This window comes from Pelobates fuscus, chromosome 7 (genome assembly GCF_036172605.1).
Source record: "Pelobates fuscus isolate aPelFus1 chromosome 7, aPelFus1.pri, whole genome shotgun sequence".
NCBI classification, from domain to species: domain Eukaryota; kingdom Metazoa; phylum Chordata; class Amphibia; order Anura; family Pelobatidae; genus Pelobates; species Pelobates fuscus.
In genome coordinates this window covers 87,448,794-87,520,882 of record NC_086323.1, presented here as the reverse complement: position 1 = coordinate 87,520,882, position 72,089 = coordinate 87,448,794, and the positions used below count along the sequence as shown (strand labels likewise).

The following is a 72,089-nucleotide window of genomic DNA, read 5'->3' as shown; positions in this document are numbered from 1 at the left end:
TCAAAGCACAGCGGGAATCTAACAGGGGAAGAGGTGAAAGTAATCCTCCTCCTCCCACGACCACGCCGGCAAGGACAGGACGCTTTACAGACGTGTTGTTGATGGAGGACATGCAGAGCTTTTTAAGTCCTACGCATCGCCACAGCCCTTCGGGGTCCACCCTCAGAGAACGACTCGACCGACAGGTAGCAGACTACCTCGCCTTAACTGCAGATATCGACACTCTGAGGAGCGATGAACCCCTTCACTACTGGGTGTGCAGGCTTGACCTGTGGCCTGAGCTATCCCAATTTGCGATAGAACTTCTGGCCTTCCCCACTTCAAGTGTCCTGTCAGAAAGGACCTTCAGTGAAGCAGGAGGTATTGTCACTGAGAAGAGAAGTCGCCTAGGTCAAAAAAGTCTAGATTACCTCACCTTTATTAAGATGAATGAGGGATGGATCCCGAAGGGACTGACAGTGGGCGATACATTCGACTAAAAAAGGCCAGGTGAGGGGGACGTAACAGGGTGTCGCGGCTGCCGGCCCGCGTGATATCTAAATCCCTAGCTCACCCCAGTACCTTGCCCTGTCATGGTTTCCTGTTCCTGGTTTCCTGAGAGTGCTTTATCATTGTGAATCTGATTTCCTGGTATCCTGATCTTGGCTTTTCCCTGGTTATTCTGAATTCTGGTTTCCCTGACTTGGCTTGTGTAAACGGTATTGTGTATTTTCTGGCTTGCTTGACCTCAGTTTTCCCTTTGACCATTCTCTGTCTCTAGCGTATTAGTCCGGCCATTCTAAGGTCCGGTTTACGCTCTGTCCTTTTATTTTCCTTTTCTTGCCTATGTATATGTTTACATAGTTTCTGCGTGCTGGACCCCACTAGTAGTCGTAACATTGGGATTAAACTGATAAGAATAGTACTACTTAACACACCACTCCTATCTGGTGGCACATTAGATTGCACGCGCAGTGCCCCAAATTTGAAGTAGGAGGACCGACCAAGCATCTTTTTCCATCTCCCGGTTCCTAAAATCGATGCCTTATACACACGTCCACTGATTGGGGATCGTAACAGGGATTAAACTGATAAGAATAGTACTACTTAACACACCACTCCTATCTGGTGGCACATTAGATTGCACGCGCAGTGCCCCAAATTTGAAGTAGGAGGACCGACCAAACATCTTTTTCCATCTCCCAGTTCCTAAAATCGATGCCTTATATACACGTCCCCTGACAGGCGACGTAACAGGGATTCAACTGATAGGAATAGTACTACTTAACACACCTTATAATAATGCAGAGAGAGGCAACACAGAGAGAGGAGTCTGAAGAAGAGGAGTCAGAGGAGGAAAGTGGCTTTGAGGAGGTGGAAGACCAAACACAGCAGGCGTCCCAGGGGGCTTGTTGTCACCTTTCGGGGACCCTTGGTGTTGTGCGTGGCTGGGTGGAGGAAGAGACCTTCAATGACATCAGTGAGGACAAGGAACGGGACATGGCTAGCTTGGTATCCAACCTTGGGAAATGGGGAGTTTGCAGTTGTGCAAATGAACTGTTTGCGCTTGTTTGCGGTGCGTTAAACGGGGAGTTTGGTCTGTCACTGTGAAGCGGGCGTAACCCTTACACTACCTGATCGATACAACATCATACCTGATGTTTTAAAGCACGTTATTCCAAACAATTTAGGAATGTTAGGTGATTTATGCCCTTTATGGATTAAAACCAGACTCTGCATCAACAATGTAATTTTCCATGGGAGTTTTGCCATGGATCCCCCTCCGGCATGCCACAGTCCAGGTGTTAGTCCCCTTGAAACAATGTTTCCATCACTATTGTGGCCAGAAAGAGTCCCTGTGGGTTTTAAAATTCGCCTGCCTATTGAAGTCTATGGCGGTTCGCCCGTTCGCGAACATTTGCGGAAGTTCGCGTTTGCCATTTGCGAACCAAAAATGTTATGTTCGCGACATCACTAGTTATGTGATATTTAATAAGATCCATTTTTGGATTTTAGCCGATTATTTCTTGTGGTACAAATACTATGGCTAATGCCCTTGGCTATACCTGTGAACACTATTTTTAAATTTCTGACATATTGATATTGAAGTTTGGGCTGAAATTCTGTTGCAACTATGCAAGGGTTCCCCCTAGTGGCACACAGCAGATAATATTCGGACAGGCCAAGTGAAAGAAGCCAATTCAGTTGTGTTTCTTTATCCTTAGACAAAATGACGTGGTGACCCTATTAATTATTGATTTCAGGTGTTTCAGTCTCACCTAATGCTAACAGGTGCATTATGTCTATAGACAAACACTGGCAAAATAATTGGTTGTACTAAAGAGCTCAGTGAAGTTAAAGGGACACAATAGTCACCAGAGCAACTACAGCTCAATGTAGTTGTTCTGGTGTATATAGCATGTTGCTGCAGACTCTTTATTGTAAACAATGCCCTTTAAGGTAAAAGGCAGTGTTTACATTACAGCCTAGGAACACCTCCAGTGGCAGTCACTCAGACGGTCACTACAGGTGCTTCCTGGGTCAGTGCTGCGATGTTCAAGGTCTCCACGCTCTGTATGGAGATGCTGAACTTTCCCCATAGAGTTGCATTGATTCAATGCATCTCTATGAGGAGATGCTGATTGGTCAGCATGGTGTTTGGCTCCACCCCATGCTCCTTGGTTGAGATTATTGGATTGACTGAGATAATCAATTCTGATGATGTCAGCCAAGGAGGCGGATCAGTGATGTGCCAGCTTGAGCTGACCATACTCGGCCCTAGAATAAAGATAGGTTTATTACCTTTTTATGGGGGGCAAGGGGTGGCTGACCACCTAAATAGTGTTTTAAGACTATAGGGTCAGAAATACTCATTTGAATTCCTGAAGCTATAGAGTTCCTTTAAATGCAGTACTGATCTGGGGCTGGTTTCCAGTGAAAGGTATTGTTAATGCTACAGGATACAAACACATGTTTGACTATTGGATGACTTTGTGGCAAGGCCCGTTCTTCTTCAAGCATGACTTTGTCCCTGTGCATATAGCAAGGTCTATGAAAATATGGTTTCACAATCTTTTGTAAAGAAACTCCAGTTGCATGAACACCTTTGGGATGATTTAAAATGCCTTTGTCCAGCATCAGTGCCTGAACTCTCAAATGCTATTCTGACTGAATGAGTACAAATTCCCAAAGATACAATCCAAAATCTTGTACAAAGCATTTTCAGAAGCATGGAGGCTTTCATAACTGCAGGGGCGGGATCAGCGCTAGCCCTGGTCCAAGTTGAGCCATGGCTCCAGGAGGCACTTTGACAGGGGTGGCATTTTGCCACCGCTGTACTTTTAAGAAATCAGCTGTAAGGGACCCGGGCAGCCTATTTACACTTACACACGCACACACACATATCCAAAATTCTTGGCTGCACTAACAGTCTTGAAGGAAAAAAAACAAAACCCTTTATTAGGACAACACTATATCCATAAATAAGATTAACGTTTCAGTCCCCATCCGGGACTTTCTTCAGGATCAAGATTAAAAATAAACAAAAATACAGACACCCTTAAATAGGTTAAAAAAAAACGTGTAAATCGACTAACCCCAGGTAATGATAAAGTGTAAAATATGTGCTAAAGTCACAAAAAATATTAACCTCTGTTAAATTTACATTGTCCAAACATACTGGCAAATATTTTTAGCCACACTTGTACCAAAGGTTATTGAATAAAAATGGATAGTATATAGAAAAAGGAACAATATAGACCTACACAAATATACAATAGTGTGTAAGTCAAAATATTTACTTATCATAAATTAATATATATCAGCTTCCTCTCAGGATATTCCAGACTGTATTCCATACAGTAAATATCGCCAGATAGAAAATAGAGGGTATAGCTTACTATCTACATAAATAAAACAGAATAATACAATAGTGTTATACAGCAAAAATGTAGTGGTAATGAAACAGATTAAATTGCACTCACAAGATGGAGATATGTGAGATTGCCTTAAGGTGCCTGCCCTTAGGTGCCTGACCTTAGGTGTATCCAAGACTCCCTATCCACTTTTGATGTTGTCACCACAAGATGGAAGGTTGGAATCAGGAAATTGAAAGTATAATCTGCTTTATTAGCGTAGTCAGGGCCACCATCAGGGGGTGACAACCATGACGGTTGTCACGGGCCCGGCGGCCCTGGGGGGCCCGGACTGCTCTGGCAGTCCTGGGCCCTACTTTCCCTCTCTGCACACATAGATAGCGAATATCGCTATCTATGTGTCCAGCCGCGGGCCCCGGCTCCCTGTTACCGCAGAGGGGGCCCAGGCAGCACACTGCTTCTCCTCTTCTCCTCTCTGCTAATAACTCTCATGAGACCAGGTTGCCATGGCAACGCACCGCGAGAGTTATTGGAGGAGAGAAGAGAAGAAGCAGTGTGCTGCCTGGGCCCCCTCTGCGGTAACAGGGAGCCGGGGGGTCCCCCACCGGACCACCAGGGATGGAATCTCCCCCCTCCCTGGACAAAGGTAAGCAGGGAGGGGGGAGAAATTTATGTGAAAATGCTCCTTCCTTCCCCTCCCCCTCACCCTTAGATTGCACATTTACACACACGAGATGAATAAGGATACTACCATGGTGCCGGCCCTTAGTAGTCTTCTTAGGAGGTTGTTTTTCCCATGGCACCCTCACCTCACCTAGAGCTGAGCGAGGGAATTCACACTCATTTATACAAGCCCTCCATGCCTTTGTGCTCCTCATCTCCCACTGAATTGCCTGGTTACCTAAGGACTTTATCTGTATAATACCCCAAAGACTGTACCTTTATTCAAAAGACTGAACTTTTTCCTTGTCCCATGAAGCCTATTATGGCTTCTGTGCTTTGCAACTTGTTAACTCCTCAGCCCCTACTCTGGGCCTCCTCAATTACCAGACACATTTTAAACTGTTTGCCCCTGACAGACTGAATCATGTCTCTGGGGTACTCGCACTATCTCTTGGTTCCTTCCAGCGCCCTATTAACTCTACTCCTGTTAGCTGCAACCTGTGGCACAAGGAGGCCCCTGCTGCCTGTGGGCAATCTTTACAGCATGCACACTCCTGAATAATACAACTTTATTTTTGGACACAAGCTTATGATTCTTGCACCTCATGATATTAATTCTATTCTCTATTGTATCCAGCCAAAGCACCTTACCTCTCTAAGACATTTCCGCCCACAGACAACTCTGCCTCTACCTGGCAACGTCATATTGCGAAGAAATGTTACTCCGGCTACTCTTCTTCCACTTCCCAGGGGGGGAATACCACACTATTGGTACAGTCTTGACATAGACCCTGACGTCCAGGACCAGATCCACACTACGAAAAAGAACTATTCAGACTGGGGAATTTGGCTCATTAGAAAAAAAAAAAAAAAACATGGAACACTAAAAATCAATATCAGTTCTCTACAGAGGGGGGTCAGCAAGAGAACTGTGAATGGAAAGACATAACCTCAATATCACACAGAAATAGGTGATGATACCTCTCCTACTGCTCCTCATGGTTGCTTTGAACAGATGAAAGAGGAAACAAGACACCTCTCAACAGTGCATGCAGTAGCTTTGCCAGATCCTGACTCCACTCTGTTTGTGGATGGCTCTAGATTTGCGGATGAAAAGGGAAGGTACCATACTGGATTTGCTGTTGCTACAGAAGATCAGGTACGTCAAACATCTTCACTTTCCTCACCCACATCTGCTCAAGAAGCTGAATTGACAGCCTTCCCAGTGGCATGCAAAATGTCTGAAGGAAAATGTGCTAATATCTACACTGACTCAAGATATGCCCTGGGTGTGGCACATGATTATGCATCAATCTGGAAGACAAGAAGATTTCACACAGCGACTGGCACGCCAGTTAAGCATAGCACGGCTATTAAGAAGTTGGTGGATGCCCTACTCCTCCTGAAGAAGTGGCCATACTGAAGGTGAAGGCCCACGGAAAACTGAATTTAGAAGAAGCACTACCGACCAAGCTGCCAAACAAGCCGCAAGTGCACTGTAGAATATTGCATATTCTATGTTTCTATTAATTATATATATGGATGTGTGGATTGACATAAGTAACAGATGGTATCAATAAGTCACAAGGCTTTCTTTGTATGAGAACTCTGGAATGTGAATTTGGGGGTCTTGTCCTTATATGGCTAGAGTTATAGTCTGACATCAGTATGGGCACATATATAGTAACAGAGGGACACGAGCTCTCTTGGCTCTGGTCTCTCTCTTGGCTCTTGGCTCTCTCTGGCTCTCTCTCGATGTAAAGATGTAAGGATGTAAAGAAGTCCAGCAATTACCATCTGCTGTTGAATGTCCATTATCCTGTAACATCATTTGTTGTTTTATTATGTATCCGTAACTAAGAATAAACCTGAAGAAACCGTAAGTCAGATTGCGTAATAGTACTTTTATTAATATAGACATATATTAATATGGCGAGCATTTGGCCCAAGACTATATATATATCAATCAACTGAAGACAAGAAGAAATTAAGAAGATTTAACATTAACAGTGACGATTCCAACCAGTTTTTACATGCACCAAGGGAAGTGGACAGAAGAGTGTCCGCTGAAGAAACTTCTATATTCACCATGTAGATCCTATCCACAGATCTCAAGCTCCTGAAGGAATAACAAGCAGCTGCTGACCCTGAAGAAATACAAAGCTGGAAACAGAAAGGGGCAACCCTTAAAGACGGGCTGTACTCCAACACTCTCAAGTTCTGTTTACCCAAAAACATGTACTGGGCAGTGGTCCGGTGGGCCCATGGAGCTTTATACCTATCCAAGACCCTTATGAACTCTTTGATAAATAAATACTCTGAAGCACCTAGAATTACCCCTCTGATCAACAGTTACTGCCGATCCTGTGCCATTTGTGCCAAGGACAACTCAGGCAGAAAAGGAGGAAAGCCCTAAGCATCTAGCTAAACCTCACTATCCCTTTCAAGAATCCAAGTGACTATATCCAGGTGCCAAAGAGTTGCTGGTTCAAATATGCACTAGTTATAATAGACATTTTGTCAGGATGGCCAGAGGCCTAGCCGGTCATCAATGTGACAACCAAGACCATATACCCAGTAGTGCATCGTGAAAGTTGCAGAGATCACTCAGTGGATTCACCATTCCAGATTCAAGCCTATCTCTAATAATGTTTGTTGATCTTGACAAACCTTTGACTCTAAAGGAAAAGTTACTTGTTGGGAAAAAAATATCAACAAGTAGGTGTTTTGATGGCCATAATAATGCCTGACCACCTGCCATTGATGGAAAGCCGAGGACCCCAAAAGGAGACCTCGTGAAGCTAAAGAGATTCAGACATACTCCTTACCCTGCAGCCCTCACATCCGGAAGCTGAGGTGCCAAGCTTCTTCAGGATTATCTGCCCATCTTGAGTTTGTGGTGATATTAATATTGACTAAGTGATCTGAGCCCACCTACACTGACGTAGCATGGGACAGGCTTCATACTATGATGAATATGTGAACGTGTCCTAGCCAAGGTTATTATGTCCATACACATAATAAATGACAAGGTACTCTTGACACACCACATTCATGTTTCAGGACAAAAAAAAAAAAGGAGCACCTCTGTAAAGGGAAGTTTGACCCACACACACACACACACATATATATATATATATATATATATATATATATATATATATATATATATATATATATATATATATATATTGATGCCATATGTGTGCCAATGGGGGTACCAGATGATTTCACAGTAAAAGACGAAGTTTGAGTCCATTTCCCCAACCATCACTGCTAATGATATTTTGATTTGCATTCATTATATTTATAACATCCAACAGCGCTTTAATTATACTGGAGATGCCTTACAAGAGCTGGTTTAATTCTTACAAGACACATCCCAGGTGGCCCTAGATACGATTTTGGCGAATAAAGGAGGAGTATGTAACATACTCCCAGATACTATGACATGACATGTTGTACCTACATTCCAGATACCACAGGTTCATATGGTAACGTAACCTTGACAATAGAGAAGCTAGGGTGTCCCTCTGAAGAATTAAAAGAATTTCAGGAACCATTAATTCACGGGGTAGATGGTTTGGTGGATGAATGGCTAGCAAAAGGTTCTGACCCAGATAGGCGTAGCTGTCTTCTAATTGTTCATTTTCCTTGCTCTCCTTATCTGTTTTATGATTTGTTTTAGATTTGTGAATGCTTACTGTATGTCAGGATCGGGACAGGGATCCAACACGCAGAGTACAAACAGTAGCCAGATAGTATACCGGACCTTAGAATGGCCGGACTAACGTAAGTAGTACAGTATAGAATGGTCAAAGACAAGCCGAGGTCGAGGGTAACAGAAGACAGGTAAGCGAGAGACAAGCCGAATCAAGGGTAACAGAGATAAGCAGAGTAAGGTAAACAAGCCGGGTCAAAACCAAAAGGGATAATAGAATACACAAGCACTGAGTGACTAGAACAAGCTAGAACCACGACAGGGCAATGAGCTAATGAAAGAAGCTCTGTTAAATACCCTGTTCAGAGCAGTAACCACGCCTCCAAGGCGTCCTGATTGGTCCTGCAGCCATTGACTGACAGGTTGTTCCGGGGGAGTGTCCTGATGACTACTTCCTGCCTAGATGCTGTAAAAGGCAGTCACTCCCTCGCGGCCGGCCTAGCATGACCGGATAGACCGCGGGGAAGGGAGCCATCAGACCGTCTGGATGGAGGAACAGCTAAGTCTCTACCTCTTTCGGAGGTAGAGACCACAGGTACCCTGACACTGTAGTTGTTTTAATTCATAAATAGTAATTTTAAGTACCCCACCATTCGACTAAACACTCTCATTTTCAAGATGGCGCTGGAATCCGGGGGAGACCTTCATGACGACAGTAATGACATAAGATGGCACACCCAGTAGGACGTGCTTTGAATAAAACACTTAACACTTAACCAATTATTAATGTATTATTTCATGTTATCTCTGACAATGCTTATGATGTAATTTTGCTTTATAAGGGGCATGCCACCCTTCATTAACCTGAAACTTGTGTCTGGTGTGAATTACTTCAGGGAGCGTGCACGCACTGTTTCTTTAATTTGGCCAGGAGCAGATACACAAAATAATCAATTTATTGATTGATTTCCACTTCACACTACATACACTGACACAACACACACACACACTACATACACTTACACAACACACACACACTAACACAACACACACACACTACATACACTGACACAACACACACACACTACATACACTAACACAACACACACACACACTACATACACTAACACAACACACACATTACATACACTGACACAACACACACACACTGCATATACTGACACAACACACACACACTACATGCACTAACACAACACACACACTACATACACTGACACAACACACACACTGCATACACCAACACAACACACACTGCATACACTAACACAACACACACTGCATACACTAACACAACACACACTCTGCATACACTAACACAACACACTGCGAAGCATAAAAAGTGAAATAAAATACAAACAAGTTCCTACGCTTTTCGTCTTGCAAAAGACTTCCTCAAGGGCCCAATTATAAAACAAAATACAAATATAAAAGCAATCCTTCAATAAGGCCAAAAGCAGCATATAACCTTCCCCCCGAGTCCTTCTTTATATATGGACCCAATCAGACCCGGACTGGCCATTGGGCATACCGGGCAAATGCTCGGTGGGCCGCGATGGCCATGGACCGAGGCCGGCTGGGGAGATCACAGGATTTCCCCTGTCGGCCCATGCAGGGCCGGCACTAGCCGAGCGCCAGCCCTGCTATGTGCCTTCGTGGGCTGGTGGGGAGATCTCCCTCACCGGCCCACAGGCACAGACATGGGTGAGCATACACTATACACACCCACTCTGCATACACTATACACGCACACAATGCATCCACTTCACACACTGCATCCAATATACAAACACAGACACCGAATCAACTACACATAAACTACATCCACTGATACCGGAGAAACTGACGGAAGCCAAGCACAGAGAGATGGACACAGGTTTCTTCAGGAAGGAAGAGATTCTTTATTCGATTCACCGACCGGGACTCAGAGGGACTAATGTCACCAAAAAACAGCAAAGTCTGAGTCCTGATCATACAGTGTAGGTCCCTTATATAGGCATGTAGCTCCTACCATAATCAGTTCAACCTACACATACTCTTATCTAATCAACCAAATAGAGACTAAAATCCTGTTTGACCACATGGCTTGCCCAGCACAATGGAGAAGGGGAAATACTCGTATATCCTGTATTCCTACTTATGCTCCTTACACTACTGATTGTATCTTAGCTACATGTAACTGACTTAACTGGTACATCCACATATGCAAGTGCACATACCACGTGGCAATCTTGTCCTAGTAAATTTATTTATTTATTTTTTCAATCTTTCTTTTATTGAGGCAGGAGTTAAATGGGGTACAGAATAGATAAGAGGGGATGCACGGTATTTATACATAGTGGGATCAGTTTAACACAATAGTACATCTCCTACTAATGACAGCCTCATTTTATATTATATTAGACGAGCTTTCCAAATAGTTAGTAACACGTATAAAGTAGCATTTATGAAGGTAGCTTTGAACTATATGAAGGCTTCGACAGAGTTAGAGTAAAGGAGATAGATGGAAGACAGATGAAAAAACATATGATATACACAGCTTGATAGAGCAGACTCTGAGTAGCAACAATCTCATTTTTTACGAGGGTAAAACACGGGTATAAACATGCTGGGTATTTGTGCCAAGCTTAATGACAGGAATATAACTAGAAACATCTTAGGGAGAGCTGTCCAGGCCCAAATGTGTTATAAAACAAGAGATATCGGAATGGCATGCATACTGATAATATCGGTGGGAGTACGTTGCTCAGTTTTCTCTGAGTAATTAAATAATCAGGCTATGTGTATGGGCAGTCAATACGCTCGTATTGTGTAAGAGAAACAGGCTTAGTTATCCTAACGCGTAGGTTCAGTAGTCAAGCTAGGGTAAGGGGTGCGTAGACCCGAGTAATGATGGTGAAGACCACCGGATCGGCATGTATACTGCGTGGTGCCTGGTGGCTCACAGCTAAGGCTGCAAAACATACATCAACCCTGATAACACTGCGATTTGGAGTATGGCTCACGGTATTAGTAATTATGCCGTGACTTATCTTTAAATACTCTATACAATTAAAAATACAGTGTACGTTCAATGCTGCCTGGTTATTGTATAGTACATCCTACATATGTTGCCTTACATGTATGCATATAATTCTAAGGGCACAATTGTATGGCCTATAATGAGAATATTCAGTTTTCAGCATAGGTAACATCTCTATGGGTGGATTAATAGGCACAGTCCTCGTTATGAAGGTTGGTAGTGACGGTGAGTGGCAAGGGGCCTATCTCATGTCTCAGTCCTGGCGCCCAGGTTATCCTATGCCCGCTAAGGGTATCACACATTCCCACCTCGAGCAGTCACACTTAGGTTGCGGGAGAGAGTCCTCTGTAGCCCCAGGATGAACGGGAAGATTTCCTGATGCTCGTGCTGGGTGAGGCTAACGTCCTGCTGCTCCCGTTTGCCTGTTCAGGCCCCCCGGGCGCTTGGCTCGCTGTGCTGCGATTTCCTTCCTGGGTCTAGGTCTTATGAATGCCTTTTGTCTTCGGCCCGAGGCTATGGCGGGGGCCCGCACCACATGTCCATTGGCCCCATCAACAGTGCCGTGGGCCCAGGGTTCCACCGGGTCTCGGCTATCTTCCTGGGTATATGGGTGGTGGTGGAGAGCAACCTCCTGGTGAGCTCCCAGCTCAGAAGAAGAATGAGGCAGTTTACTATGTATGTGGAGGGTTCGCGGCGCCCTGCGGCTGCGCTCCGGCGGTCTTCTCTCCCCTGTGCATGTGCGTACAGGTCGAGGACATTTGCTGCTGCGGCGCCATCTTGGGGCGCTGTGTACTTGAGTGGCAATCCGCCTGCGGCTAGGTTGCTTGGGCTTCTCAGTACCCATGCGTGCGCTTGGGTTGGGCTGCCATGCCCGATGCTCCAGTTTTGCCCAGAAGGCTGCAAAGATTGCGTCGAGCCTGGCTGTGTAATCCAGCTCTGTCGTGTGGGATTCTGTTGTCTCCTCTGGTGCGTTTGCCGCCGCCATGTTAAGTAGGCCATGTGCTCGGCTGTCCCGGTGTTGCGGGTCGCCGGGCTGTGTGTACAGCCTGCGGTCGTCTCTTCTGTCGCTTGATGTGGACCGAGGTAACCCCCATCGGTCCATAGGGGGGGGGTTTGAGGTGAGGTCCGAGTCCAGGTCAGACAGCGTGGGGAGCGGCCGCCTCCCCACTGCTCGATCTCCGGTAGGCCTCATGTTGTTTTGTCGGGTCCCGGGGTAGTACAGGCTTGGTTCAGGGATCTGTCGGTTCCCCCGGGCGTCCCCGTCTCAATGGTTTATCTCCGGTGTGCGGTTGTGCCGTGTTTGTCGTGGGATTACCCCGATAATTGCCAGATTAAGCGGGAGCCGAGGCTCTGCACAACCGCTCAGCTCGGATGCTAGGCTCCGCCCTCTAGTAAATTTATTTTTACTGAGATTCCACCACATTCCCCCCTTTGATGCTTCTGATATTTCACAATTCCAGATGCATCACTTAACCATAGTTTGCTTACACCTCAGGTTGCTATGAACCAGACCAGACTTTGCGACTCCCTAACGATATGAATCCCTCAACATTCCTCTTCCTGTACTAGTTCTCCCTGATTTAGAGCCTCATACCTATATATAGCCATTATCTGTGCAGCAGCCTTTCTCTCTGCTATATTCTCTATAATGCTCTGCACAGACCTAACTACCAAAGGAATCAGACATGGTAGGAGAAGGCACAGCATCAAAATTAGCATGACTCCACCTACCAATGCCTTAAGTCCTCCAAACTGCTCATACCAATTACCAAACCAACTACTTGGATTATACCCTTTCCATACCTGGGTAGGCACATGCGCTAGTTTAACCATATGGCTAGTAAGCTCAGCTATTGCTTGCCCTTCATCATCTATTTGAAGACAACAATTGCTTAAGTTAAACTTCCCACATACACCTCCCTCTACTGCCAATAGGTAATCCAAGGCTTGTCACGGTAATATACCCCAACACGCAGGAATAGTCCAGATAGTCAAGAGACAAGAAACCAGGAGTCGTCTTACCGGACCTTAGAATGGCTGGACTAGACGAGTACAAGAAAAGACAGAGTCCAGAACAAGCCGAGGTCAAGGAAACGGAGAGACAGCGTAAAGTAGAACAAGCCGAGGACTGGTACACAGAAGACAAACCAGCGGATAAACAAGCAAGGATAAAGAGAGAGCGGAGTCAGGAACAAAGCCAAGGTCAAGCACCAAAAAACCAACTGAAGATACAAGCACTAAAGGGAACTGGACAGAAACCACGATAGGGCAAGGTGCAAAGGAAACAGGTGAGTAGAAATACCCAAATGTTCACTTTGATTGGCCCCTGTCATATCCACGCCCCCAAAACGTGAGTGTATGGGGAACGTGGCATGACAGGGGCCAATGGGAGACTGATTCTAATTTCAGTGATCCCACTGTCCCTTTAAGAGCGCGCCCGAGACGCGCGGCGTGCTCTTAGTGTCAGGCGGGACACGTGACCGCTTCTCACGGTCACTGCCCGCCTGACTGATCTCGTCGTTGGATGAGCCGCGCGCGGCTCGTGCAGGAGCAGGACCGCGCGCGGCGAGAAGAGAGGACCCGGGCCGGCCCCTGGAGAGGGTAAGTACTGCTACAGTACCCCCCCCCCTGAAGACACGCCCACCGGGCGGGGAGGAGCAGGCCTGGCAGGAAAGCGAGCGTGGAAAGAACGCACAAGGCGAGGAGCGTGAATAGCGCCAGCGGAAATCCAACTGCGTTCCTCAGGCCCATAGCCCTTCCAATGTACCAGATATTGGAGGCGACCCCGAAGAAAACGAGAGTCAAGTATAGCAGCCACTTCAAATTCCTCATGGCCCTCCACAGAAACCGGAGGGGTAGGAGGGACATGCCGAGTATAACGGTTGCACAGGAGGGGTTTTAACAAGGAGGTATGAAACACGTTAGGAATGCGTAGATTCCTAGGAAGATCCAAGGCATACGAGACAGGATTAACCACATGCAAGATACGAAAAGGACCAATAAAACGAGGAGCCAACTTCATAGAAGGCACACGAAGACGAATATTGCGAGTAGAAAGCCAAACCCGGTCCCCCACAGCATAAGATGGAGCCGCCCTGCGATGCTTGTCTGCCTGAACCTTCTGGCGAGCAGCGGAATCCACCAAAGAACACTGAACCTGCTCCCAAGTATTACGTAAACCAGCCAAATGTTCATCCAGAGCTGGCATGCCCTGTAAGGAGAATGCAGCTGGAAGAACCACGGGATGCCGGCCATAAACAACGTAAAAAGGGCTGTTACCGGAGGATTCATGAGCAGCATTATTACGAGCAAACTCAGCCCAAGGAAGAAGGTCAGCCCAATTGTTCTGATGGTGGGACACGAAACAACGAAGATACTGCTCTAGAGATTGGTTGGCACGTTCAGCAGCTCCCATACCCATCTCTGAACAAAATGTTTTCCAGAATCTGGAGATAAACTGGCTACCCCTATCGGACACGATCGAAGTGGGAATACCATGCAACCGAAACACCTCCCTGGCAAAGATAGAGGCAAGTTCCTTGGATGATGGCAATTTGACAAGAGACACAAAATGAGCCATCTTAGAAAAACAATCCACAATCATCAGGATGACAGTTTTACCATTCGAAGGAGGTAATTCAACAATAAAATCCATGGATAGATTGGACCACGGTCTCTCGGGTATGGGCAACGGATGCAACAACCCACAAGGAACTCTGTGGGAGGACTTCATACTGGCACAAGTAGTACAGGCATTAACGTAATCGGTGACGTCCTTGCGTAAGGAAGCCCACCAGAAATATCTAGAAACTGCTGAGAACGTTTTAGAAATACCAGGGTGTCCAGCAGTTCTAGTGTCATGATATAATGACATAATGTCTCGTCTCTCGGGTATATCAACGAACAGTTTATCAGCAGGCCTCTCCCCAGGAGCCATGTTTTGTTTAGCCTGTATAGCTTGTAAGAGGGAAGAAGAAATAGAAAGAACAGTAGTAGCTATTATTCTGTCGGGAGGAATGACAGGGGTAACATCAATTTCTAGTTTGTCAGTAGTCTCGAATTGTCTGGACAGAGCGTCAGCTTTAGTATTACGATCACCTGGTCTGTATGTGATTATGTAATTAAAACGAGACAAAAACAGAGACCACCTGGCCTGCCTAGAAGACAATCTTTTTGCTTCACTAAGGTAGGAGAGGTTCTTGTGATCCGTTAAAATGAGGATGGGATCCCTAGTACCTTCTAGTAGATGTCTCCATTCCTTGAGCGCCAAAATGATAGCAAGGAGTTCACGATTGCCTACATCATAATTTTTCTCTGCTTTGGACATCTGTCTGGAAAAGAAGCCACAAGGGTGTAACGGCTTTTCAGGTGAATCTCTTTGAGACAAGATAGCACCTACCCCAATCTCAGAAGCATCAACTTCAAGAATAAAGGGTAGTGAAGGGACAGGATGCTGTAAAATAGGGGCAGAGGCAAATGAAGCCTTCAGGAATTCAAAGGCCTCAAGTGCTTCTGGTTTCCAGACATGAGTATTACCATCCTTCTTGGTCATTCTGGTTATAGGTGCTACAATGGCAGAAAACCCTTTAATAAAACGCCTATAATAATTTGAGAACCCCAGAAAACGCTGAATGGCTTTCAAACCCTGAGGTAGAGGCCATTCCATAATGGCAGAAAGTTTCTTGGGATCCATACGAAAACCCTTGGCAGAGATTATATAACCCAAGAATTGGACTTCTGATTGATCAAATGAACATTTTTCGAGTTTGCAATAGAGACCGTTAACAAGAAGAGTTCTCAACACTAATTTAACATGCATGTGATGAGTCTGTAAATCAGTAGAATAAATTAATATGTCGTCCAAGTATACTATTACGAATGTATGTATATACTGACGTAGGACATCATTAATAAATTCTTGAAAAACTGCTGGGGCGTTACAAAGGCCAAAGGGCATCACAGTATATTCGTAGTGACCACTCCTGGTATTGAATGCGGTCTTCCATTCGTGATCCTTTTTGATACGTATGAGATTGTAAGCACCCCTAAGGTCCAATTTTTTAAAAAACGTGGCATGTTTAAGCCTATCAAATAGTTCCGTGATCAAAGGTATGGGGTACGCATTTTTGACGGTGATTTTATTTAGGCCCCTATAATCAATACAAGGCCTTAATTCGCCATCCTTCTTAGATACAAAGAAGAAACCAGCCCCTGCCGGGGAAGAGGATCTTCTTATAAATCCCTTTTCTAAAGATTCCTTAATATATTCCTCCATAACCAGATTCTCCTGAGGAGATAAAGGATATATTCTCCCTTTGGGAGGCATAGTACCAGGTAGTAAATTAATAGCACAGTCGTAAGGCCTGTGAGGTGGCAACTTTTCAGCCTCGCTTTTATCAAAAACAGATTTAAGAGACAAGTACTGAGGGGGTATGACCGTAGGCACGGGAGGAATATTAGTAGAATTAAAAGGGGTGATTTTAACAATACAAGACTCTTGGCAAGCATCACTCCAATAAACTATTTGTCCTGACTCCCAATCAATAGTGGGATTATGAGTACGCAACCAAGGATACCCTAACACGAGGTGAGAGGAAGGAGAAGTAATGATCTGAAACCAAATGGTTTCAGAGTGTAACACCCCTGTAGACATATGTAGTGGTACAGTTTCATGTGTGATAACTGGAGAGCATAATGGTCTACCATCTATGGCCTCAACGGCCAAGGGTGTCTTCTCTCTAGTGGGTATGTTATTCTCCTTGACAAAACTGGAATCTATAAAGTTTTCGGCCGCTCCGGAATCAACCAGGGCTAGTATATTCCCTGCTATGCAGTTACTACCAAGGTGCAGGGAAACAGGGAGAAGCAATTTATTAAGAGGCAAATGTGAGGACTCTGATGTCACACCCAAGGCCAGTCCTCTATACGGTCTTAGGTGCGATAGTTTCCCGGACGCACGGGACATTCTTGTCTCATATGGCCCCTCCTACCACAATAAAGACAAAGTCCCTCCTTTCTCCTATAAAGTTTTTCAGCGTCAGTAAGTTTGGCAACCCCTAACTGCATAGGTTCCTCCTCTGACCCTTTAGATCCCTCGGGAGTCTCAGCTCTAGGTGAGTTAACGGGGACAAAGCGTCTATTTCTGGACTTGGTATATAACCTGTCACGGATCCTGTTATCTATATCGATGAGATAGTCAATAAGGTCCTCTAGGGGTACAGGGAGGTCCTTAGCTGCTACCTCATCCAACATAGTTTCAGACAGACCTTCCATAAACGCAGTAGTAAGCCCATTGTTAGTCCAATCTACCTGTGAGGCAAGGGTACGGAACTGAATAGCATAATCGGCTACAGATTTAGATCCTTGCTTAATTCTCATTAACGCCCTAGCGGCATTTTTTTACCTTTTAGTCGTGTCAAATGTTCTACGAAACGCTGTGAGGAAACTATTGAAATCGTGTACCATAGGTCCATTAGCCTCCCAAATAGGATTTGCCCATTCAAGTGCCTTATCCGTAAGCTGGTGCATAAGAAAACCCACCTTAGATCTATCAGTGGGAAATGAACGTGGGTACATTTCAAAGTGGAATTCCACTTGATTAAGGAATCCCCTACATGTCTTAGCGTCCCCTCCATACCTAGGTGGCGGGGTTAGATGTGCTGAAGCATTAGGCATATTAGCTGTGTCTGGTACAGGGGTTACAGGAGGCGCAGGTACAGGTACCGGAGCTGATCTGGATAACAGTGTCTGGATGGCTTGAGCCATTTGATCCATACGGTGATCCTGTTCTGCGAATCTAGCCTCATGAGTGGCCATCTGTTGTCCTAAACCTGCGGGGTCCATGGCCCTATCGTAATGTCACGGTAATATACCCCAACACGCAGGAATAGTCCAGATAGTCAAGAGACAAGAAACCAGGAGTCGTCTTACCGGACCTTAGAATGGCCGGACTAGACGAGTACAAGAAAAGACAGAGTCCAGAACAAGCCGAGGTCAAGGGAACGGAGAGACAGCGTAAAGTAGAACAAGCCGAGGACTGGTACACAGAAGACAAACCAGCGGATAAACAAGCAAGGATAAAGAGAGAGCGGAGTCAGGAACAAAGCCAAGGTCAAGCACCAAAAAACCAACTGAAGATACAAGCACTAAAGGGAACTGGACAGAAACCACGATAGGGCAAGGTGCAAAGTAAACAGGTGAGTATAAATACCCTAATGTTCACTTTGATTGGCCCCTGTCATATCCATGCCCCCAAAACGTGAGTGTATGGGGAACGTGGCATGACAGGGGCCAATGGGAGACTGATTCTAATTTTGTCTCCCACTGTCCCTTTAAGAGCGCGCCCGAGACGCGCGGCACGCTCTTAGTGTCAGGCGGGACACGTGACCGCTTCTCGCGGTCACTGCCCGCCTGACTGATCTCGTCGTTAGATGAGCCACGCGCGGCTTGTGCAGGAGCAGGACCGCGCGCGGCGAGAAGAGAGGACCCGGGCCGGCCCCTGGAGAGGGTAAGTACTGCTACAAGGCTAATCTATTTTGGTATTTTGGCTGTCCTCATCCTAGTATTATGTTTCGCTAGGAGATTGAGCGCTTGTGATGTCTCATTGGTAATTATCTCAACCACTGCCTGTAACCTTACAATGCGGTTGAGCATATATATTGGGGTTCTATATCCGAAAGTACCATCTTCTGCCCAAGTGGCTGGCCCATAATAATCTATGATACGCTGGGGAGGCCATTCATTATCTTCCCAGGTACCTATCTCTAGGGGTCCCCTTTTCTTCCTATGATTCACATCATATACTTTAACTCCCAAAGTCTCTCCTGTTTCAATAGGCAACAAGAAGAAGGATGGTTTGAGCATACCTAACACACATGCCCCTTCCCAGTCCTGTGGTAACTCCGATTAGGCCTTCTTACCACAGATCCAGTACAAATTTGCTGGGGCTTTCCAACTAGATGTGATAGATAGATCAAACCACACGTCCTTTAAATTGGCATAACTTGCAAACGGGTTAGGTGGTTCTGAGACATTTGAAGCCGACCACCAGGTTGTATTCTTTGTAGTATCATCATAAGCTTTTTGCCCTAGACAAGTTAGTTCTCCTACAGATGTGTTAAACATTATTCCTTTTCTTGCTATGCAAACATAACCTATAATGGAGGTCTTTAATCGCCACTCAGATTTACCTCTAACACTCATTTGATAATCGGCTTGAGAAGAGGTTATCTGTTCAATTGTCTCAGAACCAGAATACATTACCTCCTTTGCTTCCCAGGGCCATTGGTCTCCCATATTAGTACCTCCACACACATAGCAGTTGGTCACATTAAGACTACCAGCAATACTCTCGGCTAGATCAATAAACAGGTTCTTAGCATTATGGGGGATCTTATTTTCTACACTCATCTCTTCATAAAAAGAATGGAAAACCTGATGAGTTTGGGATGCTACGGTATCGGTCTCTATCCCTATAAATAATATTGTCCCAGGATCCAAACCCGTCCCATATATCTGGAACCCAAATAAGTTTCCGAACCTATCTATAAACTGTTCAGGATTATTAATAAGTATATGGACTGGGTTACACTCCATAGACTTACAATACGGTTTGGTAGGCAACTTAGTAACAATCATATCCTTATCTACTGTCTGTCCCCAAGTTGCCCACCCCACACAAGACCAATATGGGCAATAATTATAATCCCTATCTGGGCATTTTGGACTTACGTACTTATTTTTACTACTGGGACAAATATACTTATCGTTAGACTCATACGTTCTCTCCCACTTAAGATCCCCGCATACATTCCACGGTTTTCTACCACTTGATATCGCCTTACATGCATCAAATAGCAGAACACCCGAAGAATGTACGGTTTCTAATACTGTTTTATTTATTAGGGTCCCCTGTGAGTCTCCATTCCGGAGGGTCAACCAAATTGTACGGGGTTGATACTCTGGATTGAAGCACTTAGGTTCGCCTACTCCTAAATGGCATACACTATACTCTATACCTAAGTATCTACACCTTGATACATATCCTTTACATTCATATTGTGAATGCCAAATTAGGGTCTGGGGAAATATGATTACCTGTTATAGTAGTCTTAATGCAAACCTCACAGCTAGGTGTGTCTTCCTTCCTGAATAATAAAAAACATAAGAATACACATTATCAAAAGCACTTCTTTCGACGTCTTCATCCTCAGTCTTCGTCCGTGCGATGGCACCTCAGCTTCCAGGATGTAAGGGCTGCAAGGAATGGAGTTCTGCTGGTCCTCTCTTCCCTTCACAGAGGTCCCTTCGAGACACCCTGGCTATGTCACGTGGGTGAGTGGTCTGGCTTTATTATGGCCGACAAAACACTCACTTACTGATCTCTTTAAACACACTTGTAATCCCAATATCTCCTCGTTACTCCGACTGAGTCATGCGCTTTAACCGGATCTTGCAGGGATTCTCTGGATCTGGTGTAGCTTGCCAAGAATCTGCTGCTGCTGGTTTAACCCTGGAGTGATGAATCCACGGAGTCACTTCAGACACCTTTATTGCTGTAGGGGTAGACAAAAGAACAACATAAGGACCCCTCCACTTAGGCCCTAACGGTATACTGTTCCACTCTTTAATCCACACTTGATCTCCTGGATGATAGCTATGAACAGGGGGATAAATATTCACAGGTAATCTATCTTGTACTCATTTCTGTACCTCCTCCATAGTTTTACCCAACTCTACAACCTGCTGCCGGGTAATTCCTTCTCCGAACTGACTCAAATCCCCCCTTAAGTTACCAAGTACGGGAGGTGGACACCCATACATGATTTCAAAAGGTGAGAGACCCATCCTTCTGGTAGGTGTACTACGAATATGTAACAGAGCTATAGGCAAAAGAACATTCCACTTAAGTTGAGTTTCTTGACACATCTTTGCCAATTGGTTCTTAATAGTTCTGTTCATCCTTTCCACTTTCCCAGAACTCTGAGGTCTATATGCCGTATGAAGCTTCCACTTAATACCAAGCATATGAGTCAGTTGTTGTAGGCACTGGTGAACAAAGGCTGGACCATTATCCGATCCTATAGAACAGGGGTAGGCAACCTACGGCACTAGTGCCATGCACGGCACTCGAGGTGTCTTTGCACGGCACTCAAGGCTGCTAGAGACAAACAGGCTCTGGCCTATCAGGAGTCCCAGTAAAACTTCAGATATCTGCTAATCCGAAAAGGTGGTGAAGGACAATCCTCAATTTATGCATTGCAGCACGTAGAGGAAGTGATCTCAGATCACTTCCTCCCAGCACTTGTGAATGGGAATCCACACAATAGTAGAACAGCTCGCAGTTGCAGCTCCTGTCCTTGACATGTACCTGGCCGGCCTGGTCCCCACTGGACCCCAGGGAAGACACCCACACTGGTAGATATACACAGAAATGCAGAATAACCCTCCCCTCATACAAATAATACGGACAGCCCACACACAAACATACACATAATCCGCACAAATGCAACACCACTAACAATCCACATACATGCACAACCCCACATGCAGCCTCTCACATGCAATACCTCAAACAGCCCCCACAGACACTACCAAACACACAATGTGACATATCCATTCACACACACAATTCCACAAGCAGCCCCCATACACAACTCACATTCATATGTATCATACACAATCCATAAACTACTCATGAACATATACAATATAATAGCTAATATACGCAGGGCCGTCTTTAACGCGGGGCAAACTGGGCAGCTGCACAGTGAGCCCCGCTGGCCTCAACTCTTTCTAACACCTGGCTGGTAATCCGCACACTAAGGAGGCCCACTGGGTGGCCCGTGCACAAAGGGCCACCCGGTGGGCTTCTGTCAGCAGGGGCCCGGTCGCGCTGAGGCACTTAACAGCGCGAGCGGGTCCCTTGCTTTTTGGCAGCAGGCTGGGAGGAAGTGACGGACACGCATCACTTCCACCCACAAAGAGAGGAGCGCACGGGAAAGAAGAGTAGGCAGAGTGGAGGGGGGCTGGCCGAGAGAGCCAGACCCCAACTCCCAACACCTTCTGCCACCAGCAGGTTTTTAAAGTGTACATTTTGTGTGTGTCAGTATATCTGTGTGTGTGTGTGTGTGTATTAGTATGTCTGTGTGTGTGTCAGTATATCTGTGTGTGTCAGTATGTTTGTGTGTCAGTATATCTGTGTGTGTATGTGTGTCAGTATGTCTGTGTGTGTGTGTGTGTGTCTGTCAGTAAATCTGTGTCAGTATATCTGTGTGTGTCAGTATGTCTGTGTATCTGTGTGTGTTTCAGTGTGTATATATCTCTGTGTGCGTGTATATGTGCATACATCTCAGCATTCACACACTAACACTACACACAAATACACCCCTGCATTCAAATTTCAACACTACGTACAAACACGTCTGTGTTACACACCAAAATCATATGTAAATACACCCCTGCATTCAAAAACCAACACTACACAAATACATGCTTGCAATCATGCCAACACCACACAAAAACATATTTCATACAAAAACCTGTTTACATTCAAACACACAAAAACTGCTTAGTGCTTAATACAGACCTGGAAACATGGGTTAATGGTAGAGCCCCAGCTGTCAATGCATTTCTGGAGTTGCACGACAGATGGGGATCTACCTTTTAATCACCCGTGCAACAGGGAGGCCCAATAAAATTCTTGCACCTCTCTACTTTAGGTCTGCCACTGCGTTGAGGTGGAGGACGTGATTGCACGCCTGGGGAGGGGGGACAGGGTCCAGGGGGCCCCAAGCAAATGCTTTGCCCAAGGTCCAGTCAATATTAAAGACGTCCCTGCATATTACGCACAAATACAACGATACAAAGCAATTACAGTAAAAATAACACAAGCAGAATACGGCAGCATACACACCTCAATTAAAAAAAATAGGACCGGCACGCTACGGGACATCACAATCTTATATTGGCACAGTGCTGCTAAAAGGTTGCCTACCCCTGCTATAGAACATGGTAGTCCATATCGGGGTATTATTTCTCGCAACAGGAATCGCACAACTTCTCCTGCTTTCTCTGTACGAGTGGGACATGCTTCTACCCAACCTGAGTAGGTACACACAACTACTAGTAGGTAGCGATGTCCGCCGGATTTAGGCATTACCGTATAGTCTATTTGAAGATCGGACATAGGGAGTCTCCCCATATACTGGACTCCCGGTGGTTTCACTGGTCCTTGCTTTGCGTTATTCTTAGCACATATTACACATCTTCGTACAATGTCTTGAGTCAAGTTGGACAATCTTGGTATGTAGAAATGTTTTCTGAGAGATTCTTCCATACTATCTCTTCCAGAATGTGTCCCGTTGTGATAGTTCTGGACAATTTCTACAGCTAGTGATGCTGGAATGACTATTCTTCCATCTTCTAACTGATACCATTTGTTCTCCAGGTATTTCCCAGCTTCTGTCTTTAACCACTCTTCTTCTTGAGCTGTATAAACTTGAGTCCATTGAGACAGTGGAGTCGGTATAAGTGCAGCTATATGTTCCACATATTCCTGTCTTCCTGATTCAGCGGCACGCTTAGCTGCATTATCTGCCATCCGATTTCCTTTGGTTACGTCACCATCTCCTTTCAGATGCGCCCGACAATGTATAATACCAACTTCTTTCGGTTCCCACACGGCTTCCAGTAGTTGCAATATTTCAGCTGCGTACTTAATTTCTTTACCCTCTGAATTCAATAGTCCTCTTTCTTTATACAAAGCTCCATGGGCATGAGTGGTTAAAAACGCATACTTGGAGTCCGTGTAGATGTTCACTCTTAAACCTTCTGCCAATTGTAACGCTCGTGTTAGTGCAATTAATTCTGCCTTCTGTGCCGATGTTCATTTTGACAATGGCCGAGCTTCTATCACCTTGTCTATGGTAGTCACTGCATATCCTGCATAGCGAATCCCTTCTTTCACATAACTACTGCCGTCCGTATAATACTGGACATCAGGGTTCTGGATAGGAAAATCACGAAGGTCCGGTCTACTTGAGAACACTTCATCCATCACCTCCAGGCAATCGTGTTGACTCTCAGTAGGTTGTGGCAAAAGGACAGCTACAGCTCTTAGACAAGGTGGAAGACCACTGGCCACTGCATCCAGTTGTTTGGACATATATGCAACAGGTCTTTGCCATGATCCCAAGTACTGTGTCAATACTCCCACAGCCATTCTTCAGGAAGGGATCGTGTTCTGTACCTTTTATAGCTGCATAAAGAGGTTTCGCCAATATCGCATAACTGGGAATCCATATCCTACAGAAGCCTGCTGCCCCCAAGAATTCCCGCACTTGTCTTCTATTCTTGGGTATTGGTATTTGGCATACAGCTTCTTTTCTCTCTGGCCCCATTATCCTTTGACCTTCAGAGATATGGAATCCCAGATACTTGACAGTTGGCTGACACAACTGAGCTTTCTTCCTGGACACCTTGTATCCTTCCTTCCAGAGAATGTGTAGTAGATCATGTGTTGCTTGCTGACATATTTCTCTTGTAACTGCCGCTATCAACAAATCATCTACATATTGCAATAGTACACACTCTCCTGGGATGGACTTGAAATCCAGTAAGTCTTGACTTAAAGCTGATCCAAATAGGGTGGGTGAATTTTTAAACCCTTGGGGCAGTCTTGTCCAAGTCATCTGGCGTTTCGAGCCCGTTACAGCATTTTCCCATTGGAATGCGAAGATACACTGGCTTTCCGCAGCAATTCGAAGGCAAAAGAAGGCATCTTTGAGATCTAAGACAGTGAAATAGGTAGCCCCGCCCGGAATTAAAGCAAGCAGGTTATATGGATTGGGCACAACTGGGTGTATACTTACGACCGCATCATTGACTGCTCTCAAGTCCTGCACAGGGCGATACTCATCTGTACTGGGCTTTTGAACAGGCAACAATGGGGTGTTCCAGGGGGAAGTACAGAATTTTAGGATACCATACCGTATGAACTTATCCAAATACGATTGTATATTCTTCTTGGCCTTTTGTGGGATATGATATTGCCTTAAGCTCACTGGATAGACCCCAAGTTTCAGTTCGATTCGAATTGGTGGGATATTGTGAGCAAGTCCTGGTGGGTTGTTCTCTGCCCACACTCCTGGTATATTAAACAAGGATTCATCACTCTTAGGGTTTTGGCTAGTCAACGCTGTATAAAGTCGCCACTCTTCTTCCTTTGGTACAGATATTGTCATTATACCTGAAGGTCCATTGAACTTTAAAGATGTTGTTCCATTTGGTAGAAACGCTATCTGCGCTATAATACAGTTACACACTATTCACACTCGCTAGACGGCAGAGCTCACGCTATCTAGCAAGATATACACGCTACTACAACAATCTTTAACACATATACAATTAATCTATTGGCCAGTACCTTGATGGACTACCTAAAACTATCTACATACGTTTTGGTTAGCCACACTGCCCAAGCACCACATATAGCGAACTAGAGGGCAGAATTTACAACAGCACCCTTTTAGTCTATTTATTCTATCAAAAATCTAGTGGGTTCCAAATTTACACGCCTTCCCACTTAGCCAAGATAGGTTGAGATCTAGCGGACCGAATTTACACAGACGCCGCTTAGTCTCCTGGTCCCTCCGACCTAGCGAACAAAATATACACCCTAGAACGCTAGTCTAGACAAGACACCGGTGTCCGGCTAGGGCTATTTACACCAGAACCCCGCCTGACTCCAAACCAAAATTAAACGGGCTTACTAAAGGGCGTTTAATTGAGCGGTGCGCCTTCGCTCCTTCCCTCCACTGGAGGGGGCAGATTCCAAATAACCCCTTATGGGCCTACCGCACAATCGGTATCCAATACCCCTAGTGGGTCCACCGTCTAAAACAGCGGTCGTCTTACCTCCTCGTTCCTGAACCTGAGTTCACACTCATCGACGGGGGCACCCCAGCACTTTCTACGTAGAGGCCGATGATCTCCTGGACAACAGACCAGTGGCGCCGAGACGAAAGGAGGTCCACGCAGAAGTTCAGGGGTGCAGCCGTAGAGAACGTGGGCAAAGATAGACCGTCTCACGCCTCTGCTTCTCAGCTACCGTTGAACGATGAGCTTCCCGGCCCAATGCACCAAATGATACCGGAGAAACTGACGGAAGCCAAGCACAGAGAGATGGACACAGGTTTCTTCAGGAAGGAAGAGATTCTTTATTCGATTCACCGACCGGGACTCAGAGGGACTAATGTCACCAAAAAACAGCAAAGTCTGAGTCCTGATCATACAGTGTAGTTCCCTTATATAGGCATGTAGCTCCTCCCATAATCAGTTCAACCTACACATACTCTTATCTAATCAACCGAATAGAGACTAAAATCCTGTTTGACCACATGGCTTGCCCAGCACAATGGAGGAGGGGAAATACTCGTATATCCTGTATTCCTACTTATGCTCCTTACACTACTGATTGTATCTTAGCTACGTGTAACTGACTTAACTGGTACATCCACATATGCAAGTGCACATACCACGTGGCAATCTTGTCCTAGTAAATTTATTTTTACTGAGATTCCACCACACCACTACACACACTGCATCCATTACACAAACACACACTTTGCTTCCCCAATACAAACACAGACACTGTATTCACTACACACACTGCATAACATAATGGATGTGGGAGTGGTTTTGGTGAGGGGCATTTCATTCTTGGACACAGGCAGCACAATGTCTTGGAACGGCCCTGGTCGTTGTGATCAACTTCATACTAATATCCATAGTTCTGGAATGGAATCTCCAATAATTAAGCCCATATGCTTGACTATCAAGTGTCTCTAGATACTTTTGACCATATAGTGTATGTTGCACATCCATTCAAATAAATAATTGTTTGTATGCGTGCAAGTGAAAATAACAATATATTTTCATAGTTGCCAACTGTCCCGCCAGTTATGATTTTTTCCCCCCATTTCAGGGTTCTGTTTGCAGTATAACCGCCCGAGAAAAGTGGCTAAGAAATATGTATTTTCTTATTTATTTCTGTGTATGTATTTGTGTATGCTTTGAGTGTAGCTGTGTGAGCATGTCTGTGTACATCTCTGTGTGAATGCTGGATTTTATTTATTTTTATACATTGGCAACTATGTTTAAAGTTTGTTTTAAAACAAAATAATTGTTAATAAACATTTAACAAATCAATAATTTCATAAAACACTAATATACACAAATACACATTAACAAGGAGCTGCATCTAAGAAAAAAACACTTCCTCTCTTTTGCTCGTGTTTAAGGACTAAATAAAGTTTCGATAAAAAAAAACAAAAAAAAAACGCAAACACCACTTTGTGTTTGCTGTTCCCACCCGCAGTAGTATTGTACCGTACTTTGCCGCAGGCGGTGTGCCAGCAGTAGATTTCATGGTTTAAAGATTGCACAGATGTCGGCCTGAGCAGTTTGGTCGAGCAGAGTAGTTACCGCATCGCCTTTTTATCTCCCTACTTGATAATTGCCGGTAATGGCGACTTTCGTGAGTGAACTGGAAGCAGCTAAGAAGAGCCTGAGCGAGGCTTTGGGAGAAAACGTGAAACAGTGAGTGTGATTGTTTATGTAGATTTTACCTGAGGCCTACACATCCCCGGCCTGGATTATACAGCAAACCCGTATCCAGCCAGCTGCAGCTGCCTCCCATCAAAAATAAAGGAACATGATCATAGGGGGACTTTATTTAAAAATATGGCCCTTTAAGGGATTTTGAATGCATGTCCTCTCATTGAAAAGTTCATTAATTTGAATGCATTTGCCTCCTCACAGATTTTTACCAATATTACTTTATCACTATAGCACCAACATATATAGCAGCGTTGGAAAGTGCTGCACTGCAATACACTTGTTTTATTTGCTGCCACATAATGTTACTTTTGTAAAATATGATTTACCAATAAAAAATTGGCATTGAGGTTTCTTCCAGTAACTATAACCACTTCATCCCACTGAAGTTGTTATGGTTGGGCACTCCAGATGTTGTGGACTACATCTCCCTTGAAGCTTTGCTGACATTATTTCCGTAAGAGCATTTCAGGGAGATGTAGTGCACAACATCTGGAGTGCTCAAGGTTGTCTACCTCTGGGAGTCACTGGGTGCTGACTTAACTTCACTTGATAAACCATTTAACCCTCAAGAAGTCCCATGGTGCCCAACAGCTCCGCCGTCTTTCTCCTCCTCCTATGCCATACAGAACAGGACATTTTGCCTTGGCAGTGGGTGAAAGACTGAATGCAAGTAGTCATGCGTACTGTTGTTCGCAATTGGCATTTTAGCTTTTGTATAGTGGCACTTGTAATTGATTTAGCAACAGTAATGATTTTAAAAAAAAAAACATACATTTTTTTTTCTTCTTTTGTAAAAATCTGCAGGTAAAATAATAGATAAAGAAACAAGGTTCTAAAAGGAATGACAGAAGAGACCTTAATGTAATGGGCATGGCAACAAAACCACACGACCAATCACAATAATATTTACAGTGGGTATCTCCCAAATGCATTTCTAGGTTCTAAGAATTAAATTAAAGGGTTACAACAACCTAGATGACTACTTATGCTTTCATGAGTGGTCATAGAGCAAGCAATATGTATGGGCTATGTTTCAGCTTGCAATGCTGCCTATACAGCCTCCAGGATAAAAAAAAAGGGATCCCCAGGTATCTCTCCCCAGACTGACAGGAAAGCGGTGAGCAGCGCTCAGTGAGTACTGCTCATAGTTCTTTAACCCCTTAAGGACGCATGCCATGTGTGACATGTCATGATTCCCTTTTATTCCAGAAGTTTGGTCCTTAACCCCTTAAGGACACATGACCTGTCTGACACGTCATGATTCCATTTTATTCCAGAAGTTTGGTCCTTAAGGGGTTAAGGACCAAACTTCTGGAATAAAAGGGAATCATGACATGTCACACATGTCATGTGTCCTTAAGGGGTTAAGGGGTTAAATTCCTTTTAATTTTAACAATTACTGTATCTCCCCCCCACACCCACCACCACCAGAGCCTTGCACTGTTACCCTTCATAATTGGCGCTGTTACACCATCATCTATCATACCCAGGGAAGGGGTTCTAAGGGGTGTGGAACTGGAGGGAGGTGTAGTAGCTGTGGTAGTGTGGGCACTAGTGGTTGTTATGCATAGCTTCTTATTACCAGCATGTCACTCAGTAATCTACTTATGCTTAGTTTAAATTTAAAGGGACACTCCAGGCACCCAGACCACTTCTGCCCATTGGAGTGGTCTGGGTGCCAACTCCCATCACCCTTAACCCTGCAAGTACTATTGCATTTTTTATAAACTGCAATAATTACCTTGCAGGGTTAAGTCCTCCTCTAGTGGCTGTCTATCAGACAACCACTAGAGGGACTTCTGGATTCTTAAACAACGTTTTGGTCACTTAAACGACGTTGGACGGACCTCTAGCGTCGCCGGACTCTCCATAGGAAAGCATTGAATAATGTGCATTAGGTCTCCCCCGCTGTCGGACGTCAGCGGGGGAGGAGCGTGGGTGGAACCTGACCCAGTGCGCTGGATTCAGGTAAGTGTCTGAAGGGGTTTGTTTTCCTGGCACTGGAGAGCCCCTTTAGCCTATTGTATGCTATATATATATGCTCATATTTGCTTGTCTCGCATATCAAAATATCTGTGTATTAGCCTGGTTAAGCATGTTATTTCTTTTGATCTTTATTTTATTTCCTTACTCTCTGTACTCTACTACCGTTTGTTATGTAGACTTACCACTCCATAAAAAAATGTGGTTAACAAAAATAAAAATTATATCCCTGAATATAATGGCTTCTGCGGCACTGACAGAGTAAAACATGACACAGAAGCCACAATAGTAAAGAATTGATTTAATGCCATGCGCATGCACATCAGGTCCTTAGTGCTCGTCTATGAGGATCATTGGATTGGATGAATGATGGAGAAGGCTATGCTTACCATGACATCGCAGAAAGAAGAGAGTTTAGCACTGACGCGTTTAGAATTAATGTTCCTTTTAAAAGTATATTTTTATTAGATAACTTGAGTTAAAAAATATTGTTTGGGATAATTTTTCTTTCTGTTAGTGGAAATTATATATAGATTTGTTTTTTCTTTTTTCAGATACTGGGCAAACCTGAAACTTTGGTTTAAGCAGAAGATCAGCAAAGAGGAGTTTGATGTTGAAGCCAGACGGCTTCTCACTCAAGACAATGGTAGTAATGAAGAAAACATTTTTTTAACCCCTTATTGACAGTCTGTGCCATCCTAACCAACTGCTATTTTACTGTCCTTCTCTTTATTTTCTCCTTTAATGAAAGCAGAGCTGTATTGTGCTACACCTACTAAATAAGCAGGTAATTTTATCTTCTGGCACAAATCCTTAAGAAGCCAGAGTTTTGGACCAGTTATGCTGCTTAGTGTCGAAGTAAACACTATAACCTTTTCATGTCAATTAATTTTTTATTGTGCCAGGAGTTTTCTGGCACTGTCCCTCCATTCAGTGTTAAAACATTTCAAGTAGCTTAATGCTGAATAAGGGTCCTCGGCCATCCAAAGCCTGGCCACAATTGGAGTTATGGCTAAGACGGAGTTATGCACTTCCTTTTAGCCATACCATTTTTTACAAGCAATGATCACTGGGAAAGGCGGAATGTGCTTTGCTTACACTCTCAGCTGGTGACAACCACCCATTTCTGCTCAGTCTAATGCTTCATCATTAGCCAAAGCAGCACAGAGTGGATGGGCAGCTACGAAATAACGTTTAGCATTAAAACACTAAAAATGATCTAATGCTGAATGGAAGAATGGTGCCAGGAGACTCCAGGCACTATAACCACTTAAGTGAGTAGAAGTGTTACTGTGTGGTTAAAAAGTCCAGAAACCAGCATCTGAACATTTATTTGATTAATGAACTGTGAACAGCGGCATAGTAGTCAAACACCTACACAGGCATACACTTAATTTACTGAGATATGTTCTATAAATTTAAAGAGCATGTGCAACTAGGATTGCATGTTCCAAATAAGCGACTGCTTTTAAAAGCATCATGAAAAAAGTTCATATACCACTCATAGGTGGTAAGAGTATTGTCTTACAAAAGGGCTCTTGCAGAAAAATAATTATTACTGCCTTTCCAGAGATGTATATTGAGTCCTATCTCTTCTGGAATTAATATTTAGTGGTCATACCATATAATTTAGTTTTTATCCCAGTTATCAATTGAATTTAATTAATGGATAATCTGTTTTTCATCTACAGTGCACTTTCACAATGATTTCCTGCTGGCTATACTCACACGTTGCCAGATTCTCATTTCATCTCCTGGTAAGTTTATTCATCAGTTTGTTTGGTTTTTACCTTGATAAATGCGAAGTGTGATAGAATTTAGATTGTAAAATATTCTAGCTGGATTATACAGAAGACATTGTTGCAAAATTGTTATCAATATTATGGGAAAACTAGTTGTATTAATCTGAATAGTACTTTAGCTGTTAGGATCTTTACACCTGTTATTTTAGCTTTAAATTAAATTAAATCACAAAAAATCGGACTACTGCAGGTTCTAGCATGCAATTAACCGAGAAGAAGATAAGTAATTACTGCGCAATCAGGGCTGTCTTTAACGCGGGGCAAACAGGGCAGCTGCTCTGGGCCCAGTTACTGGTAACTGCCCTGTGGACCCCGCTACCCTCAACAATTTTTTTTTTCCGCCCATCATTGTCCAGAGGACCCAAACAAATGCTTGCCCCAGGGTCTTTTATTTTATTTCAGAAAATGTGTAGGTAAGGTGTCAGTTACAGCCAGGGAAGATGTGGCTAGGGCTGCATAAACTTAGTGATTTAACTCTTAAATGACGAAAAAGTGAGCAGTGAAACCGCAGAATCATGATTTATACAGCAAAACCACATATTTAAAGGAACACTATAGTCACCTAAATTACTTTAGCTAAATAAAGCAGTTTTAGTGTATAGATCATTCCCCTGCAATTTTACTCGAATCACTGTAATTTAGGAGTTACCGTATATACTTGAGTATAAGCCGAGGCCCCTCATTTTAACCCAGAAAACTTATTGACTCGAGTAGAAGACTAGGGTGGGAAATGCAGCAGCTACTGGTAAATTTCTAAATAAAATTAGATCCTAAAAAAATTATATTAATTGAATATTTATTTACAGTGTGTGTCTATGAATGCAATGTGAGTGTATGTGTTGCAGAGCCTTGGTGGGGGGTGGGCATTTTTATTATTTTTTTTAAATTTTATTATTATTTTAATAATTAATTTTTTGTTAAATTATAATTTCTTATTTTATTACTATTTATATATTTATTTTTTTCGTCCCCCCTCCCTGCTTGATACATGGCAGGGAGGGGGGCTCTCACTCCCTGGTGGTCCAGTGGCATTGGCAGTTCAGTGGAGGGGGGCTGGCAGAGAGCGTTTACTTACCTCTCCTGCAGCTCCTGTCAGCTCCCTCCTCCTCCGTGCCGGTCCGGTCAGCTCCCTCTGCAAGTCCAAGTGTAAGTCTCGCGAGAGCCGCGGGGTCATAGCGCGGCCGCGAGACTTACACTGGGACTTGCAGAGGGAGCTGACCGGACCAGCGCGGAGGAGGAGGGAGCTGACAGGAGCTGCAGGAGAGGTAGTCAACGCTCTCTGCCAGCCCCCCTCCTACACAGCCCCATTGTCTGTATTATGGCAGTGTAAATTACCATAATACAGACATTGACTCGAGTATAAGTCGAGTTGGGGTTTTTCAGCACAAAAAATGTGCCGAAAAACTCAACTTATACTCGAGTATATACGGTAAATCACTTTTGTTTCTGTTTATGCAGCCCTAGCCACACCTCCCCTGGCTATGATTGACAGAGCCTGCATAAAAAAAAAACTGGTTTCACTTTCAAACATATGTAATTTACCTTAAATAATTGTATCTCAATCTCTAAATTGAACTTGAATCACATACAGGAGGCTCTTGCAGGGTCTAGCAAGCTATTAACATAGCAGGGGATAAGAAAATCTTAATTAAACAGAACTTGAAATAAAGAAAGCCTAAATAGGGCTCTCTTTACAGGAAGTGTTTGTGGAAGGCTGTGCAAGTCACATGCAGGGAGGTTTGACTAGGGTTCATAAACAAAGGGATTTAACTCCTAAATGGCAGAGGATTGAGCAGTGAGGCTGCAGGGGCATGTTATCTACACCAAAACTGCTTCATTAAGCCAAAGTTGTTCAGGTGACTATAGTGTCCCTTTAAGCTAAAGTTGTTTTGATATTCAGAATGTTCCTTTATCCGCTCTGCACTTCAATGTCACTAAATACATTTGTTGATGTTGTCCGAAAATAGCACTCTGTGTCTGACAAAGACATCTCATCACTGCGGTACCATGCCATAGTAATCAGATGCCCTCTTCTATTGGACATCGCTAGTGGATGTTAGAGTGCTGGCTACATGCTGTTCTTTGTATACACTGTACTGTTACTGAATGTTTCAAGCATGAGACATCCAGCCTCATCCTGCAATAGCTTTGCAGAGCTTGCCCTAACATTTGCATGTGATGACAGCATGTCAGTGTTCTGACTTCTGTCGGCAATAGGGCTGGGCTGTTGGTGGTCTGTGTGACCAGAATACACCTCTATCAACATGTACCTGGCCATTAATGTCTTGCTCCCTGGTGAGTCAACAATAGTACTTGATTGACTCCTAGGCTGTCTTATCACACGGGGAGCCAACCACTCTGATGGCATGGCTTAACTGAGAGCCAAGGTATGTACTCCCTGTGATTGGCACGCTAAGTGAACACTCAACCTGGAACCAATCTACCAAATAATGAACAAAAGGTGTCGGGTTTGGGATTAAACTTAGATATTTAGTAGCATCACAGTTTAATGCTGGTCAGTGTGTGGACACATTGTCACTTCAACAAATAGTAAGAAATGTCATCCAGGACTCCTCATTAATTGATATATCTTTGTATTCAACACGTTAGCAGCAACTTTTGACAAATATGTATTTTTCAAGAGTGCTTGGAAAAGACACTTCAAAACTTTGCTGCTAAAGGGTTGAAAATACAGTGATATCAAGTTATAAAGAGTGCTTTATATAATTTGTTTACATTGAATTTATTATTGATATGGCAATAGCCAGAGTACTTGCACTCTTTAATAAATGCTATTAAAGTTACTTTCAGTGAATGCTTTCCCCTGATTCATTGTTTAGTAGTTCAACAAATAGCGTCTCTGGGAAGCAAGCAATGTATGTAATTTGTCTGTAATTTGACCCTAAAAGTTGCCTAAAAACCCTGGTAAAGGTATACATGTGTGACACTCCTGTACACAGGAGATACATCAGAATAGAAATCTGGTGTTTTGATGTAGGCATGCTACATTCACCAATACAATCCAATATGTATGTGTAAAACATAATGATAATAAAAAATCACTACAACATTTGGAAAAAAGTTGTTGATAAAATGGCCTTGTGAAAAGACCTTGTGTTAAATAGTTCTTATTTTGCACATGGTATGCCATGATGGGGGTAAAGTGCATTTTGTGCCTGCTGCTTGTCCTAGAAGCTCATTCGATCAGTCTAATGAAAATTTAAAAAGTTCAAATGGCATGTCTGTAATTAGACCCTACAAATTATACATTTTTATTTGTTTATTTATAAAATATTTCACCAGGATGGATACATTGAGATTTCTCTCATTTTCAAGTATGTCCTGGGTCCATATAACATTGCATTGTTACAATAGGATACAATATTACAAAAAAATACTATATATATATATATATATATATATATATATATATATATAGCCGAATGCCAATGCATACAATATGGATAGTAAGAGGCTTGCACTCACGGTTTTTGAAGTAGTAAAACATTTTCCTTTATTGCATTTTCGTTAAAATCTGATCGACGTTTCAGCCCTCCATCTGTGGCTTTCTTCAGGATTAACAAATTTGTTGATCCTGAAGAAAGCCACAGATGGAGGGCTGAAACGTAAATAAGATTTTAACAAAAATGCAATAAAGGAACATTTTTTACTACTTCAAAAACCGTGAGTGCAAGCCTCTTACTATAATATATATATATATATATATATATATATATATATATATATATATATATATTATATTTTCGTTTTAGCCCTCTAACTAAGGCTGGGGAGAGCATTCTACTCAGGTAGGCTGGGAGATTCCCAGAAAAGCTCTTATGCACAAGACTGGAAAGATAAAGAGTGCTTAGGGATTTCAGCGATAACCAGTTTAGCTCTTTTAACATGTCACAATGGTGGATAAAGTAATTGCATTGTAGTTCAAAGCAGCAGACTGAATTATATAACGTATTAAGTTTATTAAGGTGGGTTTGCGATGTAGATGCATAAACGACATCCCCATAATCAATGACGGGCATTAGAATTTTGTTGCACTATCTGTTTCCTTACTGTAGGGCTTAGGCACAATTTGTTTCTGTACAGGGCACCTAGTTTTGGGGTAAAGTTTTAAAGAGATTTTTCAATGTGAAGGCCAAAGGATAGATTGCGGTTTAGCAACATAACTACAGGGAGTGCAGAATTATTAGGCAAATGAGTATTTTGACCACATCATCCTCTTTATGCATGTTGTCTTACTCCAAGCTGTATAGGCCCAATTAAGCATATTAGGTGATGTGCATCTCTGTAATGAGAAGGGGTGTGGTCTAATGACATCAACACCCTATATCAGGTGTGCATAATTATTAGGCAACTTCCTTTCCTTTGGCAAAATGGGTCAAAAGAAGGACTTGACAGGCTCAGAAAAGTCAAAAATAGTGAGATATCTTGCAGAGGGATGCAGCACTCTTAAATTGCAAAGCTTCTGAAGCGTGATCATCAAACAATCAAGCGTTTCATTCAAAGTAGTCAACAGGGTCGCAAGAAGCGTGTGGAGAAACCAAGGCGCAAAATAACTGCCCATGAACTGAGAAAAGTCAAGCGTGCAGCTGCCAAGATGCCACTTGCCACCAGTTTGGCCATATTTCAGAGCTGCAACATCACTGGAGTGCCCAAAAGCACAAGGTGTGCAATACTCAGAGACATGACCAAGGTAAGAAAGGCTGAAAGACGACCACCACTGAACAAGACACACAAGCTGAAACGTCAAGACTGGGCCAAGAAATATCTCAAGACTGATTTTTCTAAGGTTTTATGGACTGATGAAATGAGAGTGAGTCTTGATGGGCCAGATGGATGGGCCCGTGGCTGGATTGGTAAAGGGCAGAGAGCTCCAGTCCGACTCAGACGCCAGCAAGGTGGAGGTGGAGTACTGGTTTGGGCTGGTATCATCAAAGATGAGCTTGTGGGGACTTTTCGGGTTGAGGATGGAGTCAAGCTCAACTCCCAGTCCTACTGCCAGTTTCTGGAAGACACCTTCTTCAAGCAGTGGTACAGGAAGAAGTCTGCATCCTTCAAGAAAAACATGATTTTCATGCAGGACAATGCTCCATCACACGCGTCCAAGTACTCCACAGCGTGGCTGGCAAGAAAGGGTATAAAAGAAGAAAATCTAATGACATGGCCTTGTTCACCTGATCTGAACCCCATTGAGAACCTGTGGTCCATCATCAAATGTGAGATTTACAAGGAGGGAAAACAGTACACCTCTCTGAACAGTGTCTGGGAGGCTGTGGTTGCTGCTGCACGCAATGTTGATGGTGAACAGATCAAAACACTGACAGAATCCATGGATGGCAGGCTTTTGAGTGTCCTTGCAAAGAAAGGTGGCTATATTGGTCACTGATTTGTTTTTGTTTTGTTTTTGAATGTCAGAAATGTATATTTGTGAATGTTGAGATGTTATATTGGTTTCACTGGTAAAAATAAATAATTGAAATGGGTATATATTTGTTTTTTGTTAAGTTGCCTAATAATTATGCACAGTAATAGTCACCTGCACACACAGATATCCCCCTAAAATAGCTATAACTAAAAACAAACTAAAAACTACTTCCAAAAATATTCAGCTTTGATATTAATGAGTTTTTTGGGTTCATTGAGAACATGGTTGTTGTTAAATAATAAAATTAATCCTCAAAAATACTACTTGCCTAATAATTCTGCACTCCCTGTAGATATTTAAGACTGTCAATCTGCTATTTGAATTTGTTCTGATACATAGTTGTTGGATTTTGTAGTTTACGTAATTTAGGTACAGTTCCAAAGATCATTGTAACAATTTTGTCAGTGTTTAGAAAGCGTTTCTTATCCGCTATCCTCTTTTCTACCTCTGTGAATTGTTTTGGAGCACAGCCTCAAGCTACGGTAGCTTGGGTTTACTAGCATAGATTAGTGTTGTCCGCATACATGTGTACAGTTGAGGATTTGCATACGTTGGGCAGATAATTTTATAAATAATGTGAATAGCAGGGGGCTGAGTATTGAGCCTTGGGGAACACCACATGTAAATGGAAGATGGAGGGAAGCGCTATCAGAAATGGCCACATTGCAATCGGTCTGAAACATACGATCAAAACCAGATTAGTGGACGATTACCAATGCTTGAGTTTTTAAGTTTTTGCAAAAGTATACAATGGTCTACTGTGTCAAAGGCCTTGGCAAAATCAAGGAATATAGCTCCAGTTAAGTCTCCTTGTTCCATGCCAATTTGGATGTCACTGCAAACTTTTAAGAGGGAAGTCGAGGTTGAGTAATTTGGACAAAAGCCTGATTGATCAGGGGTCAGATAATTTGATTGTTGATAATATTCTCATAGTTGCGTGTGGACGTATTTTTGACAATACTTGGAGCAATGATATTTGGCGATAGTTAGATACCAAAGTATTGTCACCACTTTTATGGATAGGTACTACTTTTGCAGTCTTCCAAAGTTTGGGTATGTATCCTGACACCAGGGATTCATTGATAAGGGTAGTGACAGGTTTAGCAATTGCTGGCGCACTGAGCTTCAGCAACATTGCTGGGATTTGATCTGGTCCACACTGGTTTTTCATTTTTAAATTATTAAGATGTTTATTAACGACACAAACAGGCAAAGTCTAAAATTGATTTTCTCTATATGAGGATTTGGAAGATTTGGCAGTGCCTGATCTTTATTTGTTGTCTGAAAATGAGTGTCATTTGTTATCTTAGCAACCAGGGTGGTAGAACATCCAACAAAATAATTATAAAAGGCAAAATAATTATTAAAGGCATTTGCTACATCTAGGGGGTGTTGAAGTGTTTGGGTGTTAATTTTGTCAGTGGAGAGTTGGGAGTGGATTGTGGGGGTTTGTATGTTATTTATGATTTCCAAATGTTTCTTGGGTTTTATATGTCATTGTTCAAATTTTCACTGAAATATTGGGCCTTTGCCATCGTTCATAGTTATAGGTATAGTTATCGTTCATGGATCCAGTACGCTTGAAATTTGACCACAGTGAATCTCTAAACTGGTACATTTGAATGAGGTCAGCTGTAACCCAGGGTAGGTGTGTCCCTTTTAGTCGCACTTAACGCAGAGGGGCTTGCAAATTCCGAACATGCAAGAGCTCTGACTGAAAAAATGCAATTGCAGAGTCTAGATCTGGTATTCGATGTAATCTGTGCCATAGTATGTCCTTGAGATTGTTTAAAAAGAATTCAATCTTACATTTTTTGAATAACCTGGTGATTATAATCTTGGGAGGGGGATTTAGTGGCCTTTATTTTGCGTATGCATTACACTAGACAGTGGTTACTGAAACTGTTAAAGGGACACTCCAGGCACCCAGACCACTTCTGCCCATTGGAGTGGTCTGGGTGCCAACTCCCACTACTCTTAACCCTGCAAGTGTAATTATTGCAGTTTTTTTATAAACTGCAATAATTACCTTGCAGGGTTAAGTCTCCCCCTAGTAGCTGTCTACTAGACAGCCACTAGAGGTCACTTCCTGCTCCATAGCACAGGAAACCTGTGCTAGAGCGTCGCTGGACGTCCTCACGCTGTGTGAGGACCTCCAGCGTCGCTCAAATCCCCATAGGAAAGAATTGAAATTATTTTTCAATGCTTTCCTATAGAGAGCGCTAATGCGCATGCGCGGCATTGCCGCGCATGCGCATTAGGTCTCCTCGGCCGGTGGGCGGGATCAGTCTCGCCCACCGGCCGACACAATGGAGGGTTTTCACCCCTTCAGTACCTGGGGATTGGTGGGTGGGAGGGAGAGGGACCCTTCAGTGATAGGAAAACGGATAGTTTTCCTGGCACTGGAGATTCCCTTTAAGAGAACGCCCGCCACCTGGATTCTTTCAGGGCAACTGGACAGAATCCAATCTGGCAAGGTATGGTTCTGGCTTTTGTGGACAATGTTTACATGGGAGGTATTGCTCTACTCGAGAACACTAGCACAATACAATTCTGGGGTCTTTACAGTAGAACTAGCCTGGTCTTTAAAAGTTTTTCATATGACCTAAAAATATCTACAACCAGCAGGTTTGGCAATAAAATGGTTAAATGGAAAAAAATGTCAAATAGATTTATTTTTAACGTAGAACGGTTCCAATTTGTATTAGGATTACTAGGCTCAACCCAAAGTGATTTTTCTTTTGTTGTACTATGTGTATTAATTATTACAAGCAAATCTGGGAAAAATATATTTGTTTTCCCATTATTATATGTTTAACCCCTTAAGGACCAAACTTCTGGAATAAAAGGGAATAATGACATGTCACACATGTCGTGTGTCCTTAAGGGGTTAATGCTGATTAATCACAAAATATGTTTTTTTTTGTCTTTTTATTTAATTCTTGTTCAGTACTGTAGTGTTTATAAATTCCTCTCTTATAATAATATTTCTAAATGATTGGACTTTAAAAAAAAAAAAATATTTTAGCATGACATACTCTTTAACTTGTAGTTATTAAACTCAATGTTTTTCCCCTTTTTTCAGAGGGAACTGGTTCCTTAAACTCTGCAACCAAACCTGGAAAACCGAAAGGGAAGAAAAAGATCTCATCAGTTCGACAAAAGTTTGATGTATGTATTTTTATTTATTTATTTTAACAGTGATTTCCATGAATTCTCTGATACACATTCCCACAAGTTTATAATCTAAAATTAAAGACTGGATCATTTGGAGCACAAGAAACAAAATATTGTATGTAAAATTTGTGGTGCGTTTAGTTTGGACTACTAATTAATTTTATTCACTAAACTTCGATTAGTAATGAGTTGGAATCTAAAGGCAAAATCGAGGCTACAATAGGAAAGCTGTGTGTGCACCTGACTCCAAATCCGCTATTATTTTAACCTTTAATTTATCCATTTGGAAGTCAACTCGCTGAATTTCTATTATGAAGTATATGTTGTCGTTTTTAAAAAGATATTATTTGGTTGCAAACCTTACACATACAAACAATCCTGAGTAATATAGATCGTTTGTTTTAGAAGGGAAAAATAGTAGCATTTTTGGGAAAAACATCTGTAAACACAGATTCAAAAAAATGGAATACAAGTGAAACTTGAGAGTGCACTCACAATTGTAATAGTGCACCTGCAGGTTCCTAGTATCTAGAGCAGCAGTCCCTAAATTAAAATATAACTTTTAATAATTAATAATAAAATAGTAATGTGTCCAAAAAAAAAAAAATTATAACCAAATCAGGATAGAACTCCCACGTGTATGCAGCCAGGTATTAGATTAACTAGGATAATGTAGAGAAATTAATCACACTATAATAGTTGCATGGTAAACGAGCACAGGAGGGAAGGGGTTAATCAGGAAAATCTATACCCCAAAGAAAACCCCAGCGTTCCCTCAGCCTCCCCAAATATTGTAAATATTGGCACTATCAGAATAGTTAGCTGCTGAATACTATGCTATAACAATTGAGAATTTTCTTATCGTAGAAATCTTTCCCTGTTCTGAGAGATTCTATGCTGACTAAAATCAAGCGGTCAAGGGGCGTGGCCTGATACCCGATGTGAGCGGTCACACTTGCTCGGAGCTCCCGACCGGCGGCAACAAAACTGGCTAAAAACCGCACATAAAATCATTAAATGGGCAATAAAAAGACCACCTACCCGTCCACGAACACCCAAGATTCGGGCACTCCAAAAAAATCCGGCGGCCTCGATAAATACTTCCGAGACACGGTAAAAATCCTCGGAGAAGGCCTAGCTGACAATATGGCGGCGCCTGCTTCCCCACGCGACGCACCTCGCCCCAGCACAGCCGTGGAAGCTCCCCCTCCAGCAAATGAAATAACGGACGGATTGGCAAGCATAAGAGAAACTCTCAAACACTTACCATCCAGAGAAGAACTAGATGGAATGATCTCTAAGCTTGAATCCTCCGTACAAGACCAAATCTCCACGCTGACGGCGGATATCAGGCAAGTGAACACGAGGGTAGGGGACCTGGAAGAAGACAGAGACCAGATTTTAGACAGACTCCTCCATCTAGAGCAAAATCAAAAGAGCAGTGACACTAAAATTATGTATGCAATGAGGAATACAGAGGATTTAGACAACAGGGGGAGGAGGAACAACATTAGAATCAGGGGGCTCCCAGAATCGCAGGGTAACCCTGAAAATATACTACAGCTACTCCAATCCCTGTTTAATAAAATCTTGCAAAGACCTGAAGACACGCCAATTCTCTTGGACAGAGCTCACAGGGCGCTAAGGCCTAAAGGCCTGCCACAGGACTCCCCCAGAGACATTAAATGCAGAGTGCACTACTACACTGAAAAAGAAGCTATAATGAGAAATGCCAGAGACACTGCTGACATAATTTTTAATAACACGAAAATATTGATCCTACCAGACCTGGCATGGCTGACTCTAAGGGGTAGAAGAACCCTGAGACCGCTTACAATGGCCATGCAACAGGCTAATATTAACCCCTTAAGGACACATGACATGTCTGACACGTCATGATTCCCTTTTATTCCAGAAGTTTGGTCCTTAAGGGGTTAAATACAGATGGGGATTCCCCTTCTCTTTAACAGCATCTCACCAGGGCATCCAGGCTACCTTAACGTCGGCTGCAGACGTGGAGGCCTTCACGCAACGATTAGGACTGCCAAATATGGATATACCAGACTGGTATGAAATGTCCGAACCAGAAAAGACTAGGCCACAGCATCAAAAACAAACCAACCAAGCTATAGACACACGGAAAAGAACGTCGTGGAAGACCCCACCAGCATCGCCTTTTCTACGATCGAGGAAACATCCGATGACCCCAAGGAAAATAAACTGACAAAACTGAACACAGAAAGGGTCAAAAGACTCTAAACTATAAGAACAATATACAGTAGAACTTTATTAACCCACACGCCTTAACCTCCGTTATGGGAAGGGGTAACTATAAATAGCAAATAATGTTTGATTGTATTGACGCAAGAATGTGTAAATAATGTGTAGTTAGTAAATTAGAGATTACACATAGCCCCACCAGGTTGTTTAAATTTATGTTGCAAGAGGCGCAACACTTGCAGCCCACCTTACACAAAGATGCCCATTTAAAAAGCAATCTATGTCTCTAAAAACATTTCTATAGACCAGTTGAGAACGTAAAGCGTCAATATTTCGCCTCCAGGGATGCTACTTAGCAGTTGAGGCGTCACAGGAAACGCAAACTCACTCAGAACGCACCAATAAAACTAAGAAGCGTCCACGCTCCCACAGGACACAGATAATTGCCCACTAGGGCAGTGAGCGGTACAAATTAAATAAAAAATAACTGTATCATAAAATCAAGCATCTCCTGAGCCAGCAATTATCGCTGGACGCACTCAGGCTGTAGTACCGTCTCCTTTATAGAGGTCTAAAACAAGTCTTAACCCTTATTTTCACTGTCAGCAAGAAACGGTAGACCTCTATACCCACACGAGAGGGTTCAAACTCCTTGCTGAACCTCTCCTCGTAGTACATCAAACTCGACACTTTTAGGAAATTGTTTTGTAAATAGTTATTGATATTTGATTGTCTACGTTCATAATATTCTGTTTTGTTTGGCCATATCTTGGCTACCTTACGCTTACATACACACACATACAAAAATTTTCCTGAAACTTGTGTTCAATACACGTAGTACCAACACATCTGTTTCTCCGGCACAAATTAATTCGTCATTAAAAGCCGAGTTTAGAAACCCACCCAAACATGGGTACACTCCGTATATGCTCCATAAATGTCAGAGGGCTAAATACTCCTGAGAAAAGAAAAATGGTATTAACTGATTTAGCGAAAAATAAAACAGACATAGCATTTCTCGAGGAAACGCATCTAAGGGGCCCTGACGCTCCTAAGCTTAAACATCCAAACTTCCCCCACATATACTATAACAATTACAATCTAAGCAAATCTAGAGGAGTAGCAATATTGATAGGAAAGCATGTCCCATTCACATATTCCTCTCACGTGACAGACGAATCAGGAAGATTCATCATAGTACAAGGAGTAGTAGGGACGGAACATGTCACACTGGTGGCCATTTATCTCCCCAATAAACATCAATGTGGGGCGCTAAGAAAAATAATGGCCAAAATCAAACAACACACAAATGGTATACTTATAATAGGTGGAGATTTCAATGTTTCCCTAGACGCCAAAAAGGACAGTACCTCAGCACATAGCACACACCTCAATGCTTCCAGAATTCAAATGCAACATATTATCAGAACTCATCAATTATCTGACTGTTGGAGGATCTTCCACCCAACAACAAAAGACTATACACACTACTCCATCCCTAATAAATCTTATTCTAGAATTGATTTCTTTCTGGTAGGGCACAGAGACCTAGGCATGGTATCCGACACATCCATAGGTCCAATGACATGGTCTGATCACTCACCAATATACCTCACATTGACCATACTTTCTCTCCCCCGTCCTAAAGGGACATGGAAACTTAACCCCACTCTGTTACAAACAAAAAAGGTCAAAGACTCAGTTAACGAGGTGATAAAGCTCTATGTCAAAGAAAACAAAACTCCCGATACTTCCGCATTCACACAATGGGAAGCTCATAAAGCAGTGGTCAGAGGGGAACTGATAAAATGGGGATCACAAATCAAACGCGAAAAACATAAACAAATCGATGACCTACAAAACAAAATATCACAACTAGAAGATTCTCATAAAGCAGATATGACAGACAAAGTATATTGCAAACTCCTAGCCCTTAGAACTGACCTTAAATCACTTCTACAAGATAATGCAAAAAGAACAATTCTCTGGACTAAACAATTGCACTACGCTCAAGGAGACAGATGTGGGAAATTTCTTGCACAAGCCTTGAAACAAAAGCAAACACTTGCGTATATCCCTAAAATCAAACGAACAGACGAATCCTACGTGCACACCACAGAAGACATAGCAGACACCTTCCATGAATACTACACCTCACTATATAATTTAAAGGAAAAAGGGAACAACACAATTGATATTAAAAAATACTTAGAAAACAAATTTGACAAAATTCTTCCCTTAGCTGCAACAAGATCTTTAGAAGAGCCCTTTACTATTGATGAAATTAAAATGGCGGTAAAACAAACTCCACACAACAAAAGCCCGGGTCCTGATGGATTCTCAGCATCTTACTACAAGATGTTCCAACAGGAGCTCATCCCCCACCTACTTGAAGCAATTAACTCCATCCCTCATCATGAACGCATTCCGAGCCAAGCTCTAGAGGCGACCATCACACTTCTGCACAAACTAGGAAAGGACACGGAGAAGTGTGCAAGTTACAGGCCAATATCCCTGATAAATGTGGACATAAAAATATTTACTAAAATGCTAGCGACCAGACTTAAGCCCTTTCTCCAAGACCTAATACACCCAGACCAAGCAGGTTTTGTCCCAGCTAGAGAAGCAAAAGATAACACATCTAAAATCATAAATTTAATATACGCTACAAAAAACAAACAACCCAACGCTACTCCTGGCAATTGACGCCGAAAAGGCTTTTGACAGGGTAGACTGGGCATTTATGTTCAACACTCTAGAGGCACTGGGATTTGGCAAGAGATGGATTCAATGGATAAGAGCGATCTACTCCCTCCCCACAGCCAGACTTAAAGTGAATGGTCAACTTTCTAGACCTTTCACAATAAGTAACGGTACTCGGCAAGGGTGTCCGCTCTCCCCACTACTATTTATACTGACGCTAGAACCCCTACTACAAGCAGTCAGACACCGGCCAGATATTAGAGGCATTAAAGTGCAACAATACGAATATAAAGTCTCTGCCTTTGCAGATGACTTACTTTTTACCATAGACAATCCCTTACTCAGCCTACCTCACCTAACAAAAACTCTAGAAGAATATAGCGTTTCAGTGGGCTCCTCATTCCATCAAATATCTAGGGATCAAAATTACTAAAACACACAAGACACTTTATAAAGAAAATTTCCCAGATCTAATAACAGCAATTCGGAAAGACTTGGATAGGTGGGACAAGCCTCACTTCAGATGGATGGGTAGAATAAATATCATTTCTATCAATGTTCTCCCGCGTATTCTATACCTCTTAAACACTATTCCAATACACATCCCGAGTATTTTCTTTAGAACCATCCAGTCTATGCTCACATCGTTTATATGGGCTCATAAAAGACCACGAATTGCCTTCAGTTTATTAACCAAACCTAAGGTGGGCGGAGGATTGGGCTGCCCCAACATACAAACCTACCATAAAGCTATACATCTAGGAAGGATTCTAGAATGGTCTAGAGAAGGAAATACAAAAGCGTGGGTTAATTTAGAACAATCTCAATTACAGACTCCTCTGAAATCTCTTCCCTGGCTCATATCCACGGGTGAAGAGGGGTTGGCACGAGACCTGCCTACTGTCTCTACCACTCTTCAAACATGGAAAAAAATATATCTGCACGCAGACTTTTCACCAACACCTTCCCCACACTACCCAATATCTCATAACCCCAGATTCCCCCTGGGAAAAGATAACACAATTCTGGCTAATATTAGACCCAACTCTAGAGATCGAGGCCTAACACTACAAGACCTAGTGTCTTCAGACGGTCTCATACCACTAAAGACTTTCTCAGAGTTGAAACATCCCACGATGACACAAACTCTCCAATTTTTTCAGATAAAACACTTCCTATCTAAAGAAGGGCTCCTTAACTGGCAACCTAGAGAGCTTACACGTTTTGAAAATCTTTGTTCATCTCCACCCAAAACGAAAATAATCTCCACATGCTATCACCTAATACAGAAAAACACAAACGGTAATCTCCCATGGTATACAATACGAAATAACAAATGGTTCCCTTCCCCAATTGAAGAGACACAATGGACACTGATCTTCAATAAAATGTTGAAGTCCCACTCTAGTATAACACTACAAGAAATAAATTATAAATTCCTGTCCCAATGGTACATCACTCCGGTGGATATCAACAAATTTGACCCAAGCGTTTCACCATTGTGCTGGAGATGTGCAAAGGTACAGGGCACTTATAAACACATTTGGTGGGAATGCAGTAGGGTGGAGGGATTCTGGAGAGAAGTGCAGAGAATCACAGAACTGACCAGCGGTATCCGTCTACCTTTCGCCCCTGAGTCACTTTTATTCTACCACACACCTATCTCTATTCCCAAATTCAAAAACTCTCTGATATTCTACCTGTTAACCGCAGCTAAACTAGTTGTAGCGGGACATTGGAAAACAAACATAAGACCATCTAGGAGAGAATGGTTTCAGAAAATTGAAACAATTCATAGAATGGAGGAACTGAGAATGTCTTCATTAGGCAAATCCAAAGTACACAAATCAATATGGCACACATGGAACTCCTTTTTACTAAGCTCAAAATAAATTATAAACTTGCCGGGTCAAATGTCAGGTCAGGTACACATATTGGTACATAAGGGTGGAACCGACAAACAGACAAATATACTGACAATTACTATTCAACCTAAACAATCCATACCTAAACGTACAGGTTGGAGAGTCTTGTCATTCCCTCAACATTAATGAGATATTATATGCATCTTTAATGTGAAACTTGTAACCAAAGTTGTATTGTAAGCGAAATGTATGTAAGCCTTATGTAAAATGTTCTGTTTATATCTTTATACTTTATCTTTATATCTATGTCTAACCAAAGTATGTAACTCGTAAAGCTCTAAGCTGTCCCTTGAAAAGCCGCTAGTCGGCGAAACGCGCGTCGGGAAGAACTGAGGGGAGGGTGTTTTTGACAGCTAGGGAGGACGCTCCTATCTTTGATTTAAAAGTCTTTATATATTCTCACCCTCCTAGAGACGATTGACCGCTTGATTTTAGTCAGCATAGAATCTCTCAGAACAGGGAAAGATTTCTACGATAAGAAAATTCTCAATTGTTATAGCATAGTATTCAGCAGCTAACTATTCTGATAGTGCCAATATTTACAATATTTGGGGAGGCTGAGGGAACGCTGGGGTTTTCTTTGGGGTATAGATTTTCCTGATTAACCCCTTCCCTCCTGTGCTCGTTTACCATGCCACTATTATAGTGTGATTAATTTCTCTACATTATCCTAGTTAATCTAATACCTGGCTGCATACACGTGGGAGTTCTATCTTGATTTGGTTATAATTTATTTTTTTCTTTGGACACATTACTATTTTATTATTAATTATTAAAAGTTATATTTTAATTTAGGGACTGCTTCTCTAGATACTAGGAACCTGCAGGTGCACTATTACAATTGTGAGTGCACTCTCAAGTTTCACTTGTATTCCATTTTTTTGAATCTTTATTCAGTAGGGGTTACCCCCCCAGTTTACTTAAGCAGTCTGACACACTCTCTCTATTTTTGCCTCTTTTCAGTAACATATCTGTAAACACAATTCAACAATTTCAATGTATATCACGAATCTTGTAAAGTCATTGTTTTAAATGTGTATTGTGGATCTTAAATAAAATTATATTTTATTGGTAACAAATTAAAGGAGCGCTCCAAACATCATAAACATTATAGCACACTGTATTGGTTCTAGTATAGGGATCCCCTTGCCCTGTCACAGTGTAAGTAGTCAAACAATTTTAGAACGGTTTGACTTTTTGTATTTTATCTGGGGTTTTCGGGCTCTCTCCCCACTTCCACTGCTGCCAAATGGAAGCTCCCTGTCTGAGCTTAGCCCATTGTCTGATAGCTATCAGCTGGTGCTTTCACCCACTGATCTGACCCTGCATGGGTAGGCTTACCTTATGAGAGCCAACGGTAGCTGTAAGCAGTAACTTTTGACTCCTGAGAGGAGGCAGTGAGTGGCAACCCTATGTAAAAAGTCAGTTATTCTACAACCGCATGACTACTGTGGGACGAGCCAGGGCACTTCTGCAGCTATGACTATATGACTACTACAGCTCACTGTGGTGCCTATGGTATTTGAAGTGTCCCTATATATATATATATATATATATATATATATATATATATTTATTTTTTTACATAGGTTTTGATTTTTATGTATTTGATTTGGTTTAGTGAACTCATTCAGAAGTCATATGAGATTCAACTTGCTGGAGCTGTAAAATGTATATAATGTGTAATCTTATAAGGAACAAACTATGTGGATGATTGTTCACTTCAGTTGCTGATATAACTGTAATATAAGCCTTGTCTTTGCAAAAGCTTTTTGTTTTCTGTGTGCTTTTTAAAAAAAAAAATATATATTTTTGGGCTTGTTTTTGCAATTACTCCATCGTTTGCTACAAGTTAACAGAGTTTCGTTGAGATTTTTTAGCTTATTCTGTTTGTTGTTTCTAGCATCGATTTCAACCACAGAACCCACTTGCAGGAGCACACCAGTTTGTTAGCAGAGATCCACAGGAAGATGATGATCTGAAGCTGTGTTCCCACACTATGACACTGCCAACACGAGGACAGCTTGAAGGACGCATGATTGTTACTGCCTATGAACATGGCCTGGACAATGTAACAGAAGAAGCTGTTAACATTGTTATCAATGCTTTAGAGGTATGGCTTACACTATTTGGTTATAGCTCATGAGAGGGTGCAATTGTAAAACATATTTTACCAGAATACTTAGTAGGCGCTTAGGACACCAAAGGCACCTAGATCACTTCAGTGCTAAAACCATAAATCAATAACAACACAATCTGCCCTATAAAATACCATTTTAAAACAGTACTTTAGAAATTGTTGAAAACTGCTGGAAATATTTAATATATCAAATCAATTAGTGCACTTTTTTTTTTAATTAAACCTCTCTTGGTAACAACTCTCAGCTGTCAGGTAGACAGCTGAGAGGAATGCATTCCTTACTAGTCTTGAGTGCTTGCTCAAGACAGAAGGGCGGGAAAGTTTGGTTTAAATCCATTACGAAGAGATTTCTTGCTGGTGGATTGTAGCAGCTGCCACACATGTGCCGTGTATCCCAATGCTACTCTACGAGAAGCTTTGCATTGGCTGGGAGATCGTCACGGGAGCTGGATTAAATGTAAGTAATGTATTTTTTTTTGCAGGTCCCTAAATCTAAAAGGAAATGGGAACATTCCAGCATTCAAAATAAATGCTGGATGTATTTGGGCTGGTGTGTGCTATGGTCGTTGCTGCCACCCAGGAGTAATGGGAGTTTGAGCGCAGGACTTGTTTTTTGTAAACTGGAAGGATTGCTGACTTAGATCATTTTTCCAGTTTGGTTATTTTGGCCTTAAATTTGAAATCTACTCTGAATTTTCACTTCAGTGAATAGCCCGGTCTGTCCTAGTTTCTCCAAGCATAGTATAGGTTTACTCTGATTACTGACTAGTATTTCCTCCATTGACACCTGTGAGGAAAATTGCTATCCAGTAAGCAGAATAAACACTTTCTTTGCAAATAGAATCCAGACCAAAGTTTGATTTTGTCTTTCTCCAATGCATTGTATACCTTGCCAGAGCATACATTGCACCGTTCTGTTTGTTGCTAAATTTCTAACATCGCATCTTAAAAGGTTAACGTGAGCTATAGGTGATTTTTCATTATTTTATATGGTTGTATAATTTTTATAAGTGATGGTTGCCTTTTAATTTTGGTTTTAATAGTGACTCCATACACGTTTACATGATAAATTTCTATTTATTTTTTGTTGCTTTATCTTCAATATTTCTACTTATTTAATTGAGGTTTCATCTTTCTTTAGCAACATTTAAAGGATTTGTTGACCTCAGTGGTGTCCCGGAGGCAATCCTACCGTTTGAAAGATGGCCACTTTAGGTATGCATTCGGATGCAATGTAAACCCCCAGCCTTATCTCAGAAACAGTGTTGCGGCATACAATCAACTAATCGAAGGGTGAGTTTTAACTTGTGGAATGGAATCATAAATGGTTTATTAATTATTTAAATAGTTATACAGAGGCATTAAAAAATAAAAACAAACAACAAAAAAAGTTTTTTTTCTGAGTATTAAAGTGGTAGCCCAATCTCTCTTTACTGGTGCACAAAATAAAATGGGAATTAGATTTGAATGGACAAACAGAGGCAAAAAAAAGAAACAAAAATTGATGTGAAACCATTCTCCAATGTTTTTTTTTTGCCTCCCTTTATTTTCCCACTCAAATTTAATTTGTTAAAATGTGGAGTTTGTGAATAGTCTTGTGTGTCTCACCCTCTGCCCTACATAGACTTTCCCTTTTCTAGTGTGTGTGTGTGTGTGCGCGCGCGCGCGCAAACGTGCCTCCAGGACTTATTAGTGAGCACTATGGTCTGCACCCAACATAAAATAAACAAGATAAGAAAATGTATTTATATTCAAAGTTGTGGTATTTTCAAGCAATCTACAATCTTATCAGACTTAAGTTCTACTGTCACTAGGAAGTAGCTTGACAAGTCATGAGCTTATCTTTCTGGTCTATACAATCTAAACAGTAGTAGATGTTAACTCCAGTGTTGCAAAGGTTGAATTGCAGCTCAGCTACTAGCTGTTTTACCCTTCTTGCACAAATTAGAAATGTGACAGTCACTAGCCTACACATTAAGCGTCCACTTAATCGGTCATTCTTGATCTTCCTGTTTATCTGCACACTGGACATGAAGAGGTTACCGAACACATTTCAAAACTTGGTTTTGCTCAAACGTTTCTTTCAAAGTAGAGGTTTCTGGGTTTCTCATAGTTCCATTGTAGGCTTCTACATGTGAAAGCTATCTGAAGTACAACTCACAGAAACACTTGCACAGCTGTCTTGTAAAAAATATTGCATGAGAAAAATTAGCCAGAAAGGCAGCAACCAGCATGCATGAAGTTGTGCTTTTTTGTTTTTGTTTTTTGTCAGAGGTAGGGCAAAAAAACAGGATTAAGTTGCAGAATGCTGCATCACAATGATTATAAATTGGAGCTTGTAAAAATGCTGCTTGTTTAGGTTAAAAGGTCTGAAATGTATAAAATGTGGTGCAGAGATTTCCATAAAATCTGCTAAATTGGAGATGTAATTTATGAAACACATTAATGGCTGGATTTTAGGTTATTCTGAATAAACTACAATCTGTACATTATAGTGAAATCAAATGTAGAGATATAGATTATATATGTTAAGTTCAGGTTAACATGATCTTCCTCTTTGAGAGACTCTAGACCGTACAAATCTATTGGACATAACCATATCTTCAACATTTTTCCTATGTATGCAAATATAAGAACTGCTCTTCATTTATCAGTGTTGAGTCTATTAATAGTATTTAAAGGACCACTATAGGCACCCAGACCTCTTCAGCTCAATAAAGTGGTTTGGGTGCTAGGTCACCCTAGTTTTAACCCTGCAGCTGCAAACATTTTGTTCACATCACTACCGCCATAAGCACACACCTCAAACTGGAAAACAAATTATCATACACCATGGCCTGCCCTGTTGCTGTAACTTATCTGCTGGTGGAGAGTTATAACAAATAGCCCTCCTACCCCCACCTCACAAAATTATAAAGTATCCCATTCACTACATGGCCAAACAAAAATAATGTACAAATTCCTATTCCTTATGTTACTTGCCCTTGCAAACGATGTGGAGTCTAACCCTGGTCCCCCAGCTAATTATAGTCCTAATCGCCCCACTAAAAAAGGCATCTCTTTTGTGTACTGCAACATCCAGAGCTTGCTCCCCTAAACTGGATGCACTACAAGCCTGGTGGTCCCATTACAAACCAAAAAACATTGTGCTCTCGGAATCATGGTTAACGACTAAAATACCAGACTCTACCATTGCAATACAGGATTATTCATGTTTTAGAAATAACAGAGCAAAGAGAGGAGGAGGCATTGTTATTTGTTCACAAGTCCATAAAATTTACGCCTTTAAAAAACTGTAACTCCCCTTCTGCCTTTGATTTCCTTTCTGTCACAATTGAGATCCCTTTCAGTAAAACTATCATTGTTGCTGGAACCTACCGCCCACCTTGCACTCTCTTTCTGACATAGCTCAACTACTAAGTGAAACTGTAGCACAAAACCAAAAAAGTGAACTGTTGGTTTTTGGAGATTTTAATATTGATTGGCTGAATCCTAAAAATAATAAATCATGTACGCTGTTTAAGACTTTGCAGCTAACACAGTTCATTTCCTCCCCAACTCGCATTAACATTAAAAGCCAGAACCATATCTTGCTAGATTGGATTCTGTCCAGTTGTCCTGACAGAATCCAGGTGGTGGGTGTTCTCTTAACAGTTTCAGTGACCACTGTCTAGTGTACTGCATAAGCAAAATAAAGCCCACTAAATCCCCTCCCAAGATTATAATCACCAGGTCTTTCAAAAATTGTAATTTTGAATCTTTTTTTAAGTGATCTCAAGAACATACCATGGCACAGATTAGGTCTAATACCAGATCTAGACTCTGCAATTGCATTTTTTCAGTCAGAGCTCTTGCATGTTTGGAATTTGCATGCCTCTATGCGTAAAGTGCAACTAAAAGGGACACACCTGCCCTGGGTTACAGCTCACCTCATTCAAATGTACCAGTTTAGAGATTCACTGTGGTCAAAGTTCAAGCGTACTGGCTCCATGAACGATCACTGTACTAATAGACAATGGCGAAATGCATGCACAAAACAAACGGAAATGACAAAGGCCCAATATTTCAGTGAAATTTGAACAATAACCTATCAAACCCAAGAAAATCATAAAAAGCATACAATCCCCTACAATCTGATCCCAACCCTCCACTGTCAAAATAGACAACCAAACACTGTAACACCCTAGATGTAGCAAATGCCTTTAATAATTATTTTGTTGGATGTGCTACCACCCTGGTTGCTAAGATAACAAATGACAATCATTTTCAGACCGCAAATAAAGATCAGACCCTGCCTAATCCTCACATGTAGAAATTTAATTTTATACCTGTGCATGTTAGTGTTGTTAATAAACATCTTAAAGGATCACTATAGGGTCAGGAACACAAACATGTATTCCTGACCCTATAGTGTTAACACCACCATCTAGCCCCCCTGGGCCCTCATGCCTACATAAAAATAGCAGAATCTTACTGTATTCAAGCCAGAAGCTGTAGATCTGCATGCTGTTTGCCTCAAAAAAACAAGCAGTCTGCTGACATCATAAGTGGTGGCCTGATCCAATCACAATGCTTCCCCATAGGATTGGCTGAGACTGACAAAGAGGCAGATCAGGGGCAGAGCCAGCATGATTCAAACACAGCCCTGGCCAATCAGCATCTCCTCATAGAGATGAATTGAATCAATGAATCTCTATGAGGAAAGTTCAGTGTCTGCATAAGGAGGGAGGAGATACTGAATGTTTGGATGCATTTTAGGCAGCCATGACCCAGGAAGGATCTCTAACAGCAATCTGAGGAGTGGCCAGTTAAGTTATCACTAGGCAGTAATGTGAACACTGCAATTTCTCTGAAAAGACAGTGTTTACAGCAAAAAGCCTGAAGGTAATTATTCTACACACCAGAACAAATTCAATAACCTGTAGTTGTTCTGGTGACTATAGTGTCCCTTTAATAATTTAAAAACTAAAAACCAGTGTGGACCAGACCAAATCCCAGCAATGTTGCTGAAGCTCAGTGCGCCAGCAATGGCTAAACCTGTCACTACTCTTATCAATGAATTCCTGGTGTCAGGATACATACCCAAACTTTGGAAGACTGCAAAAGTTGTACCCATCCATAAAAGTGGTGACAATATTTTGGAAACTTCCTATCGCCCGATATCATTGCTCCCTGTATTGTCAAAAATCTTGGAAAAATGCGTCCACACGCAACTATGCGAATATTATTAACGATCACATTATCTGACCCCTGATCAATCAGGCTTTTGTCCAAATTACTCAACCTCGACTTCCCTCTTAAAAGTTTGCAGTGACATCCAAATTGGCAGGGAACAAGGAGACTTAACTGGAGCTATTTTCCTTGATTTTGCCAAGGCCTTTGACACAGTAGACCATGGTATACTTTTGCAAAAACTTAAAAACTCAAGCATCGGTGATCGTCCACTAATCTGGTTTTGATCGTATGTTTCAGACCGATTGCAATATGTGGCCATTTCTGATAGCGCTTCCCTCCCTCTTCCAGTCACGTGTAGTGTTCCCCAGGGCTCCATACTCTGTCCCCTGCTCTTCACTTTATTTATAAGTGATCTGCCTAACGTCTGCAAATCCTCAATTGTTCACATGCATGCAGACGACACTGTAATCTACGCTAGTAAACCCAAGCTAACACAGCTTGAGGCTGAGCTCCAAAACGAATTCAGGTAGAAAAGTGGATAGCGGATAACAAACTCTCTCTAAACACTGACAAAACTGTTACAATGATCTTTGGAACTGTACCTAAATTGCGTAAACTACAAAATCAACAACTATGTATCAGAACAAATTCAAATAGCACATTGACAGCAGTCTGCTCTTTTAAATATCTAAGTATGTTGCTAGACTGCAATGTATCCTTTGGCCTTCACATTGAAAAAAACATCTTTAAAACTTTACCCAAAACTAGGTGTACTACAGTAAGGAAACGGATAGTGCAACAAATGCTAATGCCGGTCATTGATTGTGGGGATGCGAGCTCGGAGCATTGCTGTGGAAATGAGGCAACAATGTGGTTCTACGTTGAGCTTATTTGCATATGCCTACCCAGAATATCTTGCAGTAGTGAGAGCACTGTTGAAGGGAGATTTCTGTTGGAAAAGCAAGTCTTATGGCTTGACTGGTGTGTGTATTTGTGTTTAGCAATGTATTAATTATCCACTTACTTCAGGTGGAAGGGGTTTTCATCCACACGTTTTTCCTGACATATGGTGGCAGTACAATAGGGATGTACTCTTCCCATGGGACAAGCATCTGAAATTAAAATGAACATAAAAAGTTCCTCCCCCCCACAGGTACAAGACACCGACCTGCCGTGAACCCTCAGTTCTCTTTCTTGTTCCATCATGAATGGACGGCATCTGGATGTTTTTGTGGTGAGGCACATGGGTTGCTGCCAGGGGGATCCGGCTTGATAGCCTCCCAGGTGGAGAGCTGAGTGGCCTGCCTGCATTTTGCAGAGTTACGGAGCAGAGATGTGTAGCTTGCTTTATGCCAAGTCCGGTCACTGGCTAAGCAAGTAGGAGGTCTGAAGCAGCAGCCAATTACTACCCGAGCAAGACGTATGCTCACAACGTTGGAACACATGTCCAGGAGAGGGATGCGTTCCACCGGAGTTATGACAGCGCTACTGCGCGTGCACGGTCAGAAGTTCCTGGAAATGGTGCTAAATTTTAAATACTGAAGCCTATTTAAGCTGTACAGATTCTACTGACCGCATGGATGCTATCCAATCCTGCATAACAGGGGCATTAAGAAAGAGAGATTCAAGTTACTGTTCAATTCCACCAGAAAATCTACCTCTGCTATCTACTTGAAAATTTGGATGACATTCCTGCATTGGTGCATCTCTCATCATTGCCTAAGATCTTATCCTTGTACAGATACAATCTTGCATTTTCTACAAGAGGGTCTTAGTTTGTCTACCCTTAAAGTTTGTTTCTGCCCTTAGCCACTTTTTGATAAAGAACTTGGCTTCAAATCTTCAAGTTAGGAGATTTTTTTAAGGCAGTCAAGCTCATCAGGTCTCAAAGAAAAGAGTTATTTTTTTCCCTTTTTGGACCTGTCTTTGGTATTGAATTCTCTTTGTACCCAGCCTTTTGAACCCTTGGATGAAGCTTCTCTGGAACTTTTGTCCCTAAAAACAGCATTTTTGGTGGCCATAACATCTGCTAAGAGAATAGGTGAAATTCAGGCCCTTTCATCTTGTAGTAATATTACAAAGATTCTTCAATACAAGGTTGTTCTGTATCCAAAATCTTTATTTCTGCCAAAAGTCATCTCTTCCGGGTCTATTAACCAACCAATTTCCCTGCTTTCCTATAGTTGTCCATCGGTCTCCAATCTGGAGGAGAACTTGCACAAGTTGGATGTCGAAGATCTCCAAAAATCTACTTAGACCGCTCCTCTGCATACAGGAAGACTTGGCCATCTTTTTCTCAATTTCTTTGGAAAATTTAAAGGTCATGCTGCCTCCAAGTCTACTCTTAAGTTGGCTTATTCTTCCTCAAATCTGCCTTTTCCTTCCTCCTTGAAAGCCCAACAAGAGACATGGCTACTTCCTGGGCAGAAAAAGCACAAGCTTCAACAGCAGATACATGGTCTTCGTTCAACACCTTCATCAGACACTACAGACTAGACATATTCTATGCTTCTGACGCTGCTTTCGGACATAAGGTGTTACAAGCGGTGGTTGCATAATTCCTGCCTATAGTTCAGGGATCTCGATATATCCCTATTGTACTGCCACCATATGTCAGGAAAAACTTCAATTTTACTCACCATAAATTCATTTTTCCTTAATATGGTGGCAGTACATCACTTTATGAATACATTTTGATATTTTTTCTGTATTGAGTTTCTGATGCTTTCTTGGTACGAACTGAGGGTTTATGGCAGGTCGGTGGCCTTATACCTGTTGGGGGGAGGAACTTTTTATGTTAATTTTAATTTCAGATGCTTGTCCCATGGGAAGAGTACATCCCTATTGTACTGCCACCATATTAAGGTAAAAGGAAATTACGGTGAGTAAAATTGAAGCTTTGCCCCACCACAACTCTTGGTATGCAACTATTATTTAACATAGATAAGTATTTTGGTTTCCCACTGGGTGGCACTGTTGAGACATTCTGTATAACCAGTAGTAATAAGGCAGATGAAAATGTGCCTCTACAAATGCATTAATTATCTATTTATCTATTTTTCTAAAGTATTAAATAGTTTTTAGTACCAACACGGTGTGGTTAAAGAGAGGTATGATACCCAAAAGTTGTTATATATTTATGTTCTTTGCATACTCTAAAAATGAAGAATAGAAATAAAATTGATTTACAGTATATGGTTTAGATTTGACTAGTGCTATAAATAAAATTTTCTTCACAAGTCCACATAATTATATTTGCATTATTGCTGCATTTCAGTGCCACATAACTTATCTAGGCACTAGATAAACTGTCTAGATGACGTCTTATGTAGAATAGGACAGAGAATGAAAATTATCAGAATGTCAATTGGCATATATTGATTAGAATAACACTGAAAACCTTGGAGGGTACCACACAGTCCTTATTCAGAAGATGACTTAAAGGGGAACTATAACTTCTTCTTTAAAATGTACACAATTGAATAAAACATTAAACTTATTGATAGCTTGTGTTGAGTGGCTCTGTCTTTTACATTTAAAGCGTTACTTTAACTGCCATGACTACTTTAGTGATTTGACGTGGTCATACTGGTAGAAGTATGTAAGTCCAGTGATTCAGCTTGAAACACTGCAGGTATAGGAATATTGTTAATTGTGCGGCTCCAGTAATAACAGAAGGGGCATGACGAGCAGCACAGGAGCTAGATTAAGGTACGTAAACCTTAAAGGGATACTATAGGGAATAAAATAACTTTAGCTTAATTAAGTTGTTTTACTGTATAGATCATGCCCCTGCAGTCTCACTGCTCAATTCACTGCCATTTAGGAGTTTAATCACTTTTGTTTCTGTTTATGCTGCCCTAACCACACCTCCGTGGCTGTGACTGACACAGCCTGCATGAATACAAATGTAAAATACTTTAAATGTTTTTATCTCCTGTTCATTAAAAGTATCTATAATTTCATACAGGAGGATCCTGCAGGGTCTAGAAAGCTATTTACAGTGCAGGTGATAAGAAATTCTAAATTAAACAGAATTTGCAATAAAGGAAGTGTAAACATTTGATGACTCTTTACAGGAAGTGTTTAGGGAGGCTGGATAAGTCACATGCAGTGAGTTGTGACTAGTCCTGCATAACCAAAGTTATTTAACTCCTTAATGGCAGAGAATTGAGCAGAGCGACTGCAGGGGCATGATCTCTACACTGAAACTGCTTCATTAAGATAAAGTTGTTTTGGTGTCTTTAGTGCCACGTGGTGGGGGGCTGTTATGAAAAATGCCAATAGGGCATTATTTTCTGACTGGTTAAAAAAAAAAAAAAAGGAGGGGGTAGGAGAAACCCTTTAAATTAAAGATAGAACATTGCAAATTAAGTGCAGAAAGATTAATTTATTTCATGGTTTCTCTGTGATTATCTGCCAGTTGTAAAGGACAGCGTTTATTGCAATGATTGACAGAAAGCTAGGATGAAGACTTTCCATTGTCGGATAACATAGTGTGGATCAACAAGTCCTGTGCTCTTCTCAAATCACTATGCATATTTAAACAAATGGAGGTTATTTAGTTTCTCCAATGGCCATGAGAGGGTTTAGCCCACCTACCACATCAAGGCAAACCTCTCAGGTGGGTCCAAGCTCTAAACCTTCACCTTGCTTCCTTGAGCTTCTGGCAAAGATATCTCTGAGACAGAAAGGGGTATTTATTTTATATACACCCCTATATGCTCATTAACCCCTAATAAGGAACACATGGGATGGACGGCAGCATTGTAACATAAACAAATATAGGGATAGGTAAACAGAAAAAACCTGAGAAATGTCAGTTTCTAACTTTCAAATAATGCATACAAGATCTTTCAAAATCAGGGGTTTTATTTTAAATGGAAAAAGAATAGTTTTCCAAAAAATCTAAACAAGTGAGGAATATTCCTAATAGTCAAAACTTTGAAATGTTTAACTAAAGAGTATTTGTTGTTCACATTTAAAGAGGAACCTTCACGTCTCTGGAAACTGCACCATTGAATGGTACCTTGACCATCAACTTTAACCATTTTTATGTGATGCCCATATTATTATTATTATTATTATTATTATTAAATGTATATTAAAGAATTGGCAAACTGCACCACAATCCAATCCAGTCCAGGCACAGTCAGGACACACATTGCAAATGAGAAGAAATCGAAACATGATTGTGTCAAATATTTTGGACCAACAACAAGTTAACCACCAGTACTCAAGGAAGCAAAGTGAATTGTTAAAGGGTCACTCCAGGCAGCCATTTTGTACTCACCTCGTTCCAGCACCGGGAGCCTCGTGAAGCCGCGCCCCCTATTTTGTCAAAATGATGAAATAGGCGGGCGCGAGAAGGGAGCAATCAGACTCTTCCATTCGGAAGCGTCATTGCTCCCTTGTGCGCATGCGCGGCTTCGCTGCACATGCGCACATACTTCATAGGGTGGCATTCATGCCGCCCTATGAAGTCCTGAGCACACTACCGCGCATGCGGCCGCGAGCTGACTGACAGCTCAGCTCGCGGTCTTTGCCCGCCCCCTCTCCTCTGCTGACAGGCAGGAGAGAGAAGGCGCGCACACAGTGCCTTCTCTCTCCTGCACCCGTCAGACGTATTTTAATACGTCTGACGTGTACATGGCCTTTTGAGGGCCATACATGATAGGAAGTCCCTCTGGTGGACGTCTGAGTCACGGCCACTGGAGGTATTCCTATCAATCAATGTAAACACTGTATTTTCTCTGAAAATACAGTGTTTACATTAGATTGCCTGCAGGGAGCTATAGATCTCACCTGAACAACTAAATTAAGCTGTAGTTGTTCAGGTGACTATAGTGTCCCTTTAATGTAGGATCCATCTAAGAGGTTTGCCTTGACTTGGCAGGTGCCTTGCATCTAATGGCCATTGGATGCAAAGGGATTTGGGAAGAGCGCAGGTAACTTTTTTTCCTTTAGTATTTACTGTATGTATTGGGACTGATGTGTACTGTGGTTGTTGCTGCCACCCAAGAGTAGTGGGAGTTTGAGTGCAGGACTTATTTATGTGTATTTGTAACCACCAGTACTACCATCAATGGAAATGGACTCAAGTGTTATGCCTGATGGTACTTGAACCCAGTCAAGCTGTGACATACATCTCTATGTTATGCCTTCTATATTTATGGACTGGTTATAAGGGGATCTATTATCCCATCTGGTGGGCTTGCACTGCTGTCTGATGTTTTTAGAGAGAGGTCTTTTGATTTGATAGGTCGCCTGCTGGAAAGCTATATTGTCCTAAATACATTTTTTGTCAATTTTTAATTGACTTTGTGTGTGCACGTATATGTATGTATATGTATGTGTGTATATATATATATATATATATATATATATAATGTATGTGTGTGTTTAAAATGTAAGCTGTCAAAATGTGTGCTCTAAATACATTGTGCATCACAAGCACGCTGTGAAAAATATATAACATAGGCACTTCAGCAATTTCTTTTTTTTTTTTTTTTTTTTTATTAAAAAGCCTCCACATACATAAAATCCTTTTTCCCCTAAAAACATTTAAACTACTGTTATTTTGACTGTATTTTGTGTAATAAACGTAATGCATTTCTATTGCAAGACTGTTATTAAAAATCATTAATTCCACCAAATCTTAATTTATAAGGTCTTCCAAAGTAAAAAACAAAACCATATTTTACACAGTAACAGTACAGTAAATCATATCATCTCATTTTAGTTATTTTGACCAGTTGTAATTTTCTGCAATTACATGCTTAAAACAATGTTTATTTCTCCTTTGGTAGCAATGATGTCAGTAGGTTACAAAATAAATTATAAATGTTAATTTATGCAGACACATACCTATAAATGGTAAAATCGATCGGATAAACTGATAATTTTGCAGTGATATGTTTATTTTATCTAGAGCTTTGTAGACATTTCTTTGTAGACATTCAATAAGAAGTAATAATTATTTGAAGTTTCAGATTCTACATGCCTTAACCCCTTAAGGACACGTGACATGTCATGATTCCCTTTTATTCCAGAAGTTTGGTCATTAAGGGGTTAAAGGGACACTATAGTCACCTGAACAACTTTAGCTTAATGAAGCAGTTTTGGTGTATAGAACATGCCCCTGCAGCCTCACTGCTCAATCCTCTGCCATTTAGGAGTTAAATCCCTTTGTTTATGAACCCTAGTCACACCTCCCTGCATGTGACTTGCACAGCCTTCCATAAACACTTCCTGTAAAGAGAGCCCTATTTAGGCTTTCTTTATTGCAAGTTCTGTTTACCGTATTTATTCGAGTATAACGCGCACACGTGTATAACGCGCACCCCTAATTTTCGATTAAAAATCGGTATAAAATTTTATACCGATTTTTAATCTAAAATTAGGGTGCTTGTTATACTCGAATAAATATTCGAGTGGGTGCTCCGATAATGCCGACCGCCGGGCTCATTACAAGCCCGGCGGTCCTGGGGGGGCGGGCAGCAAGCGTTTACTCTGACGTCAGAGCTGGCCGCGGGTCTCGCAAGATTTACACTGGGAAGCTGGAGGAGCTGCACGGAGGTCGGAGGTAAGTAAACGCTTGCTGCCCGCCCCCCCAGGACCGCCGGGCTTGTAATGAGCCCGGCGGTCCTGGGAGGTATAATCGGAGCACCCACTCGAATATTTATTCGAGTATAACGCGCACCCCTAATTTTAAATGAAAAATCGGTACAAAATTTTGCGCGTTATACTCGAATAAATACGGTAATTAAGATTTTCTTATCCCCTACTATGTTAATAGCTTGCTAGACCCTGCAAGAGCCTCCTGTATGTGATTTAAAGTTCAATTTAGAGATTGAGATACAATTATTTAAGGTAAATTACATCTGTTTGAAAGTGAAACCAGTTATTTTTTTCATGCAGGTTCTGTCAATCATAGCCAGGGGAGGTGTGGCTAGGGCTGCATAAACAGAAACAAAGTGATTTAACTCCTAAATGACAGTGAATTGAGCAGTGAAATTGCAGGGGAATGATCTATACATTAAAACTGCTTTATTTAGTTAAAGTAATTTAGGTGACTATAGTGTTCCTTTAAATTTTCTTTTTCCCAGCTGGAACATGCTAATAAATTTTAACAAGTTAGATCATCAGGAATATTTTAAAGTAAAATGAAAAAAATATAAATTGAAATTGTTGTACACTGCCCATTGTTATGAACAAAATCAGGCCTGTGACAAAGTAATTTAGTATGCTTTTATGTAGATTATATTTTTCCCTCTAAAAATCTTTTTGGAATTTAGAACATTTGTTTGTTTTCTCTGTGACTGGGCAGTCAATGCAGTGGGAATTTTTCTAAATTTTGGGTTACATGATGTCTTGAGAACTATTAAAGGAGTCTATTCACTAAACATTTAAATAGTTGTGGTGAGTTGGCATCTCACTTGCAAAATATATTCTGTAGCATTAGTATATTCTATTGTATGAGAAGGGTTTAATAATATTTCTCTTAACACGTTCAGTGCATAAACTATTACAGTTTAAATGGTGAGAGGGAAAAAATACTGCTAAATGTGTATTCAGGAATCAGGAACTTTCAGTATTCTGACTTGGCCCTTATTCTGACCTTACTATGCAGCATAGTAATTTTGGTATTAAAACCATTTGAACATAAGCACTTACTATCGCAGAGAGGATCCTTCTTGGAATGGTGCCCAAATGCTAAATATTCCTCTGTCCAGTACATGAGCATGTTACCCTATTTTTAACAGCTCTGTGCATGTATGCGTTCTGGGTCTCTCTTCTTTTAATGCACGTAAGCTATGTGGATCAAATCGTGCAATAGTTTGCATTTTAACAAAAGACCAAGTTTAAAATATTTTCTTTATAAAAGCACTGAAGCATAGAAATAGTTTTCTGAGTTGAGCTTGGTTACTATAATAAAGTGATGACATGTTTTGCTGTTTGAATCAGAACCTGGGAGTTTCTGAATTGAGTGGTTTATTTCCCAGCATTCCACTGTCCAGGGAAGTGCAAATAAAGTGTTAAAGTGCATTATGACGCCCTCTGGCCAAGAGAAAACATTTGAAAGAAATGGCAAAATAGGTGTTGCTGCTCTGTTTACTGGTATATTATATTTTTTTGCAATTTGTTATGTCTTTTAGCCCCTCCGCGTCCACTCTTACCCATGGGAACCTCAATCCTGGAACACAAGTGCACCCTGATGATGCAGAACAACAAGCTGCCCTTTTATTGGCCTGTTCAGGAGACAGCGTACCAGCCAGCCTACCTCCTGTTAACATGTATGACCTTTTAGAAGCATTACAGGTAAAGAAAATAGAATTGCATACCAGAGACTTTTCAGGGTTGATGGATCCCATAATAATTTATTTGGTATACTAAGCTAATTAATCATTATTTGCCTTATCCTTTTTGTCTGCAGAAAAGACTGCATGTACACATCACATGCAATTTGTATTAAAATTATATTTATTGGCATTCCTTAAAGAAACACTATATTGTCAGGAATACAAACATATTCCTGACACTGTAGTTTTAAAAGCACTATTTAGGTGGCCGACAAAGTGTATTGTTTTTTCCCCCAATACCACACCGGTCTCGCTGTAACTGGCTCTCCCGTGCTCCACCTTTTCTGAATTCTTTAAATTTGATGGAAAGCATTGGGAGACTATCAAGCATGTGCTGCAAAATGCAGCGCTATGCCAATTTGTATCTCATCATAGAGATGCATTGAATCGATGCATCTCTGTAGGGACTGTTCAACTCCATGCAGAAAGTGGAGAAGCTTAACGTCAGTGCTGCACCTGCTTTGGCCGTCTGAGTAACTGCCACTCTGAGGTGATACTAGGCAGAAATGAAAAAATCTGAAACCTCTAATACTAGGCAGTAATAAAACATTTATCTGAATAGGCAGTGTTTACATTAAAAAGCCTGCAGGGACATGCTATACACACCAGAACAACTACATTGAGCGATAGTTGTTCTTGTGACTATAGTGTCCTTTTAAAGGGATACTTTAAGCACCAAAAAAAGTAATAAAGCGACTTTGGTGTATAAATTGTGCCACAACAGACTCGCTGCTCCTCTGCTATTTAGGAGTTACATTACTTTGTTCATGCAGCCTTAATCACACTCTTCTGGCTACGACTCACACAGTCTCCTTGGGGAAAAAGAAAAAAAAACACGTTTTTATTTTCAAGCAGAATTTATAGCACACATCGGTGTATTCATTTTAGAAGTTATTTGAACTTTAATCGAGCATATGATGGTTTTAAAGGCTCGAGCATAAAGTTATCAGAGCATGAGATAGAAACTTCTGAATTAAACACAGTGAGCACATGAGAAAAGCTAAAAAAAAAAATGTAGACTCTCTTTTTCTGGAAGTGCCTAGGGAGACTGTGTCAGTCAGACAGGGGAGGTGTGTCTTGGGCTGCATAAACAAAATAACTCTTAAATGGAAGGAAATTGACAGTGAGAATGCAGGGACATGACCAATACACCAAAACCTAAAAGTTCCCCTTAGTCAAAGTCATAGGAACATAATGCTTTCTGATATCTCCTAAATCAAGAAGACAGTACGCAACATCTTCTGTCATAGTCTGTGTCATTGAGCCTTGTTGCTTATTTGAGGAACCAAACAAGATTTACTTCAGTATACAGATCTTCAGCAGTCGGAGCACTTCCTTTCTGTACATATGTTATTATTTTTCTGAAGCATGCCTACCAAGCATCCAGAATTCATTGGAACATTACCTTGGAACTTGAACTATCCCCAAAAATTGTTGTGCAAGCACATTATTAAATATTCTCATACTACATTGTGGGCTATAGAGCGCTGCCGAGAGCACTGAAACATGCTCACTGCATGGTCTGCCCTCAGTGGGCTGGCCTGCTTTATTGGCAGACAGCCTGGTGTGCGTTCATGCCAGGCTTATTTGCGTTGACTTGCCCTTTTCTTGGCTGATCCATCCTTGTTGTTGTTGACCCAGTAACTTATTTGTGCCACTGGCTACTAGACTCTTAAATGCTAAATGTTTTTCAATTTGTTTTGCAGATTCACAGAGAAGTCGTCCCATCACATACGGTCTACGCCTTGAATATAGAACGGGTCCTAATGAAGCTCTGGCATCCAACTACAGAGGAGTTACAGCAAGATGAAATACATCGCCAAAGACTGAGTGCTAAAGATGGAATTCTTTTGTACTGACTTGCTGCGATCATGACTTTACTGAACAAAATGGTTAAATCTAACCAAAACTTTTGCCCAAGATTTACATCAGGGCTTTATGTTACATGGACATGGTTTTACATCTATGCATTCAAAATCGCAATACAAATTTAATTTAATTTAACTGGTTTAATATCTCCATCATCCCTGTCTACATCAGCAGGACATGACCTGAGCTTTCAGTCATCAACTGTTGGGAAAACAGAGTGCCAAGATGTTTAATTTGTGACGATAAAGACTACTTTGAAGGCTACACATCTTTCTTGTAGTAGTTTTGTTTTTCCAGGTGAGTTGTAGGAGCTAAGCACAAGAAAAGTAAAATAAAAAAGAGGCAATTTTGAGGACATTTTGTTGTGGAAAGCAGATTGCAACTTTCTGTTTTCTTTGAATCCCATTTGTTGGTTTGCACCGAGAATCTACTGTTATCTGTTGTGAGATTCTGATTTTCTTTTGAATTGCTATAATATCTTATGATTTACACGTTGCAATTGTTTTATTTTTTTTCAAGGAACTTTCACTTGTGAGATGTTCTGGCACACAGATATTGATGTGAATACAATTTTCTTTTGGGTTGGTCATGCATGGAAAACAAGTACAATATAAAAAAGACACAATCTTATTGTACTAGGGCTAGGCAATATCCGAAAATGCTTCCATTCCACTGATCAAGACATGTCTGTTGATCCCTTGCTTTACTAATAATGTGTGCATTATATTATCAATTAAGTCAAATGTTATTGTCTGAAATATTCAACATTTAAGCTTGAAAGGACTTGCAGGATCCATAGGTCCTACATCTAGGAGAATGAAAGCTGCATAGAACTGTTGCCCTCAACTGGCAAAAACTGACCCAGGATGCTCCAATCAGCTGAACCACATCATTTCCAATAACCTGCATATGTGGATTAATTTAGTTTTCTTTACAAAATAAATTTGGTACAAAGCCACATTTGGTGCTTTTCTCTTTCTGCAAGCTAAATTTCCAGTTTTCAAACTAGTATTTCTCTATTTCTCTCCCAGAGCTCAATGTGTCCTTCATCTACCTAGAGGGACAGTAAATGGCAGCCCCATCCCACAATCATACTGTAACTGTAATTTAATTGAAAAAGTATATTGCAACAATTATGAATTGCGTTTTACCAGAACTGATATTTTTAGCATTTCGGATAACACAAAATTAGAACATTAAAACAAAACATTATTTTTCCTCATGCACATATTGAAAATAAGATTTTTGGGAGTGAGAGCATTCAGGGGAGGCAGAGTGGAAACACTATATGTGCGTAGGGATACCCTGATTTGGTCATAGAAACATAGACTGTGATGGCAGATAAGAACCATTCGGACCATCTAGTCTGCCCAATTTTCTAAATACTTTCATTAGTCCCTGGCCTCATCTTATAGTTAGGATAACCTTATGCCTATCCCACGCCTGCTTAAACTCCTTTACTGTGTTAACCTCTACCACTTCAGCTGGAAGGCTATTCCATGCATCCACTACCCTCTCAGTAAAGTAATACTTCCTGATATTGTTTTTAAACCTTTGTCCCTCTAATTTAAGACTGTCCTCTTGTTGTGGTAGTTTTTCTTCTTTTAAATATAGTCTCCTCCTTTACTGTGTTAATTCCCTTTATGTATTTAAATGTTTCTATCATATCCCCCCGTCTCGTCTTTCCTCCAAGCTATACATGTTAAGATCCTTTAACCTTTCCTGGTAAGTTTTATCCTGCAATCCATGAACTAGTTTAGTAGCCCTTCTCTGAACTCTCTCTAAGGTATCAATATCCTTCTGAAGATACGGTCTTCAGTACTGCGTACAATACTCCAAGTGAGGTCTCACCAGTGTTCTGTACAATGGCATGAACACTTCCCTCTTTCTACTGCTAATACCTCTCCCTATACAACCAAGCATTCTGCTAGCATTTCCTGCTGCTCTATTACATTGTCTGCCTACCTTTAAGTCATCAGAAATAATCACCCCTAAATCCCTTTCCTCAGATGTTGAAGTTAGGACTCTATCAAATATTCTGTACTCTGCCCTTGGGTTTTTACGTCCAAGATGCATTATCTTGCACTTATCCACATTAAATGTCAGTTGCCATAACTCTGACCATTTTTCTAGTTTACCTAAATCATTAGCCATTTGGCTTATCCCTCCTGGAACATCAACCCTTACATATCTTAGTATCATCCACAAAAAGACACACCTTACCATCAAGACCTTCTGCAATATCACTAATAAAAATATTAAAGAGAATGGGTCCAAGTACAGATCCCTGAGGTACCGCACTGGTGACAAGCCCAAGTTTTGAATATACTCCATTGACTACAACCCTCTGTTGCCTGTCACTCAGCCACTGCCTTACCCATTCAACAATATTGGAATCCAAACTCAAAGATTGTAGTTTATTGATAAGCCTTCTATGTGCAACAGTGTCAAAAGCCTTACTGAAATCTAGGTAAGCAATGTCTACTGCACCACCCTGATCTATAATTTTAGTTACCCAGTCAAAAAATCAAGAAGATTAGTTTGGCATGATCTCCCTTAAGTAAACCCATGTTGTCTCTTTTCTTGAAATCCATGTGATTTCAGATGTTCAACAATCCTATCCTTTAACATGGTTTCCATCACTTTCTCCACTACTGAAGTAAGGCTTACTGGCCTATAGTTGCCCAACTCCTCCCTATTACCTTTCTTGTGAATGGGCACAACATTTGCCAACTTCCAATCTTCTGGGACTACTCCTGTTATCAATGATTGGTTAAATAAATCTGTTAATGGTGTTGCTAGTACACCACTAAGCTCTTTTAATAGCTTTGGGTGTATTCCATCAGGCCCCATTGACTTATTTGTCTTTACTTTTGACAGTTGAAATAGAACCTCTTCTTCTGTAAACTCATGTGTAATAAATGACTCGTTTATCCTTTTTCTCAACTGAGGTCCCTTTCCCTCATTTTCATCTGTAAATATCGAACAAAAATATTAATTGAGGCAGTCAGCTAGACCTTTATCCTCTTCTACATACCTTCCTTCTTTTGTTTTTAATCTAACTAATCCTTGTTTTACTTTTATTTTCTCATTTATGTATCTAAAAAAGGTTTTGTCTCCCTTTTTTACTGACTGTGCTATTTTCTCTTCTGTGTGTGATTTGGAAACTCTTATAACTTGCTTAGCCTCTTTCTGCCTAATCTTATAGATCATGCTGTTTCCTCACTCTGGGTTTTCTTATAATTACTAAATGCTAACTTTTTGTTTTTTACTATTTTGGCCACATCTGCGGAGTACCACAGTGGTTTCTTGAATTTTTTTTTCTTTTACTGACGAGCCTAATGCAATTTTCTATTGCCTTCAGTAGTGCAACTTTTAAATAATCACATTTCTCTTGGACTTCATTTAAATTGCTCCAGTCTCCTTTACACATATTCTAATTTTAGAAAAGTCTGTTTTTCTAAAGTCTAAAACTTTTATTTTTGTGTGGTGTGACTCAGTCACTGTTCTTATATTAAACCACATTGACTGATGATCACTGGATCCTAAACTTTCACCTACAGTAATATCGGATACCAAATCTTCATTTGTTAACACTAAATCTAGTATGGCCTCTTTACAAGTTGGCTCCTCAACGACTTGTTTTAGAGACAATCCAAGTAGGGAGTTTAGAATATGTGTGCTTCCGGCACAAGCAGCTATTTTTTCCAATTCACATCAGGAAGATTAAAGTCACCCATGATGATAACTTCCCCCTTCATTGTCATTTTAGCTAACTCCTCAACTAGTAGATTATCTAACTCTTCAATTTGTCCTGGGGGCCTATAAATCACACCTACACGAGTTACTGTGTGATTACCAACTTCTAACGTAACGGACTCTATGTTCGCCTCACTAACTTTTATTAGGCTAGATTTTATGCTATCCTTCATATACAGGGCCTCCCCTTTCCTGCCTTCTCTTTCTTTTCTATATAAAGAGTACCCTGATAAAACTGCTTCATAATGGTTTTGACAAAAAGAAAGTGATTGGACATATTATTTCTATCATGTAGGAAGAAGCCAGCAGCAACAGACTTGACTAAAAGTAAGATTGTATTAATTTTAGGATGGCAGGGGTCGGGTGGCTTGATGGTGATTTTAACACTATAGAGTCAGAAGTTCCTGACCATGTAGTGTTCCTTTAATAAAAGGAATGCAACATTTTAGCAATGAAGAAAGGTTAACAAATGTAGAAAAACTGCGCTTCCGAGGGGATATGATAACATTATGCAAATAAATCCATGGCCAATACAAACTTTGTCTGGAAAGCTATTCACACAGGACTATATATAGGACACGAGGGCATGCATTTAAACTTGGATAAAGGAGATTTAGTCTAAGGAAAAGTAAATTTTTTTTTTTTTTTTTTTTTTAAACGATTATGTGGAATCCTCTGGTGGTTTTATTAGAGTCCTTACAGATGTTCAAACGGCAATTAGATGCATACTTGCAAAAACATAATATTCAAGGATATAATTTTTCAATTGTAGGGTAATAGCTTCTTGATCCAAGGATAAATCTTACTTTCCAAAACAGATGTGAATAAGGCTGAACTTGATGAACACATGTCTCTTTTCAGCATATGTAACTATGTAATGTATATGGGAGCTTTTAAGTAAGTTTACTTTTTTTTTACTACAGGTTCGCCTTAGTGACTTGAAATACAGATACTGTTTTCATGAGCACATATCCAACATTCTTTTACAAGATTGGTCTCCTTTCAGAAAATAAATTGACTTCTTACCGGGACTGATTTTTTTTTCAGTACATATGTGAAGTGAATCAACTGTCAAAATCCCTCAAACCCTACACATCCATCCATCCTTCTTTTTTAGCCTATTGCAGAGTCTCCAGGTTGCCATGAGATTTTGTTTAGGATGATGCATTTTCCATCATGGCCAATTGTTTGACCCTTCTTCATTTGCATTCAGTGGTATTAGTGGTCACCTTTTCTTAAAGGGACACTATAGTCACCAGAACAACTACAGCTTATTGAATTTGTTCTGGTGAGTAGAATCATTACCTTCAGGCTTTTTGTTGTAAACACTGTCTTTTCAGAAAAAAAATCAGTGTTTACATTACAGCCTAGTGATAACTTTACTGGCCACTCCTCGGATGGCTGTTAGAGGTCCTTCCTGGGTCATGGCTGCCTAAAATGCATCCAAACATTTAGTGTCTCCTCCCTCTGCATGCAGACACTAAACTTTTCTCATAGAGATTCATTGATTCAATCCATCTCTATGAGGAGATGCTGATTGGCCAGGGCTGTGTGTGACTCATGCTGGCTCTGCCCCTGATCTGCCTCTTTGTCAGTCTCAGCCAATCCTATGGGGAAGCATTGTGATTGGATCAGACTACCACTTCTGATGATGTCGGCAGACTGCTTGTTTTTCTGAGACAAACAGCATGCAGAGTTACAGCTTCAAGCTTGAATACAGTAAGATTTTGCTATAATTATGGAGGCATGAGAGGGCCAAGGGGGGCTAGATGGTGGTTTTAACACTATAGGGTCGGGAATACATGTTTGTGTTCCTGACCCTATAGTGATCCTTTAATATTTGAAGAACAATGAAAATGATATTGAGATAGTGGACAAACAAGGGCAAATTGTCATAAGGTCTGTCCTATGAGATTCCAAATCAACTCAACAGATGTCATTTACATTTTCTTTTTGTTTACACAGTCCTCATATTACTAGTGTGGATGTGCAGGCTTTCCTATTTTCTATGGAAATGCAACTTGATAACAAAACACATTAGACTTTAGACCGAAGCAAATGTAAAACAACCCAAAAGCAGTACATTTAAAACAATCCTTTGATAGTACAGCAAGTTTTCGTAACGCAGATACTCCTTTCAACCATGTGTCATAAAACAGCATATTACAAATGATCACAGATCAGTTTAGATTTAATGAACACAAACTAGAACAGTAATTTCTGGGCAAGCAAGAGATAACATTTTAACAAGGAACTGACTATTTCAGAACTTGAGCTATCTCTCTTAATTATGTAGAAAATAAAAAACAAAATGAATACTAAGCTGAATCAAAAAAATTCCAGAGTAGTGATGTAGGGCAAAAAAAAAAAAAATCTTCATTCCACCAGTTTTCTTAAAGCGTCACTATAGTATTTTCTTTCAACATAATCTGTATTTAGTTTTATTTTGCCCTATTGGGCTCTATTAACCCCTTAAGGACCAAACTTCTGGAATAAAAGGGAATCATGACATGTCACACACGTCATGTGTCCTTAAGGGGTTAACCAGGTCCCCCCTTATTTAATAAAAAAAAAACCACAAACTTTAAAGTTATTTTGAATCCAGTGCCAGACGAGGTCCTCCTTACTCTTTTACACGTTCCATCTGATGTCACGCCTTGTCATCCTCCATCTAATCAAATGCTTCTCTAGGA

At 41.3% G+C, this 72,089-nt stretch overlaps 1 protein-coding gene across 1 annotated transcript; it reads left to right on the top strand.

The window, feature by feature from the left end:
• The first annotated feature begins 27,585 nt into the window (after positions 1-27,585).
• TADA1 (transcriptional adaptor 1) lies at positions 27,586-65,767 on the top strand. Its single transcript, XM_063427357.1, has 8 exons — positions 27,586-27,817; positions 30,376-30,467; positions 31,513-31,578; positions 40,152-40,237; positions 48,995-49,204; positions 50,373-50,524; positions 63,565-63,727; positions 65,475-65,767. Exons 1-8 carry the CDS (start codon positions 27,744-27,746, stop codon positions 65,625-65,627), a joined length of 996 nt encoding a protein of 331 aa, XP_063283427.1. The 5' UTR covers positions 27,586-27,743; the 3' UTR covers positions 65,628-65,767.
• Positions 65,768-72,089: the final 6,322 nt, after the last annotated feature.

Bases quoted from the DNA above. Each gene is read 5' to 3' on its own strand.
- TADA1 (XM_063427357.1), top strand. From the start codon at position 27,744: ATGGCGACTTTCGTGAGTGAACTGGAAGCAGCTAAGAAGAGCCTGAGC. The intron at 27,818-30,375 runs GTGAGTGTGATT...TTCTTTTTTCAG, and splicing joins TTGGGAGAAAACGTGAAACA to ATACTGGGCAAACCTGAAAC. The intron at 49,205-50,372 runs GTATGGCTTACA...ATCTTTCTTTAG, and splicing joins TTGTTATCAATGCTTTAGAG to CAACATTTAAAGGATTTGTT.